Consider the following 72,089-nt stretch of genomic DNA (forward strand, 5'->3'; position numbering starts at 1 on the left):
AGCTTCGCTCCACCTGATGTGTTGCACGGCGCTTTCGTTTTCGTTTTTGGTGAAATGACATCGTTTCCTCGTGTTTATAAGAATGGACGAGGGCAGAGTCCATGTATATTCATAATTAGAAACAATAGTTTATCATTGTTGCAAATGAATTTTTTGAAAAGCAACTTAGTCAAAGCAGCCAACAATGTAAGTTACAAACACACATATACAAAATTGGGTAGTATTCATATGGGGGAAAATCGATAGTATCATCCGATAAATAATAATTTGTTGCCTTTGCCAGACATTTATTTCTTATTGATGTGAGGAGTATAAATTCACTCATATCTTTAGAAGAATAATCCTTACAAATAAAAATGTATTAATGAAACAAACACTTAAAAGGAGGATGATCTAACAAATCTTATTAATTAACAGTTTATTCTGAGTAGTTCATAGTGACCACACACAGTACAGAATACTCCACAAAAATGCCATTTGCAATATGCTTTATTTGATTCTTCACATTGATTAAAAAAAAATTAATTTAACCCAAGTACTTCAAGGAACAAATTGGCCATCACACATAAATGCAAACATTTACAGTTTTTTACAATCGCTAACATCCTTTTGTCCAATCTGTAATCACATTTTCAAAACTCTAAACACAATTAGCACATCCGCCTGTCGTGGACCATACCATTAACACAATTCATGTTGTTTTCATACAATATGCAGTCATTAACACGTTTCTAAAATGCTCAAATTTTCCCAATACCAAAATTACCCAATACCAAAATTATGGAACTTTCTTGTCTTATTTACAAATGCTTACACACAGCATGCCAGAAATGAAAACCTAATGTTCAGAACCTTAAATATAGCATAGAGTCTCTACTACTGCAACAACAGCAGCTTAAAAGCTATATTGAAACAGCTGATAAGCATTTTGAATGAACAGGTCACTGAAACATTGAGAAATAGCTGATTTATTGTAAGTTGTGTAAAATAGACCAACCACAGCTGATTCTAATCTCAGTCGGAGACATAGCCAGGTTTTGAAGTTCTTTCAATTACATGGACACACACAGTAAAAAGGGGATACAGAGCAACACAGACGAGCAGAGAGAGAAAAAGTAATGCTTGGACAAGGGAGAGGAAGAGGACCAGGGAGAGGAATAGCTGGACAAGGGAGTAGGAGAGGTAGGGGGAGAGGAGTAAGAATGCATGGTGGTGTTCAAAGGAGAGTCAGAGCTGTTATTACTGATGAAATAAGAGCCACCATCATAGACCATGTGATAGACCATGGTCTATCACTGAAAGAGGCTGGTGAAAGAGTCCAGCCTAATCTCAGATGGGCAACTGTGGCTTCCATTATCTGGAATTTTTAACAAATCAACAAGTCTTGCAGTTCACAAGGGCTTCTTCTGTCATTACTGTTGCTATTTCCCACAGTAACTGTAGGCCACCAGTCCCAATGCTATGCAATACATGTGTTTGTATTTTTGTTCTTCTAAAGGACGCAACGTCTTCCTCCCTCTGGGGGAAGAGGAAAGCTCCTCAGTGAAGACCAGGAGCATGCCAATGTAGGATGTGTCATTGCTAACAATGCAATAAAACTGGGTCATTCAGACCAGAACTGTGTAGGACACCCTGGTATTTCACAATGTGGAAAGCATCAGCCTGACTGCCATTTCTCGGACTCTGACCAAACACAGAATTTGAATGAAACAATTGTACACAGTTCCTTTTGAAAGGAACAGTGAGCAGGTCAAGGAACTCCAGCACCAATACGTCCAGGTATGGTGTCTGTCCAATATGTCTTGTTCTACAGTGAGTTTTACACTATGCAACTCTACATGTAAACATGGGTTACAGTGCATACAGTAGGACATACTAAAAATCATTTACACATACTGTGTTTGATTTCTTTCAGATAGTCATAGAGTTGGAGGCTAATCAGACCCCACATGAAATCTGTGTAGATGAGGCAGGGTTTAACCTGGCAAAAACACGTTGGCGGGGAAGAAGTGGTGTTGGGAAAAGGGTCAGCGTTGATGTGCCGGGTCAGAGAGGAGCAAATCACAATTTGTGCGGCAATCTTGAGTGCTGGTTTGGTCCTGCAGAAATGCCAGATTGGTCCCTACCAACACTGAGTGCCTTCTTTTGTTTTTTAGATGACCTCCACCAACAACTGGTGCCAGAAGCAGAAAGAGAACAGGTGGGAGGAGACATGAGGACATTTGTGATTGCATGGGACAATGTACCATTCCACCATTCACATGCAATCACAAACTGGTTTGTAACCCATCCCCACCCCCCCACCCCCCTCTCCATTCCTCAACCCCACTGAGGAACTTTTTTCTGCCTGGAGGTAGAAAGTGTATGATCATCGGCCACATGACCAAATGTCTCTCCTAGATGCAATGGATGCCGGCTGCAGAGACATCTCAGCTGAAGACTGACAGGGGTGGATAAGGCACGCCAAGCGTTTCTATCCAAGGTGTATAGCGAGAGATGACAAGATGTGATGTGGACGAGAACATGTGACCAAATGCAGAAGACGGTATAGATTAGAACAGGACTGTGCATTTTTGTATTCTTTTCCCCTTCTGTTGCTTTTTTACTGTATGTATTTTTAAACATTTGGAACCAAAGGCCATGTATATTGGATATTTTGTTGACCACTGGCAGCAATTTCATGTTGCTAATAAAGCTTTCACTGCAGTTCATCTGTCACTACTATCTTTTTCTTTCTGCTGTACATCCTATAAAGTGAAGATGACTCATTCACTTTTAGATAGTATGTTGCCAGAATGCACACATTTGACACTCAACCAAAAATGCAGAGTGGTTGACAGTAAAAGGAAGCTGAATTATAAAAAAAACAGTGTGTCATATTGTATGCATGTATCTGTAAAACTGAAACATAAAAAGTAGTGCAGTTTTTGTAATGCCATCAACTGTTAGTGTTTTAAAGGTCGTTGTGCTATGATTGACTATATGTAACTCTTGGACAGAAAACATGTGCTAGTGTTTTGAAAGATTTGATATTGAGTCAGATTTGCCGTATTTTGATAGTCAATGTATGTAGAGCAAGTCTTTTTGCATTTTAAAATGGAGATTTGGTGTTTAATGAACAAAATGTGGTTTTAAGCAGAAAATTAACTATTTGGCTAATTGTGTGTAGGTATGTTGCTGTGTTAAGAGTTTAGAAAAAGTATCTTAAGTATAGGTAAATGCTTGTTAGCAACTGTAAAAAAAACTCTAAATGGATTGCATTACTTTTTACTGAGATGACAAACACAGTGATTAGTAAAAAAATCTAAAAAAAAAAAAAAAAAAAAAAGCAATACAGTTTAACATGTTACAATCTTGTAAACAAAATGAAACTCCTGATTTTCATTAGTAGACTTAGGAAATGAATTCCAGGAACAGCATATCACAGGACTTCTGCTGAATGTTTCAGTATAACAGTTGGCACTGCTATGATAAATACTTAACATCTAGTGTAGACAGGGAAAAGCATGGCTCAGTAAACTCATGAACGTGAGCGATTTCAGAGAGGGTATACATACAAGAGACCTAATGAGTTACTGAACAGAGAACAGGTGTATGTGATGATTAGACAATGGACTGGTGGAGCAGGTGGCTGGAAAAGCAGAGCACTGATTGGTCAGATGAGAAAGCAGAGCACTGATTGGTCAAAACAAGAGGCATGTCACAAAGGTTAATGTAATTCTGTATTTTTTTTTTCAGTGAAAGGTGAACAATGCACTTACACAAATCCATAGGCTACAGAGTGATTGTTAAAGGCAGTCATGTGTGTGCTGATGTGTGTGATAGCTGTTTGTATCTGTGGATAAGGCACATGCCTGGGGAGAATGGCTATAAATGCCTGGTTATTGCCTTCATCTGGACTGAGCAATGTGATAAAGTGCTGGGAATGTTGTGCTCTATTACAAGTATATATAAGACCTGAGTCAGTCTGATATGTGGTACATGGAAATAAAGTTCTCAGGATTCATATTTTCAACACATTGTCCCCGTCCTCAAATTCAAATAGTTGAACACTAAATCAGTGTTATACGCTGTAAAACTTGATCACCATAAAAGTACACAGGCAGCAAAAATGTTGAAAATCGAGGAGATAACAGATTGCACCATAAACTAATATTATCAATCCTCAACAAATCATTAAAGTAGACTTCACTGTCTCGGCAGTTCTGGATTTATATGAAAGACACAATATCAGAGATGTTTTAAAAAGACAGTAAGCACTGGCTGCATGCAGTGAAACAACTGTATGCTGTAAATATCCATGAGAGGTTCATAAGTAATTCATGAACACCAAACCCCTATCCTCATTTGTTACAGTCACTCTAGGAAACTAATTTCTCATGAATCTTATCTGTTTAAAAGCAGAGACAAAATTCGAGTATTCCAACCAAAGATGCAAAATCATCTTCATACACGCTGAATCCTACGAGTTTTATTTGTGGACAGGTTGGTTTGCGTCATGTCTGGTGGGAAAAAAAAAGAAAAAGAAGCAACTTTTAACACATTCAAGTTTCAAGATTGATAACTTGAAACTTTTAACATGTTCTCTTTTCTAAATTAAATGCAATGTTCAATTACATGTGAAGAATAATATAATTAACAATCTCATTTCTTTAATGGTACATATTATATTGTCATCCGTAAAATCTTCATGGCATTGATCATTATGCCAGATTAATACACACAAATGTCTACTTTTGTACACAATTAAGCAGTTTAAAAGTAATTGGAAATCACTGGTCATACTTGAAAAATCTAGTTTGTAGGGCTGTCCACCCACTGTGAAGTTCATGCAGCCATTTGGATTTTGTTGATATGCAGCCTCTATGTCAGCACTAGAGACAGTGCAACCATGCTAGACAGAGAGAGGGGGAGAGAGAGAGAGAGAGACAGAGAGAGAGATAGAGAGCTTTGGTCACTGTTCTGGTGGGGGGACTCCAGTAAAATACTGGGACAAAGTTACATGGGATATTGAATGGGTAATCCCATTCCATATGACATAACATGGATATTAAAACGGGCCAGTGTTGGTGTTTCAGATGAGAAGGCTCTTACTGTGCGTTTGAAGGTGTGCCAGCGGCTATTTTTCCCACCAAACTGCCACTGTGGGACTTTCCTTGGTGAAGACACAGCAAGGCTCCTTATGGCACGTGTCACTCTGAGAATTTTGTTAATTTAATACATAAAATTATTACTGTCAGACTTGCTGAAACAGATTTGTAATGTAAATAACTCTTTAAATAACATAGAGACCAACTGGAATGATTACCCACACAAATAATAAAACTCATATCTGTGCAGCCATGTCATGTGTTAGCTGAGGCCCAGTATATCTAATCCATTTTGTCAACTACAAAACAATTACTGACTACTTGACTCTAATGTGTCATATATAGAACAGACTAAATACCTCTAGAACAGTTGCTGTTCCCTGAGACACAGAATTTTACAGACCTCGGCTGAAGAACTTGTCCTACTTGTTTTTATCAGGACTAATGTGTGCTGTTTTTAACTGAGCTCACATACCCTCCATCCTTAGCACAATCATATTTGGGTCGACGAACCACCCTCCGCCTGTGTCCTGTGCTCAGATTCCTCTGACTCATATCTAATTAAACAGACACATAAGACAGAAACTTCATGTGAAAATACATCAGATAAACACCTGAGGAATGTAGCTAGACAAGTTAACATCAGGCACAGCATACTTTTGTTTTCCCAGACTTGGTCTGAAACTGAAACATACCCTTGAATTTAATCTCATAGGTTGTGGAGTCAACATTAAATGTCTTTGAGCCTCTAGGGTTTGTCTGGAAAGCGCTCTCCAGGTCAGAGCTCTGAATTGGGCTGGCTTTACCCTTTGAGCCCTGTTGTACACACACACACACACACACACACACACAAAACAGCAAAACTGAGTTTCTCTCCTTACTATCCTGACATTAATGCCAGTGACAGTTTAATCAAAATCAATGATTATTTTATTCCAAAAGCATGTAATTCTCTTAGATTCGATAAAACAAATTCAAGAACTACCAGCGTACAGTGAAATCCAGTATTGAAATTCAGTTGTTTTAATTACAATACAATTCATTTATGAAAATAGAATGGCTTTCCTGAACAGGCTCATGATACTCACCTTCTGCCCATAATAATACCATCCATTATCACCACAGTAATACCAGATCCACTCAGTCTGGCTGGATCCTTTGCGCCTTACTCTCAGGTTGGTCTTCTTCTTGATTCGCATCTTGGTGAAATCAATGGTGATAGCCCTAAGTTAAAGAGAGAGCAAAAGACAGTATCACAAATCAAACAAAACAAGCAAAGAGTCTTCCTGCATGTGACTCTCATACACACATAGTGGACGTACCCACAAGGAGTGTTGTAAATGGTGATTCCTCTGGTGTTGGGCCGTGAGTATTGAGCCTCCAGAATATAATCATTGGCTACATCCTCCCAGCCATTTCCAAGATCTAACTGCCACCTGTAGGGCCTTCCACTATCCTCATCGCTCTCTGGAAAACAGTACCACAGCGAAGTGAACTTTAACGCTTACACGCCTAATGCTTCTCTTTCTATTTGCAAAATACACACATACACACACAGACACAGATGCACACACACACAGACACAGACTCACACACACACACACACACACACGTGCATGCATGTGCAGACACACACCAGATGAAGAGCTGCTGCTCCTCCTTCTGTGTCCTCTTCGTCTCCGACTGTTCCCACTGTGGTTTGCTCCTCCTTGGTTACTCCCACTCTGAGTATGTTTGAGACGACAGGCAGCACCATATCGACATGACCCTTTCAGGAAATACTTGCAGACGTGCAGGTCACGGCATTTTTTTCCAAAACGGCAGTTACCATTATTATAGTATTCACAGGGCTGTGTAACAAACAAGGTGTAAATACAAAGCATGAAGGATTATAAAGAGCTGCTGTATTGCTGGACAAATCAATAATCACAACAACGAATCACAGTGCAGTCTGAATAATGCCTAAACTATTATCCTCTCATAATCTCATTCATCTCAGCTCGTTTTTGAAGTTGCTGGAGTCTGTATATTGTCCTATATGAAAACAGAATGACCAGACAGGCAGGTTAATTCTGTACATGAGATTACACTTTGACGGGACTGACCTTGGGTGCTGGAGCCTCTGGTTCAGACTGGGCATCTGAATCTGTTGGGTCATCTGTGTCAGTGATACTAAAGTCTGAGCAGCTTCCATCAGGGGAGTTATAAATGTCACTATCTAGAGAGAGAAAGTTAATGTCATATTTGTCCTCTTTTTACATATCCAGTGCCAGGACTCTACCAGGTACCTACGCCTATGCAATGTTTGTGACACTCAAAAATGTTCCTTCGCATATGTTATGCTGAATTACAAAATACGAATCAAAGTCAAATAAGGCTATTAAGTCTCACACACTGAGACTGGTACGCACAAAAACGACCCTAATCACAGGCTCTCAGTTCTCATATTTCATGTTGCAGTGTATTTTGCAGTGTGGTTTGTGCCATCCACAGCTCTTTGTAAGCCTCATGATTTTCAATTACGTTTTCTACCTGTATCGCGTTACTGCATCTTGTGTCTACGTTATGTAATTAACTTTCTTGTGTCTACGTTATGTAATTAACTTGGACTAACAGTGCTCGCGTTGAGCAGAATGTGATGCAGAATTAGTCGGTGTGCCTGTTTACAGGCCATCATTGACCTTTCATTGGTAAATTAGATAGGCGGCTAGCTGGCTAGTTTACATTCTAGTTCTTGGTGAGAGAGGGTTCCCCATTTTTGTAGCCATATTACGTTTTCTGATCCGTGCTATATAACCGGATTAATTAAAGTTTATGTTTGGGTGGCTCAGTCGTAATTGACTGGTAACTGAAGACGTCTGTAACTGTCAGTGCCTTCTGGTTTGCGAAACTGCGATATGTTGACTGCAGCCTGCAGGCCTCTGTTGATAAGAGGGAATTGTTACATTTAACTAAGACTGCAATACTAATGCGTGTGTTCAGGAATGGTGTAACAGTGACATAATCTACATAACATAGAGATCACAAAAGTAATAGACACTGTCAACAGGCACACTTGTAAACAAACCATAATTTCATTGTTGTTTTTAGTAATACTATTTAATCGCGTCCTCTTTAGGTCGTTCTGTAACACGTAATTGTTGTAAAACGAGGTATTTGGCATCAGGTATTTGAACGAGTTGTTATCCTGATTTCTGATAGCACATTGATACGGTTTAGTTATAGAATTGTAATAAACTGAATAACATACTGTCAGATTCGTTTGTTTTCAAAATGATCACTTCTTCAGTTTTCTGTGAGGAACATAATCACAAGGGACATATTTAAACGTGTTGGACATACCTACAGTGGATAAGGGAGCTCTAACTTCCTGATATTTTGAAAAACAGCGAACGATATTTCAAAACATTGCAAAAACTGAGTATTTTTGCTTCTTTTTTGAATGGTGCAATGAAATACTACATTTTAATTCTGCAAAATTAGTACAAATATTACTATTGAAATTCTGGTTCTTCTGAGCGCTTGGATGAGATGTGATTTGTCACATTTTACACATCTTCCCAGTTCGTTGTATACCTGTGTTGGTCACCTGAAGTCACGAAAATTATGAAAGCAGGAAATTGTTTTTTATCTGACAAAATTTTCACGCAGTCCTATCCGATCACACTTGCCATGGAAACGCTCTGTTCAGACTATCGCTGAAAGTTAATAGCTGTCATATAGGCTATAAATTGTTTGCATAATACATACTCCAGCATTCATGTAACTGTGTATATGTATGCCTATTTATGTGCAGGCATGCGCGCCCGCAGTTATGTCTACATTACAGTTGCTACATTCAGCTGACCCCTTTTTTTTGTCGTGATTATGACTTTCCACCGCGATCATAATAGGAAAGCGAAACTGAAAGTTTCGACATTTAAATTTCTGAGAAAACACAATGTGTTTACTGCATTTTGGAGTTCATATGAAAAATAATATGATAACAAACACGTAGTCTATAAACTGTTACTCTTCGAGTAAGAGCCAACCACATCAGCTTTCTATACAGTAAGAACAATATCGTCCACTTGTCATTGCCTTTATGACGATGTATAAACTAATGATGTAGAATATTTTAATGTCTTACACTAAAAAATCTTATAAAAATACAAATTAATCTAACATGCTGTAATATGACGCTTGTCTTGTGAATGTGAAGTTTCTTTTTTTAAGATTTTGACGCGTCATGCTCACCTGTTGGATTTTCACAGTTCGATGCCATCTTCAATTGTGAGATGTCAGCTTGGTGTTTCAGTTTCAGTTTCTCGCTCCACGGAGGAGGGCGTTCAAATTACAGCGAGTCATTGTCAGAGGACTGGTTAATAGTAAATCGCAAAAAGTAGTGCAATACATGGCAAACGTACTCTCCTCACCGAAGTATTTTTCACTCATGGTTAAAACACTATCCGCATATTTCATACTGCTAGGCCAAAGTCGTTTCTTAATTTGTAGTGCAATGTTTGTAACTCCGTTCTCTCTCTCTCTCTCTCTCTCTCTCTCTCTCTCTCTCTCTCTCTCTCTCTCTCTCTCTCTCTCTCTCTAAAAAAAAGGAATTTGCGACATCTAGTGGCAAAAAAGTATACTACTGTATCTGAAGGGGGTATTTACATTTGGCGATGCTAAATGAGAAAAAACAGACGGTGCCTCTTTTTTACAAACGGCGCCCCATAGTTATGCTGCTGTCTGATATTATGAGCATATCAAAGCCGAGGTTGCCATCGTGTATCTTATCACGATCAAGATTCACAATATTTTGGCTGACAGGATTGTCTTTTTTATTGCCGGGATGCTTTACAATGTTGTTGTTTCCTGTTTCAAACGATTTGACAAAATACATTTTAGAGTGGGGAGAAAGAGAGAGAGAGAGAGAGAGAGAGAGAGAGAGAGAGAGAGAGAGAAAATGGTGAAAAGCTTGGTTGAGTGCAGAGATGGAGAAAGTGTTTAATACCTTTAATATCTCCCAGAGGATTGCCATATCCCTGTGCTCCCCATTCCTCAGATCAATAATGTATGAATGGCTTACCATCTCCCATCATTCACACATGCACATACAGACACTCACGCTCATGCTCATAGATTCTCATATTTCAATATTTGTTTTCTTCAATATTTTAATTTGATTTAGTCTCATTTTCATAACACATGTCGTAGTCAGATTAAATTTCTTCTTTCAGATTAATAGCATATTTCAAATAATACACTTAATGTTAAAATGAAAACAACTGAGGGTTTCTGTTTTATTGTATATTTCATCGCCATAGAGTCCTAGGAGTCGCTAAGTTCACTGAGAATAAAATGTTTTCTTTTTTAATTTAATTCAATATAAACCCATTTGAAAGCTAAAATTTGGTTTTGACCAGCAATAAAAAAGTCATCAAATTCTCTTTTTGTTTTTTTAAAAACATTTCTAAACATGCCTTCATCATAACTACCTGTATCCCTCAGCATATAAGCAGCCCTCATTCTGAAAACAGAGAGAAGATCTGAGGACAACCACTTCCCCCCTTTATCTACTAAATGTGGAATTACATGTAAAAACATGTGAACATGTGAAATTTACATGTAAAAACTTACTACACAAGAATAAAAAAGCTACTCTCCATCACTGGTTAAAGGTATGAAGCCATAAAATCAGCGTCCCTAAAGAACAATTTAAATGGTTTAAACTGTTAAATTCAAGATGCCTTGATGTATCCCTTTCATATTGGTTGATTTAGGCCTCCAATTAATTGTCATTTGTCATCAGTTGTAAAATTAACTACACACACACACACACACACATGCATGCATAGACACACACACACACACACACACACACACACACAGACACACACACACACAGACACACACAAACACACACACACACACACACACACACACACACACACACACACACACACACACACACACACACACAGATACAGAGCCTGCTATGGTTCTTATATTCCTTAAGCAAGAGGGTCACTCTCTCTCTCTCTCTCTTACACAAACGCACATGCACAGTGTCACACATCCTAAATTTCTCTCCTGTGTTTACCATTGTGCATTTGGGAGACCCACAGTAATTCACACTCATCAGCTCCAGCAGAATGTACTGACCTAAATCCGTGTGAAAAAAATACTCTAAAGCAATATGATAATCTTTAGCTTTACCTGTATAAAAACACCCATCAACTATCAACACACGCACACACACGCCACAAACACGCTAACACACACACACACACACACACACACACACACACACACACTCACACACACTCACACACACACACACACACACACAGAAACATACAGCTAAATTAAACCTCCTGTTTCTGACAGTCTCATGTTAAAGCAGCTTTTATTTGACAGAGGAGAAGTGTCTTATCAGAATAGAAGAGAGTGAGACAAACAGATAAATAGTGACCTGAAACACTGTTTATCTCTGTTCTCTCTGATGACTCAATCTGTCTCACTCTTATCTTATGTGGCTCTCCTCCTTCCCTCTATTTCTGTTTTTCCTTCTTTACGAATGCTCCCATGCTATACATATTTATGTCCATATGAGGAGGGTTGGTTTTTGCAGTGTTTGCATTTGAGATGATCAGACTAAAGCATTGTAAACTCTGTAAACTCTATTGATCTCATTAACAATCATTAATCCCACAGTAGTCAGTAGTTCAGAGAGCAGGATAGCACTTTGAGATGATTTTACTACTAACAATACTACTGATACAAAGTTCATCTGCTCAATGAAAATGGCACAAATTTTATATAACTACAGGCACTTCCATAGTCATAACTATGGTCACTTCAAGTCCAGAAGTCCAAGAGTGTAGTTCTCATACTTGTTTGTTCATGTGTTTATGTTTACTTTTTCAATGTTACACACACACACACACACACACGAGAGAGAGAGAGAGAGAGAGAGGGAGAGAGAGAGAGAAATCCAAGAGATGCAGAGATAGAGAGACAGAACAAAGGGATAAATGCATTGAGCAATGTCAGTGCAATGCACTGTCTAGATTTAACTTATTCTTTTAAAACTTATTCTTTTAAAACACACACACACACAGGGAGAGAGAGAGAAAGGCATCATCACAACCCAGAAGTAACTGTTAATGAAGTGTCTGTGTACCCTGATGACCAGCTAACACTGCGTAACTGCGTTTGTGCATTCACAGTGTCTGCTGGCTGAACTACAATGTCCCAGCTTTTAGAGAGAGCAGACTAACTCAGTCTTTAATTATGGGTATTTTTTGACAATGACTTTATAAATGACACCCCTGTTTTTTTTTGTAGTCACATTTCCTGATGCTGTCCCCTCAGCGAGCCTCAGACCTTGAGCTCACCATTTTCTGTTACTGCTTTTACTGAAACATAACGACAAACACTTCTCAGTACTTTCCTAGCTGCACCACTTAACACAACTGTCTGTAACATGAGCTTTGTGCTTAAAGAAGTGGAAAATTCCCCCGAATCACAGCACCAAAGGCCAGGCAATTTGCACGCTGCATACCATTTGCTTCAGGCTTTTGGAAGTGACCTACTTTACTGTGTTGCAAACAGACCAGGGTCAGAAACACAGTAGAGTGATGAGGTCTGTTCCTATCTCTTCACATGCTTTACTTTCTCTTTGCTTTGCTGTCTCCTTTCATCAGTTACCAAAACACTAATAAAAATGAGTGAAAAAGATAATAAACTAGAACTCCATCATAAGAGCTTACACTTATCCAGTTCATTCAGCAGGACCAGGGACAGGAGACCCAGATGCAGGCACAGCCTCTGTGGTGAGAGGAGCAGGAGCAGGACCAGGGACTGCAGACAGGCAGAACCTTTGCAGTGACTGGATCTGGCACCATTGTCCCCATGGTAACTGGATCCAGAGGGCTCCTGCTGCAAGAAAATTCCCCCACTAAATCTGGATCCTTGCAGCAACTGGAATCCCCAGAGCTGGATCTGGATCCAGAGCTCCTGGGATGATGGGAGCATTGACTCGAAGCACAGAGGTGGCAGGTCTTAGCAAGGAGTGTTTTTGTTGAATGTGTTTTTTTGTTGTTGTTGTTGTGGTGAGCCAATTTATAAACATATACTAATATTTCGATAAACATGTAAACAATTTTGTAAACACTTTTGCATCTTTAAAGCTGCATTCATTTTGTGTTTCCCCCAAGATGTTTGGTGCGGCATGTGCAGTAATGATGTGCTGGTGAAGAAAGGCCAGTACAGTAAAATTCTCATGGACGTTGAAGGCGCCATCACAGCAGGAATTCATTCTTCTAGCAAAACAAAGCCATACGGCTCTTCTATTGGGAGGTTTACTACTTACTCTGAGTTAACTAACTCAGAGTTTTCACTAAACCCACTTTCTGGAATAGCCCCCTGGTGGCAGAGTTCTCCTCTGACTTCCCCACTGAAGGTGGCACAGGACAGTTCCACACACCCAATCATGGGAAAACTAGGAGTACTTATACAGAAAAGGACTAGATAATCCAAACCAGGTGCAGCTGATGATATAATTAACAAGGTAAATCAGGAAGTGCATAAAGAAACAGAATGACAAGCAGAGGGGGAGAGAGAGAACTGGGGTGTGCCACTACTACATAAAACATAATACCCATGATGACTAGAATAAATAGGAAAGTAAGTAAGAAAGACAGAAAGAAAGGTGAAAGATTTATTTGGGTTTGATGGTAGTGGAAAGTGTGTGTGTGTGATTTTGTTTGTGACTGTGTGTGTGTGTGTGTGTGTGTGTGTGTGTGTGTGTGTGTGTGTGAATGAGACTGCAAGCTGAATGAGTGTATATCTGGATGGGTTACAAAGCGTGTGACATGCCTAGGCAAAAATGAATGCATCAGTGTGTTATGGTTTGTAAATATATTGGCCCAGGCAGAGCATGTGGTATGTTTGACATTTTTATTACGGGATGTGTCTGTTGAGCTCAATAAATATCTAACAGCAGATCTGCCTTCTCCCCAAAATCTCCTCTATACACACACACACACACACACACACACACACACACACACAAACACACACACATTCACTCTCACTGACACACAAAGGTGTTTAGGGTTTAGAGTGTGTAAAAAGAATGGGGAGAGAGCCTCCTGAATTCACATAGATTCCTCACTTCACCAGCACACACACTTCTCCCTCATGCACATACGTATAGCTTTTTTCAAGAGACGAGATGATAGATAGAGCTGCTATAGAATGAGGGGACATGGCCTGGTGTTAGCCTAATGACAGCTGTCCCCATATGAGCCAGAGAGAGAAAGAGAAAGAGGGAGACAAGGGGGTGGGGGAATTTCATTGTTTGGATTGGCCAAAGTCAGACAAGCGGAGAAGCTTCTGTAGGACCAAGTAGAATATGTAGACACACACACACACACACACACACAAACACTCTTGTGCACGCACACACACACACACACACACACATACACACACAGATACTAACTCACAAATGACACAAACTGGAGGGTTAAGGAAGGTTAAGTAAGGGACACTTGTTTTATGGGTGTGAATGTGAGGTACTTGTTATCTATTGCAGACAAGGACGTAGATGCTTCTGTAACGGATCTCTTCTCTTCCAGGAAACGGGAACAAACACGAGACTGATTCTACCTGTTTTTATTCTGGAAGGCAAATAAAAGAAAACTTAACTTAAATTTCATCCAAAAACAACAGTGTGTGATGACCGCAGACCCACAGCATGAAGAATTCTTTTACCGGGGGTTTTCCACACACACACACCGAAAGACAACGACAATCATACACTCCACTCAATCCACAACAACACAAATTCAATGCCAGAATCATTACTTGTTACCGATCGCATAGTTTTACATCGAATTATCAAAAATTAATTCCAGAATACAGAAGAACCCCTTTTTTTTTCCTAGTTTGAGTATAAAACACACAAACTCTTATTACCAGTCTGCACACCATTACAGCACTGGAATGATGGTGCATAGCCTATACTAGCTTGATACACTCGCTAGCATGTCACAAAAATGTAAAGAAACTATACACATGAAACGTACCTGGAAGGCAAATAAAAGAAAACTTAAATTTCATCCAAAAATAACGGTGTGTGATGACCGCAGACATTGAGTAGACAAAGGGCAAGAGAACACAAAACACATGCACCATAAGACAAAATCATTAATATGATGATAAATATTTACTTTATTTTCTAACTCCGTTACACTTGTGTATATCTCTGCCCCAAGACGTTGTTTATGCCCAGTAATCTCTGGTGCACCACACAGAGAGAGAGAGAGAGAGAGAGAGAGGGAGAGAGAGAGAGAGAGAGGGAGAGAGAGGGAGAGAGTGTCTCTTCTTCTCTCTTTCTTTGGCTGTATCCACTATTAAGCTTCAATAAAAGAATACCCACAACCAAAATATATCTCTGTGCCTCTTTATCATTTCAACATACAAAATCAAATGCCCAGCACTTCTAACATCTGGACTTTTTCAGTAAGGAAAGGGGCAAACATAAGTTAGAGTGGTAGGAAACTATTTCCATTTTCATTTAGAGTATCAACAATTCTGTAATAAAATACATTCCTTTACTGTTATTGTATCAATTTGACAGCTGATGGGCATTTTCTCCATCCTTGAAGAGGAGTGTATGTTCCCCAAGGCCTCAGACACAACCTTCAAAAGCAAGTTGTATGACCAGCATCTTGGCAAAGCCGCATGTTTCCAGAAGCGAAAGCTTGCTAAAGACAAGGTAGAGGCCCAGTCCTCCCTGTGCACTATGCTGGCACTGTTGACGACAACATTGGATGACTGGACAAGAACAAGGATCCCCTGAATGACTCATGCAGCAGTATCAGAAATCTGGAATGAAACTCCTGGCTTTCCTCTATGCTGCTCATGCCTCTGCTGATGGTATTTTGATCAATTTTTTAAAGCCTTAATGTCTCTGCTATTTTTCTTTCTATTATATTGTGGTACATTTAGGGTGTATATGTTATGTGTTGGAGTGATTATAGCAGGTGTCAGTAGAGGGTGCTGTGAGTATTTTCTGTGATGGATATGTATGGATGTAAGATGCCAGTTTAGAAAATTGTGCCAGAGTACCCTTTTCCCTCATGCTGTGTGTACGTGGTCCTTGACTAAGTTGATTGGAGTAAATAAAGCACTCAAAGTTCATTTCAGCCTGATGTTTCTACCTCAAGTTATCACATATATACAAACAACTGACCCTCAACCAAAATTCATCTCTGTGCCTCTTCATTATTTTCACATACAAAATCAAATGCTCAACATCTTTTGGTGCCGTGACCCAGATGGAATAGAGACTGAATGAAGTTATCCTTTGGAGAATGAGGCACTCTTCTATGCACTGCAGTCACGGAAAATCACCCTCCAGAGACGAAGCCAGACTTTTATACAAGTGGGTTGTTCTCAGTTCTCTCTCCATTCTGTCTGAGTCAGAAGTAAGACTGAGCTGGAAGTGAATTTACTATAAACACTGTGCACCTAGCTCAACTGGTAAGAATATGGCAGAAAAGAAAAGTACAGAGAAGGATGCAAGACTCTGCCTCCTGATATAGCATTGTCTAATATCAAAGATGAATTGGTTAAATGGTTAGGCTCTCATTTTAACAGTTACTGAGAGGACGATATGTCACAAATATAACATCAAACTTCCCAAGAATGGCCAGTGGCATCCTGGTGATATAAAGAGGACATGGGGTAAAACACAACGCATTAAGGAGAGCAAAGAGAAACGTGGATGGTCTTTGGTGATTCTTTCTGACGTTCGACTACATGAAACAAAGACAGAAAAAGATAAAATGCAGCACAAAATATGTCGACTGAAAGCAGCTAATGACTTTCTCCAATCTGAGTTTGCCAAAACCATGGCTGCTTGTCGTTTCTGTCAAAACGATCCTTCTCCTAGAACCCCAGTTTCTATGTTTCGACCTAATGCACCAATAGGACCCTTCAGACAGTTATAAGTTTATTACATGGGTTTGCCAAAGGAAAAGAGGAAACAAGATGTCCTAGTCATTCTGGACAAATTCTCTAGCTCGGAGATCCCCAAATCCTGTCTTGGAGGGCCAAAGTCCCACTGAGTTCTTTGCAACCAACTACACATGGTCTATCAATGGCTGAAGAGCATAGTCAACTGTTTTTCAGCTGAAAATCAGCCTCTAATTAAGAGGTGAGAAGAAAAAGCAGCAGGCTTTTGGCCCTCCAGGGATGGAATTGGGCACCTCTGTTCTAGATGAATAGAGGCATATCCCACAAAAAAAGGTAACGACTATTCACACTGCTAAAACGCTGGCACAGAATATCACTCCTCGATGTGGATTCTCTTACCCTAGAGACTCAGATCAAGGCACACGTTTCACAGGAAGGGTATGTTAGGAAGTCTGTCGACTACTAGGTGTTCATTTGTCCCTTCACTGTGCTCACCACCCATAATCATCTGGAATGGTGGAACGACTAGCTAAAATGGAGGATGACTAACTAAAATGCACTCAGAAGGACTTTCATAGATGGACACTCTCAACACGGTGCTCTGGGGAATTAGAGCAACTGCCAAACAAATTACAGGGCTCAGCCCTCATGATGTCACCATGGGGTGACCTATGAAGCTTTCAGACACACCAGATCTGCATGAAGCAGATGTCCATACTGCTGTGACCTCACCAAAAGTGTTGCTGCAGTGAACCAAGGAACTTAAACTTGGTAGGAAGCTTTCCCTGGCAGCAAGCCCGTCAACCCTAAAAAGATGGTTCATCGCACAGTGGCTCACAGAACCCTACATTCTTGAGGTAAGATTTACCTCTTCCTGTCAGGAGCAGAACACCATAAGCAACATTGACAGTAACGGCACAATGGAACTGGTTGTTGCCCGAATACTAGAACTAAACTTAACCAGTTCGCTTGCTGGCTAAGTGTTAATCTGAATACAGGTCACCTATATTGCAAACCACATAGCCAGTAGACTGAAACCCACCCCAGAACCAGGCGTGGTTCTGTAGTAGCACTGTTTCAATGCACTTCTGCTCCATACCCTTCTAGTTAGACAAAATGAGGTACATCGCTACCAGGTGAGGTGCTAGTAACCTCTCCCTGGAAAGCCTACACTGCTGGTCTATGACTCGCTTAGAACCGTACCAGCCAATAGACAAAGTGTGAAAATCCCAGAAGATGGATTCATCATGAAGCACATCACAGTGTTCCTAATTTGACCTATGGCAAAGCAGCGGCATATAAACCAAAACATAATTTCTTATGTGTTATAGGTCTTACTAGTGACTTTTTTGTGACTTCGTGACTTACTAGTAACTTCATTTCCCTTCCCCCCTTTGCATAGTAAGCAGATTAAAGCTGTTAGATCTCCTCATTTTGGGGATATAGATGATCAATGGCCTGATCAGCCATTATTATGTATGGAGGTTCAATGAGTGATTTGCATGCATACTAGTAGCAATCATTGGAATTCTCAACAATTGAGAGGGGGAAGATGTAGGACCAAGTAGAATATGTAGAGTTAGACACACACAAACACACACACACACGCACACACACACGCACACATGCAGACACTAACCCACATATAACACAGATTAGAGGGTTAAGTAAGGGACGCTTGTTTTATGGATGTGAATGTGAGGTACTTGTTATCTATTGCAGACAAGGACATAGGTGCTTGTGTATATCTCTGCCCCAAGATGTTGTTTATGCCCAGTAATCTCTGGTGCACCACACAGAGAGAGAGAGAGAGGGAGAGAGAGAGAGAGAGAGAGAGAGAGAGAGAGAGAGAGAGAGAGAGATGGAGAGAGTGTCTCTTCTTCTCTCTTTCTTTGGCTGTATCCACTATTAAGCTTCAATAAAAGAATACCCACAACCAAAATTTATCTCTGCGTCTCTTTATTATTTCAACATACAAGATCAAATGCCCAGCACTTCTAACATCTGGACTTTTTCAGTAAGGAAAGGGGCAAACATAAGTTAGCTAAATGAAAACAAAATTCATGAAAAATGAAAACAAGAAGATACAATGAAATCAACATATGGGCTTACAATTTACATTAATGTATTTGTTACTATCCTATCAAAAATTTTTGGGCAACAATTCAAGGCCATTGTGAGCGCTAACCGAAAAACATTGTAGTGAATGTGGTTTGAGGTTCAAATATAATTTTTAGATAGAAGGCAATTTTGTCGCTACATATTGATGAAGGCAGTGGCAGGCACTGATTTAGATGAAGGGTGGACAGATCGAATCAGGTGATTTACTTCTTCCTTGGGAAAGGTTCGTCATTTTCCCTTTCCCCTCCATGAAGCTTTTAAGTGGATTGATTTCAGCATAGCTCTCTGCTTAGAAGGTCAGGACTCAATCCACTTATGCAGCTACCCCCCTCCCCACCCCATGCCAGTGAGAGTCCACTTGGGCTTAGCTGTGGTTGGCTGAATACAGGTAGGCCAGTGTTTCTGATTGGTGGAGTGGGAGACCATTGTACTCACAAGGACATCTCTCTCTCTCTCTCTCTCTCTCTCTTTCATCCCCCATGAAAAGTGAAAGCACATTTAGTACTCACTGCTGATAAAACAGCTCAGATCCTCATAACTCAGACACAGCCAAACAGAGAAAAGAAGAGGAGGAGAGAGCCATGATACAGAAAGAGGAGTGGAAAGAGGGATTTATTTTGCCCTGACATTCGTCTCACTACAGCCTCTTATAATCTCCCAGTGCTGGACCTCTTCACATACCTATATATGCATGCACATGTGATCAGATACCTTTAAATACTTATATGTGCATGCACATGTGATCAGATACCTTTAAATACTTATATATGCATGCACATCTGATCAGATACCTTTAAATACTTATATGTGCATGCACATGTGATTGGACACATTTCTGTCCCACAACCAAGAGTTTTTCTATGTCCTTCAGATACAGTGAAAAAAACCTTTTGAGGGCAAATATGTGACAGAGAGCTAACGTAGATTTAAACAATGCTGTACTGCATTCCACAATATAACCTGAGTGAAAAGATTTGAATGCTTGAGGCCACAGTTCCAGTGTATTTGAAATGAAGATATAAGTCGAGTGGCTTGATCCATTGCATTATTCATACTGAGGTTTAAAACCAACAGAAAAGAGCTGCAATGGTGTTTGTACATTTGTGGAAACAAACTATTTGTTTAGTTACTTAAAAGTATGTCTTTTAAGAGCCTGGATCTTTCCTTTCTTTGATCCATTATAATCTGACTCTTTGCCCATTACTTTGTGGAGAAAATAGTGACCAAAGAGTCTTCGGGGAAAAGTTGATTACCTCAGTGCATAATGGGTTCCAACAGACAGAGCCTTTGCTTACATAAGCACTTCTGAAGGAAGCTGAAAACAAGCGTAGCCAGCCTATCGCTTTTTGGCACATTTCAATCTGTCCGAATGGCTATAATGGGCTCTTTCCAAATTACCTCTGTGGTGTGGAACATATCCTAAGGGATTTCTCTCTCTCCCTGTCCACATTCTGCATAAAGGATGAGGGAGAAAAAGCAGCAAACTAGAAAGACAAAAATGAGACTGTAAAAAGCTGTTTTACATCATAAGTTTTCTTCAGAACTAGTATAAATATGGTGGTAGGGTTTAATGTACAACCCTGGGAGATAAGGTTGATCTTTTTAGCTCTAGGATTTTTCTGAAGGTGTCAAGCTGTAGTCAGGGGATCATGAAAGATAAAGGTAGGACATGTGACACACTGTTATCCAAAGGATAAAAGCTAATGATATACACTCCTTCACAGATACACACATACAACTTACCCATGTGGACACATTGTCCTGCTTAAAGTGTCTTTAAGGATGACTTGTGGCTGGTTCAGCTCTCAGTTTTTCTATTCACTGGAATGTGTGATTCCTAGTAAATTGTATACATGCACAAACAAACATAGAAGTATTTCAAAGCTTTGCGCGCACGCTAACACACGCACTCATTTGTTTGCTCCCTACTCTGGTCCCGTCATTCAGTGTTGCTGGTCTGAATAGTCTTTCAGTAAATTGTCACGTACACCTGTTTCCTGTTCATCTTGCATGGTTGTGGTTTGTGCAAATACCCCAGCCATCCTGTTAGGCATTATGAAGACAGAGCACTGTTCATGAGTCTAAGAAATTTGTCCTGTATTTAGTCTGTCCCTGCTCCTCTTTTCCTTTGTATTCCTTTATATTGTCAACCAGTTTTCAGGGGTGGACAGTAACGAAGTACATTTACTTGAATACTGTACTTAAATACATTTTTTGAGTATCTGTACTTTACTTGAGTATCAATGTTTCTGGAATCTTCTGACTTTTACACCACTACATTTGAAAGACAAGTATTATACTTCTGACTCCACCACATTTCTATGAAGGTTCTCATTACTCATTACTTTGAAGCCTAGCTTTGAAGTCAGCAGATGAATTTTCTTTTCTAAAATGCACCAGGCCAACTTGTGTTTGTCACAGGAGAAAAAACAATCACAATAAACTGCTGCTACACTGTCAGTCAAGTTCAAATTGCATGCTGCATTTTTTGAACAGTTGAACTTGGCAGTTGAAAGATAAAGATAAAGGTTCCTCACCAGAGCACCCATGGCCATATCTGAAGTCCATGTTTGAGATTTTTGAAATGAAGAAAGAGTTGTGTCGTTTTAAATGTTTGCTCTGTTTACCGCACACAAACTTCATCACTGCCTTCAAAAATTCACCATAACATGCACACACACACGTACACGCTCACACACACGTACACGCACACCCACACACAGTGAGGATGGGGTGGGGGTGTTAAAAAAAATGAAAACGACAATGTCCTTTTGTCGATTCAGTTGTGTTTCTATAGGCTTTGTAGCATATTCCACAAGCTTTTTATCCTACAGGTTCTACAAACAAGTGAGTGCATTCAGTAGGTTGTTTCAGAGTCATTAAGTTCTGTAAATGCATTGTGGCAACAATACAACGATATGTCGACATTAAAAAGAAAATGTGCTTTTGAATACCTAAGTATTTTTAAAAGCAAGTACTCCAGTACTTTAACTCAAGTAAAAATGTGACTGAATAACTTTCACTTGTATTGGAGTAATATTTGACCAGGAGTGTCTATACTTTAAATCAAGTAATGGAGTTGTGTTCTTTTTCCACCTCTGCCAGTTTTCCTGCTGTTCTGTTCACCTGTTCTGAATCTTGAATAAAAACTCTTGGTTTTGCCCATACACCCAGTTTACCAACTCCTTCATGACAAGTAGGTCTATCAGTTAACTACAAAGACCATGCCATTGTAAAGCAGAGATGCTGACCTGGCCCAGACAGCAGCAAATTACTGCACCTCAACTACATGTTCACTGAGACCAAGCTTAGCTCACATCAGCATTTTCCCCCTCTGACTAGCATTTCTTCATCTGTTTGTGGGTTTAGATGGTAGATGGATCTAGCACAATAGTGCAGTGCCGTGTATTTATAAGTGTTTGTTTTCTAGATGAGTGTTTGCACGTATCCCCATTATCCCCATTAAAAAAGGCATTTATCTCTGTGCAAACAAACTGGGAATTTGTATGGAGCCATATGAGAATAGACATTTTGTGTGTGATGAGTTGGTAATTTCAGGTCATGGTGAATGAGGCAAACTCATTAGTGTCCATGCAGTGACAGGACACAAAGAGGAATTGTGATTATTTAGCAGACACACAGGTAGTTGTTGCTTACCCTCTTGTCAGGCACAGACACAGACAACACACTCTCATTCTCTCTCTCAATGTCTGAGCCCTCTCCCCCAACTCCCCCTTGTTTCTTTCCCTTCAACTCATCCACAGATGGACCATACACCAACCCACACACAATCTGTCCGCCTTACACTCACTCAACCCCCCTTCTCTTTTCCCTCTCTCTCTCTCTCTCTCTCTCTCTCTCTCCATACACACACACACACACACACACATGCACACGCACACACGCACGCACACACACAGATGGCCCTAATCTCATAAATTATGCAAGGGACCCTTCCTTATTTCTCCTGGTACAGTTTCCCTGATTACCCTTACTTTTTCTTTCTCACCAAGGGAAAAGAAGGCACACATTACTACTACTACTACTTTCTCTCTTTTAATCATAGTTTTTTTAATGTAGGGTAATAGTAGATACCTCCAATCTAGTTTACTCCCCGAAAACACAATTTCCATTTATTAGATATTTAGGATATCCACAGGGTAAGTTGTATAATATAATTACACTGGGAAGGAGACCCTGGTTGTGCATGCATATCTGGCCTTATTAAGATATCTATCTATCTATCTATCTATCTATCTATCTATCTATCTATCTATCTATCTATCTATCTATCTATCTATCTATCTATCTATCTATCTATCTATCTATCTATATAGTAGTATTCACTCATTAATGTGAGAATCTGTCATGAGTGCTTGCACTTATGGACATCACAAACCTATATCAAGGTAGACTATGGCTCCACATAGGCCTGTGTATGCTCTATTCCTAACAGTGCAAGCACAGAATTCTCCTGCCACATCACTAAATCATGTGCTACTTCCACTACTGAATTTCATCTTGCATTTCCCATTGTTTAAACACAAACTCACAAACTCACTCCAAAGAGTTCTCTCTTCTCCAAAAGTCTATACAGACGGTCAGGAGAAACGGGTCAGCTCTGTTTCAAACACCCAAAAACTCCACTGCAGAACAATTCTTTGGTATATCCTGAGGTCTCTCAGCTGCTGTTGATCAAAAGTGACAGTGGGAGGTTTCGTAGAAGCATACTGGCATTCAGCTCCCTAACGACTCTTCTCCAAAGGCCCGATTTGGCGTCCAAGCGAAGAATGAAAAATGAAGAATGAAGAATGAGCAGTGATGCCGAGATGAAGTTCCTCCCAAAAGGACAATTCAAAGAAAATGGCTGCCCATAACAGACTCAAGAAAATTAGGGGAACTATTCCAACACCAGTCACTTTGGTAAATTTTTGAAAGGGTCATGAAAAAGGCTATAAAACCATTCATTAGTCATTTGTGAGCAAAGACAGTGTTTCCAGTTGTGACTCCAGTTGAATTAATGGCTTTGTGACAAATATCTGTATGATAAAACAGAAGTTTCATTTTCTATACTGCGGGTGACTTCTTTGAACTTTTTTGTATTTTTAACAAGAACATAACCACAAATATGAAAAGCTTTTTACTATCTTGCTTGCTTGTGCTATTAAACCTCATAATAAAATTTCAGTGAAGAAATATAGCAAAGTAAATTAACAACTTTTGGCAATTCCACCACTGTGCAGAAGAAAGTCACAAACTGGACTCTTTGTGTGTGTGGTTCCTTTATGATAGAATGAGTCGCCCAATCCAATCAAATCTGCTGACCCACTCACAAATTTCAAGGAGCGCCTAAGGACTCATCTTTTCTGGACTGTTCATCAGCCCTCACATAACTAATTTCTGTAGATTAAATAATCAAACTATTTAACCTTGAAAATTCCAAAACCATGTAAAGAAAAACATTCGAAATTTTCAAGAAGTTAAGTCCATCAACAAGTCTTCAATTTCCAGTGCATTCCAGTGTTACAACAACCTGTCTTTCTGATACCTCACTCTCCTTGGATGAGCCTACGAAGACAACAGCACATAGTTTTCTGTAGGTCAGTTCATTAAGGATATATATGTATGTATATATATATATATATATATATGTGTGTGTGTGTGTGTGTGTGTGTATACACACACACACACACACACACACACACACACACACACACACACATATATATATATATATATATATATATATATATATACACATAAGGGATGTGCAGAGAGCCCAGTATTTGTATTTGTAACTGTATTTGTTAATGCAGCAAAATTATTTGTATTTGTGTTTGTATTCAAATCAAAGTGGAAATAGGCATAAAAACAATCCTGTTTTTGTTTTTACTACACTTTTAATTTTAGGATATTTAAATATTAATATAAGTGTTCTTCAATAAACCATTATAAGAATTATGAACACTGAAATGTAATGTTGGTTTATGGTTTTCATAAACCCAGCAATAAACATGTATAACCATAAACATCACTGAAAAGAAAATCATTTTAAAACTAATATTCAGTTCCTAATCCACACTCAAGCCAATAAACTAAACTCTAAACTAATAAATGCCTGTATGAACACTGTGAACCCCGCCACACAGGCTGACTGAGCAGTGAGCACAGCATGTAGGTGAACTAGCTAGTAACTATGCTACCAGAGCTAACTTAAATGATACTTTAGTACAGGTTTCACAAATAACGAAATACTTAATCTTTTGGCACATCAGCACCACATTATCGTAAGTATCAGGGCTTTGAGAGGCACAGGAAACTGTGTCTATTCCAAAGAAAGATCCACACAGACTTGGGGGAAACTGCCACGAGAATAAAGAAGCAATTTTACAAGAAGTCATGATATTACGAGAATAAAGTCACCCTTTTACGAGAATAAAATGGTAATATTACAAGAATAAAGTCGTAATTTGAGGCCACGCGTTATTGTAGAGGGGAAATATCAGAAGAACAGCCTGCCGCCTGCTGTAAAATGAGGAACGTGGAGCATCTTGTGAAGTTACACTTTAGCATAGGATTCACGAATAACAGAAATACTTCATCTTCTGGCACATCAGTGCAATTATATATATATACATAAGGCTTATCCCTTCCATCCAGAACAGCAGTGGAAAAGTCATGATTACACCACTAGCAGTTAGAGGCAGAATTGAAATGGGTTCCTCTGGGAGTGTTGCTGCTGAGGGGCACAGCATGAGTGGTTCAGCCCGAACTTGAGCAAAAGGGAAACTCAAAAGTACTCAAAAGTCACAATATACAAGAGGAACAAACATCTTAGGACAGAACATTAATTCCATTTACTAAATAGTGATATCTGACATTTTAAAATGTTTCTTTTCTTTCTGGTAGAAAACAAAACATATTCTATGTTTGCACTGGCCAAATAAATTAATCTTAACTTAAACCTTTCTACTGTTGTTGACCTTAAGATGATTAAAAACTAAAGAGAAATTTAGATCTTGGCTCTGTTTAGCACAATTTTAATTTCCTTGCAAGTAATGTTTAGCACAAGGAGGTTTTTATTACAGTAGATTGTAGAGATTGGCCCTTTGGGTTTGAAGCTTGTTAAATTCAATTTGGAGCACTGTGTGGAAATGGGCCATCTTAAAATACCACAGAATGAAACAGGAATGACTCTGCATTCTAAATGTGGATTGTTGAATTTCAGGTCAGAGGTGGGTTACACAGATGAGAAAAGCTGTTTTTAGCTGGAACTCTGATATCTTGTTTCTGATTCATCCCCAACCACTCTTATTAGGTGGGGTAAGATATACCACTGAAAACGAGTGGCATCCTAACCCTAACCTCAACCAGTGAAAACTGTAAATTCAGCCACAATGCAGAACAGATCACGCGTAGCTTTGTATTCCTCTTTAACGTATTTACTTCTTTCCCTCTTTCCTTTACTGACTGCCCTGATTTTGAGATTGCGCAGACCAATTTTGACTTATTCTCACCACATTCTTCAAATGGTGAGAAGCTCTTGATACACATCAGTCTTTTGAAAGGTTTCACTTTTCAGTAAAGTGAAACTCTTTTTTCTTCCTCCTTCATCATACATGTTAAAAGCGGAACGTATGATACTCGTCGGGGGCAGTTAGAGATTTCTGTAGAGGGTGGAGGATACAGAGATGGAAAGTCAGATAGTAATAAAAGAGGTCTGGCAAATATCAAACATAACAGGCATTTCAGTAAAGACACTCAGTCACTCTCCAGCCAAAATAAGAATCTCTGTTTCCTCAGAGAGATCAGAGCTTTTCTCTGTGGCTTTTTCTGCATACAAGCAGTCTTTGTCTTGCCAGTATTTCTGGGCTATATAGATTGACCTTTGCTCAGGAAGAGACAGGAAGACCATATGATACACAGCTATCCCAAAAATACCAAGATGACTCATGAAAACACATGAGACCTTGAGAGTTCACGCACAATAGAGAGAATGTACTGTATGGAGTTTCTGTGCACAGCTGTTTGGAGACGAGTCTTAGGAAAGTAACAGTGTCAAGCGTCAAAAGTGTGTTTAGGATCCAAGATTGTGCCCATAAACAAGCACAAACAATGACACAGAATAACAGTGTGGAACTGAAACAATGAAACACCATCTTAATCTTTGACCCCTCTCTGTGGAAACACCACAGGAAATGAATATTTCACGTCACATAAATACCAAAGCTAAATATACCACACTGCTCTCCTTTGCGGGCTAACTGTTTCATGATTCATTGCTTTGTGTCAGAGACCTTTTTCGACTCTTGTTACCGATGTTACAGTGGTGCAAACTGCAAAAATCCACAGATCACCAGATCGCATATGAAGAGAACCCCAAACACATTCAGCAATCTTTCTACAGCCAGACTGTTCCACAAGCAACCTTACACCTTATGTTACACTATTGATCTGTCCTCCCCTGGCCTTCCTCTGGCTGACTCACATGGAGATTTAATTTTCCTTAAGTAGGTTTGAAATCTGATTTCTCTGTCTTTTTTATGGAGCAGGATAGAATTTCAGAACCCCTTGGACGTGTGAGCCAGCGCTGATCTGGCTTGGACACAAGCATAAAAGAGACACGATACATAAAAGAGAAAAATGCTGTTACTAAAATGCTAACCCATTAGACCCATGCATTATCTGGTGCATAACTATGTAACTGTTCTTTTGCTGAGTTGAAATGAGAACACATTTGTAAGCCAAAAATTTATGCTTGAAGCCGAACAGTCTTAGGGAGGAGCTCTGGTTTCCAAGAGAGTTAACTGGCACTTAATGTCTGGATGTAACATGCAAACCTGCAAATAAAATATGAATTGTAGTACAAGCATTTCAGACAACAAAGGGGAATAATTATGAAATGTCCGCTACCCTTGGCCTTGCACGTAAACACAGCAGTAAAGTGATAATCGTCACCATCAATGCTTATTAGAAAGACTGTGTGTGAGAAGTTTCTTGTTTCCTGTCAGTAAAAAAAGCATACACTTGCACACAATGTAAAAACTAGACACAAACACTGACATTTTATATGTGATAAACAACTCTAACAGCTCTCAATAGTGCACTAAGCACAGGGCAATCTTAGTATTCAGTGGAAAATTCTAGTTGCATAAGTGAGGATGAAGGCTGATTGAAGGCATAAGGATCTACAGGCTATATTGTAAGTGGGTGCTGAGTGTAAAATAACGGATGACAAAAGCTTCCACTGATGCCTGGGGGTCAAACAGCTTTTAGAGCCCATAGCTACTGATATGTTGCTGCATGCAAGAACTTTTTTTTGTCACCTTTTTAAAAAATGTTGTTCATTTGCTGCTGTAAATATAACACCCTCAACACAAAAGGCAATCAGCCAGGGTGTCAGAAGATGCTAATGATGACTATGTAAAACTCAATCCACAATGGTGTAAATGTGCTTATATCACTACATATCCAGAAGTGTATTCTTGGTAGACCTTGGCAGGCAAAAAAGAGAAGAGAAAAAAAAGTCTGTGATGACGTATGGGAGATGTAAGGGTTACAGCTGACTCAGGTATTCTAGACGGGAGTGAGCTGATCTCAATCCTTAATCCTGATTATCACGGCAAGGCTGACGAACACATCCACCTGCACCAGTGGTCCGATTTCATTCACAGTGTTGCCTGTCTCTCTCTCTTCTTTTCTTGGTTGGTTCTCTGGTAATCCTGCTGGCCCTTTCTGCAGCCAGATATACAAATTATGCCTTTGATCACCGAAACAAGGTGCTAGGGTAAGGTGCTAGGGTAACTCCTGGGTGATGGCTGTAGCACTTCTCTAATGTGACGTTAAACAAGTACCGGTTCAGAAACAGGCAGTTTTGAATATGTTAATTCAAGTTTAAAAGTAGCCCCTCAAAAATACTTAATTACTTAAACCAGCAAAAGGAAAAAGAACTGTTAGGCTCCTTTTATTATCACCAGATAAATAAAATTTCTTGAAGCAAGTGTGAAAACTGCTTGAAAAGTCAAGGTTTGCATAAAAAGACAGCAATGATGTCCACTGAAATGTTTATGACTTGTATGGTCATTTATGGTTTACACAGAACGTGAGACAAAAGACAAATTCAGCTGACACTGTGTAATCAGACACCGCACAGCCGTGGCTAACAGTAACGCACAGCCGTGGCTAACAGTGAAGAAGGTCATGTGGGACTAGGGTAAAAGTGCAGATTAGCATTTGTGTCACAGTGTTTGTGTCACCAGACTCAATTACAAAACAAAACAAGGATATCCATATGCACACTCACATGCAGTTGAAACTGGTTTCCTTTATTATTTCAGCGCTTTCCTTCCATCAAATGCATGTTTTTTTCTGAGTTGATTTATTTTTATTTTTTCATCTGCATGCCCCAAGTGGCACATAAGCTATGCTGAGCTCTACAGTGATTGAGAGTTCCGTCTAATTTGCTAGCATGACATGCTCAAGCAAAAACACTTTTACCTAACAGCTTGAGCAAAGGAAAGCAATGTGATAAAAGAACACATTTATAGTTTCTTTTTCAAGCTTTGCATTTTTTCCTTACACATGTTCTTTTTGTCAAAAGCCCACATCACAATGAAAAATTAAAACACTTTTTCTCACAGTCAACTGAACCAAGCATGACATATACCAAACATATCCTTATTCACAGCAGTTAGGGGAAAAATATACCACCAGGATTATGACCCCTTACACGGATTTATTTTTGACATTGTCAGTTACAGAAGTAAAACTTGGGTTTGTCCTAAACTCAGGGAGCTGCTGGTAGCCACTGTGGTACCCCACTGGAGGAAAAATTGCTGAGGTAATCATGGCTTAGCTATGGTACATTACCCCAGTATGGCTCAGAAACAAGGGGCAAAACATAACAGATATGACTGATCATAAAATATGAGTTCAAAACTCAGATTCAGTTTAAAAAATGAAAACACTGACCACAATCACGCATGCAGCAATACACACTATGTTCTCACTCATTCACAATACTGTATAGGACAAAAAGGTGCAAAATCATAAATATATATTCACTTGCCTTCGTCTCTATGAGTATCTAAAACAAATTCCCAGCTGTTAAGTACCTGTAAGCTACATACAATGTGCTGTTCAACTGGCAATCAATTAAGCAATGTACATTAAGTTTGATTCAGTTGGTCCTTCAGTAACCAGCTCATTCTTTGACGTCTGTAAACCATCACAGAGGTCACGTAGCTTCCTAAGAGGCCAATAGTCACTCTAACCTGTATGTCTACTAATTACTGAAAGAATTTCAACAGAAATGGTTTTTCCAAGAGGAAATGAAGTTCCCAAACAGTAACAATACTATCTAAAACATCCAAACTCTCTCCTGTACCCTTTTGTTTAGAGGAACACCGGATGCTCTTGTGGATCAAAGGATATGACAATAGAGAGGTGTCCAAGGTACTCTCTGGACCAGAGGAATTAGAAAGGTACACAACAATGTCCAAGGCACTTTTTTAGGAAAAGGTTGGGAAAACAAAACATTAACATTTTTGTTTTGGCACATACACAAAAGAAGATAAAAATCAGAAAATACTTGTACTCGATCAAAGGTGCCCCCGAGATGTTGTTTTGTACAGTCCAGTTAAAAACAAGGATGAGGGCTTTGTATGACATGCGATATGCAATGTAAGAAATATTGGAAATGATAAAATCCATTTGTATGTACACTTTGTTAGTTTTGAAATTTCTGAACTTCATGCATTTGTAGAACAATGTCACAATAATTACAGTTCAGACATTTGTGAGTGTAAGAATAGCAGATTATTTTCATTGACCTCATCTGAAAAGGAACAATTCCTATAAGAGTGCCTTGGACACTTTCACTAAATTCTTTTGTTTTCTCTCCTCAGTCTTTTCACCTTGGACATGAAGGCACTCAACCTCTGCTGAAGACTGTTAAAGATGAGCAGGTGATGGTTTCCATAAACTTCAACTATGATGCCATTTACACTTCCACAAATACAAAGTACAGGTTTCTGTTGGTACAGTCATCAGTAGGGTTGCCCATGCATAAAGGATATAGTACTAACACGGAAATGGCCGTTCCTTGTCTTTTCATTTCTAAAATAATTCCTCTAACCTCACTTCTTCTTAATGTTCTCCCATCGCTAAAAATATTAATGGCTACGCCACTATAGCAACATGATGGTCTAAATGGCCAGTGTGTGTGCTTGCATTCACAGGCTGTTGCTGATTGTTAATATTAAGACTAGCACCTATTGTTATCTCATCCTATTCCCTTATGCGCAATGAGAGAAAAAAAAAAAGCAAAAATTAAGCCAACCAAACACCAATGAAGAAACAGGTTACATGGCACACTGCTTTAGTCACTGCCATTACATTCACATGAATCTGATTGGTCCTGATACGGACAGTCATGGTGATGATGAATGCAAAAAATGAGTGTCTAGACAAGTCAAAGGAACAGGTTCCCAGCACCTGTGCAGAGCACTTGGCTCAACACACCTGGCCAAAACACCACGACTCTATCTTCTTCACCAGGGCACGTTCTCACACTAGTAACATTTGAGATTGCAAAAGCTGTGATGTGCACTGGAAACAGCACAATGAAATTAAATGAGATTCTCATGACTGTCTAGACACTGCAACTGGAACCAGATGCCTCTTCTCTGCAGGCAGAAAGCAAGACATGCTTTAGGCCAGTTTCAACTAGGAGTGTGTCTTTCATCAAGGATTGTACTATCTAGTACTCCGTAAGTAATGGAATATATACTTCTGTAGTGCCTGTCTTGGCAGTCCTGATGTGATACGAAGATGATGAGTATGATGCTTTCATTTGGTTGCTCATGGCTGTTTGAGGGTGAAATGGCTTTTTCAAATCGCAGCATTTTTCACTGTAGCTCATCCACCTAAACAACATTACAAGAGCTGACTTGTAAAAAAAAATCACATTGATAGAATCAGAGGTACTGTATAGTCTGTCTTTTGTTCAAATCTCAAGGATTAAATGCAAAATCAGCCAAAAATCAGTTGGTTTTGAAGACAAGCCTGGCAGATGAAGTTCAAGCTGCAATTTTCAGATCAAGCTGTGGCTGTCGAAAGGAACATCCTCTTCATTTCCCTTTTTGTAATTGTATCAGAATGTTTCGCATTTGAGGTGACTGAACAATAAGTAGTCATATTCAAATTTTCACAATCCTCTTAAGTCGTTGATATTTCACCTGAACCCCAGATCATTCATGCTCAGCACATGCTAATGGGGGTCAAGAAAACGCAGCGACTGGTTTTAGAAATTCAGCTGCCACTTCATCTTCACACTTTGCACAGTTTCTTCTATCCATTTCTTAGAATGCTTTAAATCAATCCTCATGTGTCTTTCCACTCTCTCTTTCAGCCAGGACCCAGAAGGGCTACGCATCCAACTGCTCTGTTTGTTACTATCCACTGTAGCACACATACTAAGACTATGCCTGTTACAGGCAGCTGCCTCCCACAGTGGGAATAAAGGAGAAGAACAGATTGCTCTGGGTGGAAAGGGATGTGCATGGAGAGGGTGGGTTACAAATTCAGGCCAATAAAATTTGTAATGTTTCAAATATTTTTGGGGTGGTGGACAAGCAGTGTAGGAGGGGGGGAGGCAGAAGGGAGCTTTAGTTAAAGGGAAGGTCTGGTTCTGTGACGGAGCGTGTGGGAATAAATTAGGTGTTGCTAGGCAACACTACTCTTTCGCTCCCTCAGCCTCACTCATGCAGCGCCCAATGCGCATGCGTAGTGTACCACTTTTGTGAAGGTGCCAAAGCTGCATGAACTCCTCGGGCATGGCGTGGAACCCTGAAGAAGGCAAGATGTTGTCATAGTAATGATGGCTGACTGGTTGCTCATCCAGGCCCACCGAAAAGGGCCAGAAGCCATAGACCGTCACCTCCTCACACAGCCCCAGTGCAAGGCTCACCAGAAAGAGTCCTGTGGACAGGCGCTTCCCATGCACTCCACGGCCCTTCCAGAAACGGCCCACGTTCTTTAGAAAGTCCGGGTTGGCAAAGAGTACCGTCTGATTGGAGGAGGAGTCAGCAAGGGCATGGTAGGCCCGTAATGACGGATCTGTACCAGGCTTCATGGAAAAGGCAGGCATGTAGATGAAGCTGGAGCCATAGGCTTTCATGCTCTCTACGAAGGCCCTCCGAGACCACAGCAGGTTCTGAAAGCTGAAAAGGTCAAACACACAGAATTGGTAAGCTATAGAAATCCATTACAAGTAGGTCTTTGCAGCTTGGTTCTGTTTGGCTTGATTTTTATATATGTACACATTTCAGAGGATAGATATTTAAGATAACCTAACTATCAGGTGGTGCATAACTACACAACACCTCCCGCCATACCATTTTCCTGATCTGAAAATGGAGGGAAACACATAACATGCCTGATATGGAACATAAAGGGAGAGAGGGAGAGACTTAGGCTTATGGCTTGTGATTCTGCTGTTTTGAAATTCCGTGCAAAACAAAAAAAAAAAACTTTCCTTATAGCATTTCAATCTGACTCATGTATTCTTCAACCTTTCTGAACATGAAAAACTTTTAAAATCAGATTTTAGGTGCAGATCTTCCACAGGGCTTAACGGGCAGGGTGGTATGGCTATGGCCAATTTTTCAAATATTCATATTTGAAAAAGTATTCATGAGACTGACTGACATCTGTCTTTGGTAGTATTCCCAAGTGTGCCATTCATCAGCTCATGACACTACAGGTAGTGATAAAGCTCTGCTTTCAGGAGCAGCAGCCCATTCTTTCTACTCATATGCCACAACCAAACGACATTCACAGTAAACTACTGAAGACACACCTACAATGGCACTTACAACGACAATACACAACTAGTTAATTATTCTACTAAATCATTTATGTTTATTCATTACAAAATTAACAAACTGAAATAAATTCAAATTGTTATGCACATAAGGTTGGAATGTACATAATTTCATCCAAGAAAATCTCATGAGAGGAGATAAGGTATTGTTTTTTTTTTTAATTAGCCTTTGGCTTTAGGTGCAATTACCACAATGGGTCAATTTTTGTGTGCTATGACATGACAAGTTATGCACATTCAAAACTTTGTTTTACACTGCATTGCTACTGTACGTCTGTCACACAATCTGAATGAGTTAGGGGTTAATTATGCCTCTGTGTGTATGTGTGTGCGTGTATGTGTTAGTTGACAAGGGGAACGGACTATAAAAAATCCAAAAGAAACCTAGATTAAAAAGGGGCAAAGTGGAATCACAGGCAAAAAGGGATTAAGCTTAATTTTGCATTTAATTGTATTTGAGGAAAATAGACAAAATCTGTAAAATCTACTCCACTTCAAAACATCTTTAGTGTACAAATGCTGCACAATACAACATATTGTAAATTATGCATTCCAGCAGGTTCACCCCAAGATTAATGTGACAATATTGTTGCTACCTTAGATTGGGCTCTGTCTTAAGTAAAAAAAATCTGTCTACTTGTGTATACATCTATCCATTTCGTGTGGAGTGCTACAGCCAACAGAAGATGAGCATACCTCTTTTCAATGATACTCGGATTGGCAGTCACCAAATGGGTTCTGGTCCCCACATCATCGGTGTACTTTTTGGACAGAGGTGGCAGGTTACACCTGCAGTGAAAAAGAGTGTGTGTATGGGAGAGGTTGAGATCAATATTATCTAGTAAAGAAGTATATTTGTGTAATTTTCAGCATATACATATCAGCATTGTTCAGCTGTCGTCAAAACTCTTGCTTGCATTAATTACATTACAAAAATCATACTAGGATGTACTGAACAAGCAAACAAACACTTCTTTGATCTTGTCTTATCTAAAGTTAAAAATATTTCCTGCAATCATAAATTCACTAGCTTTATCTCCAGAAGTTCTAAACATTAATCTAATTTGTTTCCTCTATATGATGAAAGAAACTGTTTTGATAATTAAAGTTTGTTAGGTCATTGTTTTGCCTCTCCACCTAAAAAAGTCTACCTCTAAAAGTTCTCCGTGATTATAGGAACACCCTGTCAAACAAATGCACCCTAAAAAATGAGGATTAAAAGGTATGCTCAAAATTTTTTGACATCTTCAGTTATTTCCACGTTTCATGTTGAGGTAGACTTCATTTTTGATTGCTAAGATCAGCCAGACACAGACACATAATCTCTCAACTTGATCCTTTAAACAGAAATCATTTTTGACAAGAGGACAGCTGATTCAGGCATTCTGGATAGGCAGACAGATGACTGTCCTTACTTACCGCATGACAAAGTCAGCCTCATCGATGTCTCTGCCACAGCTGCTGCTCTTCAGGACTCCTGCATTACCTACCACAGCACACTTCTTCAGTGGCTGCTGCAATGGCGTCTCCTGTCAACCACAACAGCCAACACATATGTTGGTTAATCAATACAGAGAGCTACCAACACACACCCTCAATATGCTATGCTCCTGAACTGAATGAAGGGACTATCTGCATAGAGGGATGGTTAAACAAAACAATCCTCAATATTGGAACAAACACTGAAAAATTAGATTCATGAATGACTGGCCTTGTCCAAACATTCCTCCTTTCCTTTTTCCTTTACTGGATGACTTGACTTCAGATGAAAATTAGGGAAACAGCTAAATTAATTTATTCTGCCCAGCCACACTTAACAGGAGAATACATATGAAGGCCATTTTCGTGTAAGCCGTCACCCTGTAAAGAACTAGTATTGACACGCAGCGGACTTTAACACCAAATGGGAAAACGTGCATGCTCATCAAAGTTCTCTACTCGGACTCGAGCGAACAAACAGCGTCACTGTGCACGGTTACAAACATTCCTTTGCTGCCATTTACTGCCAGCAGCTACGCACGAACCATATAATTCCCTCTAGCCTAAGATATCAGACACTAATATCAGTACCAACATACATATACACCCACACAGTGGTGCTGGTGAGGATTCGGGCGGTGCTTCAGCTGTACACTCAGTGAGTCCCGACAGAAACAATAGATCTTATTATTCCAGAGGGAGCCCATCCCCCAGTCTGCACTGGGCAATGGAAAGGCCAAAATCTGAGGAACAAAGCCTCATTATCATTTATGAAGCAAAGCCATAAAAAGGAAAGATGCTACAATCTGTTCTACAGACCACCATTTCTGGGACAGCTTGTGGAATGGAATTTTTTTTTTTTTTTTTGCAGTAAATTGAATTTCAGATATTGAGTTAAACAGTGAAGAGGAAGTGAATAAAACAGATCCTGAACTTAGATCATGCTAAAGGCAGAATGATACAAATAAAAATAGACAGACCACTTTGGCCAAGAGTGGGTGGGGGGACAGGAAGTGCAGCTCAAATTTGTTGAAATCCAAGGCTCACGCACAAAAAACATAAAAAGACAACAAGAGCTTTCAATATTTAATCTCCAATAACTACTATTAAATAACTTAAGTGAGCTACTGTGATTTTCACATTTATCAGCATGTTTGATTGTATTGTGTGTGATATATGGTATCCAGGGTGGGAGCAGGGCTAACCCTTTTTGTAAAGAAATGAAAATACAATAAGACTTTGGGGGGTACACTGTGGAGGTTACTACCACTGCCCAGGGCACTTGTGTAGGAAAGAGAGATAGACCAAAAAAATCTATGTTTAAAAAGTCTTTGCTGTCTTGACATATTAGCTCTAAGCACACTGTTGCAATATACAAGCTGGTTGTCCTCTTAGCTTTATATTCCGTTGTGGAGACCATCATTTATGCGGTAGCCTCAATGGAATTTTCCAGAATATTGATTTTACAGACAAAAAGAAGATAGTGAGTGTAAATTCAAACAAAAAATAAAATGAGAGAACTCTACGGACAGAAGGAGACAGATAAACATAGACTGACTGCTTTAGGCAACCAAACAATCTATAACAAATTAAAATTATTCAACCAGTTCACTGAATTGCCCCCTCTGCTCCACAAAGTTGGATGTACAGCAGTCCAACAAGTCTACTTCCAGCAAATATATAGCTGGATAACAACAATTTCACAAATTGTATGTTTTTAAAATTAACACTGAGCAGACATTGTGCTTCACACATATCGTAAAACAAGCAAGTTAACACTGAGTGTTCTTCAAACTACCTCTTGTAAGCATACACGACTGCACTCAGTGATGAGTGTATGGGAGGGAGCATTAGTCAAGAACTCTTCCAACCTGAGAGAGAGTAGCGGCAGAATACTACAAGTGGGAGATACAGGCAATTTGCCCAGTGCAGGACGAATGGACCCATACAGTCCATTTCCCGCTGGGTTTATTTTTGGCAGACAGAACGGTCATCTATCCTCCAGCACCAACTGCACAGTGAGAAAAGGATGTAGAGCTCAAACCTAGTTCTGCCCCCCCCCCCCACACACACACACACACACACACACACACACACACATTTGGTTCCTCTCTACCAAGGACATTACATAGTGACTGGGGCGCACACACACACACACACACACACACACACACAAGCACACACACACATGCACACAAAAAAAGAGCAAGATCTTTTCATATTTAATCTGATTAGGCAACGACGGTGAGCTACTGTAATTTTCGCGTTTATTAACGTGTTTATTACTTTGGATGATATCTGGTGTCCAGGAAGGGAGCATGGTTACTTCTCTCTTTAAGGAAGTAAAAACAAACCAAAAAAGCCAAAAGACTTTGGTGGGTACATGACATAGTTTACTACCACTGCCCAGGGCACTCTTGTAGGAGAAAGAGGAAGAATAAAAACATGCATGTTTAAAAAGTCTTTGCTGTCATGCCATACTAGCCAAAGCCCTAATCACACTGTGTAGCAATACACTAGCCAGTTGTCCACTATGAAGAGATCTTTCCATCAGTTGACACAGAAGTTATGAGGAGGAAAGAGGTAATCCTTGTGCTGTGTGTCGGCTGGCAGTATCCAGCACTTCACTTCTATTCACAAGATTGTTAGTAGACTGTTTGAGACTTACTTTATTTGATAACCAATTAAATAAGTCTATTCTAAATAAGAACATTTCAAACAATGAAGAGAGATTCAGTGAGACTCTGCATATTAACTATGGGCTAAATTAAGGTAAATCAGCAGCAAATTTATGGTTGCGATAATATGGCTGCAGTATACGATAATACTTGCATCAGAATAGCAGTGGATTTTAAGATGAGATCGGACCGCTACATTTGCATGAATACAGGAAAAGAGAGGAAAAAATGACACTGACATCGGATTATCAGGAACAACATTTGCATGTACTACGAATAGTTTTGTTTGTGAGGCAAGAGATTTCAATGCGAATTTGGTTAACTGAAGAAAATCCATTTTCTCCTTATTCTAGAGATTCCCGTGTCTCACAAAAACAAGAACAGTCATTTCATGCCTGTACGCTTGAGTTGCTGAGAAAGCACTTTTACCCTCCTCCACTCTGTTACAGGCCACGATAACAACCATCAATCAAGCGTGTTATAATGACACTATTCCAGAACTCCTCTTATGTTATTAAAATGAAGCAATAACCAGAGTTAGATAATGATGTGAGCAACTGTATTGAACTGTAAAAAAAAAAAAAAACACAGCACAAACAAGGTTTTCGTCTCACAACAGAATGTAAGACAACAGCTAAATGATCGTTTATGAAGATGTGTCAGGGTAGTGTGCAACAAGGCATACAATCATGACCAAACCAAATGATGCGCAAACCTTGATATGTAACTGCTGTGTTACTTATAAAGACATTATGTGAAGTCTGGAGTGTCACTCAATAACTTCTCCAGTTCTGATAGGCAGGTACTTAATACTGAGCACAGTCCAGCAGTCTTAAAAATACCTCTTCTTGTGACAATTATCCTGTGTGATCCACTTGACTAATGGATTTGAGTTGTATTCTTAAGATGCTTATTACCTAGTAACCTATCAAAACCTATCATGTGCAACCACCCTCAAAATATTATGATACAGGAGATAATTAGAATTTGTGATTTTGTGGCTTGATATAGATCTGGTTAATTGGAGTGTACTAAACTGTACCTGTATGAAGAAGGGATAGGTTTCATTGCTGACAATGTGGTAATGGTAGAACTCCCCATCATACCACAGAACCTTGCCAATTGGAGAGTTCTCCTTGGTCACTGCAAACATCCTCTTTGGATCACAGCATTCTGTAAGCAGTTTCCTGACAAGAGAGAGACAAAACAGATGAAGAGAAATAAAGACATAGAGAGAGAGAGAGTAATTCATACTTTAATGGTATAGAAAAAAGCACAAACAGGAAGAACAAATTTGTAGCAACACAGTGTGAGATGGTAGAGGGATTCTAATTATATTCCAAATCTCAAGACCAAATGAGCAAGAGGTGTTGCTAAAAGTTGAGTGTCTGAGTTCTCAGGTATATTACTGTATTTCAATTTATGCCCCTCTGCACTAAGTGAGAGATCTCATATCAGCCGCCAAAAACTGCATCCTCCTCAGATACCGGATACTTGCACACCACAGCAACACACAGTTGTTTAGCTCCACAGTCTTCATTTCCATGCACAAATGCAGTGCCTTAAGAACTTTGCACAAAAAAAAAAAATCCCCTTTTATGAACAGTTACCTAAAATTTGAATACATTAATGCAAATTATGCTTTTAAATTTGATCTATGTGTAATATCCTGTGTGTGTGTGTGTTATGATTTGTTAAAAAAAACAAACAAACAAAAAAACCCAAAAGCAAGTAATCTGTTTAGATAACAAATGCTGAAAGTTCAACAGCTAGTATCTATTAGAAAAAGGAAAATGTGGGAACATGCGTACTGGCATTCTCCACTCTCTCAATGCTTGATGGGTCTGGGACGGATATTTAATAATAATTCCTGAAAAATCTGACGAACTGACACAAAATAAGAAATGCTAAAGAGGGTGTATATTTTAGCACTGTGCATGGCAACCTTGAATTCGCATCCATTCATCCTACAAAGAATTCGATGATGAAAGGATGCAGGTGTCACGCTATGTTCGGTAGTAGGCCTATCTCTACCTCTGTCTAAAATATCATGTGGTTTATATTGCCACAAGCGACTTAATTAAGTCGCGATAAGCGTTCATATACTGCTGCTAAAATGAACACGGTGAATCAACAATTTTAATTACCTGCCATTTTAAAGTCCCCCACCACAACTAAGATAACGGTCCTTTTTTCCGGAATCAGTAAATAAGAACAATATTTCTTAAATATACAGATATTGTTGTTGAACATTTTGCAACCAAATACCTGTACAAATCTATTCCAGTTTGGTTTTTACTCCATACTTGGCCCTGTCGTAGCACTTCGTCGACTATCTCCTTATCGCTGGGCAATCTGTAAACGGGAAAAATGTACAGCCAACAGAGCACCAACACACAGAGAACGGCCCACAACGGCTTGCTCCTGTGGCATCTCAAAGACATCATAACGGCTTCTGTAAAGGAGATCAGCGACGGCCATTCAAGCAAATCTGTACAAATGATGTGACTGCCCGGTTACTTCAGCGCCACCGTCAGCGCCATTATGACAAAATCCCGTTTAATTGCTAGACAGGCCAGCATCCTCACTTTTCGTTCCTCGGTGTGGTGAGAACGACACATGAGCGCACATTTAGATCCTTGCTCCTCATGGAGCCGTGAAACCCCCGAATTGCCTTAGTAGCTGCTTACTGACAGTATACATAGTTTTCTTTCGTCATGTTACAAATCCAGTGTCCAAAACGATAACGGCTACTGTGCACGGGGCTTGTTTTTGCCCGGCTGGCGGAATCTTCGACTAGTGGTTTCAAATACACCAGACACCTCTGCTTGCATCACCGAGATGTCTCTTGGCACCTTCACAACCGTCCTCGAGAGTTCCGCAAAATCTTTTCCCAGATGACACATCGCCTCTAAGGGCACATTTCATATTTCAGTGATTCATCGCCCAGCAGCAACTGACATCCGGTAGCTCTCTCTTCTTATCTTTTCGCCGAGTCCAGTACGATTTTGAAGCCGTATGGCGAATGCAATTCCCCGAATCTCCCTGAAGCTGAACAATGCGCCTCTTTTTTCTTAGTGCTCCAGTCCACTGCAGATTGAAAATGTCAGTGTCGTGTTCGTGTGCTGCCCCCTATGGACGACTCGTTATTTTTTCATACATTCCTTTGTCTCACCGATTACTTGCTCAATAAGACAGCGAAATTATGCCACCACACCCTTCTTTACGTTACATTTTAGAATGACATTCACTAGAGTGCTCTAGTACCACAACTGACAAGGCTTGTTATTTCACTCTAATTTCTTGGATTGCGGCCATTAATCATGTAAAAGATCACATATAATTTTCTGTAAATATAACAAATGTTATTTACAACAACAAAAAAAGAGCACATTACAATATGATCCCATTATCTTATTTATCTATTATCTGTAATAATAGACATGTCTATTATTAGATATGATTATGCTTTACTGTGCTTAGTTTGTTGAAGAAAAAACCCCCCAATGTAGACTGCTTAACACAAGCAAACCAACAAACAGCTGCTGCTACCCCCCCCCCCCCCCCCCAAAAAAAAGAGAGAAAAAAACTAAAAAAAAAAAAACATAAAGCCATGTTGTGAGGGAGAGATGTAAGTTAAAGCTAAAAGCAGGACTTAGAAACTGAAATTACTTCTGAACATCCTTAGTCTCCTCACATCAACATAAGCCAATACCAAAGTATTGTTTTTTATGCAAAATTCTGTGTGTAGATGTTACATAGAGTCCCAGCATTTTGAACGTACAGTAGTTAAACTGTTTAATTTCATGTGGAAAATATACTGCTGAAATGTTCCAACAGTACGAGGAAAAAAATCGTACAAACAGAATTGTTTATAGCCTGGAATACAAAGGCCCATCCTGCAAACAGAAAGCAATATTTCTGCTGGGAAGTGTTCTGGAATCTCCCTACTGTGATTAGATAGCATGGTGTCTTTTCCTTTTTCTATTCTTCCTTTCTTTTTTTCTTTTTCTAATGACTAACTATACTTAACTGCAGTGTCTGAGTTCAGCTACAGGAAGAGCATACCTCAGACCCTGAGATGCTGATCGGTTTTAAGCTCCAATGATTCATGACAAATGTTTACACAGAACATTATTTTCATTCCTTTGGACACTGAACAACTGAGGTAATTATTAATGCACTAGGTCTGTATAACATTTTTTGGCCAATATGACCCACTCTACTTTTTAAAAATATCAATGTGACACATTAATCTCATTTTAGAGCTGCTGAAAGTGGGCATGCAAAATTATTTTAAATTCCCAAAGTGAGGGAACTTTAGATTTTACATGAATTTGTTTGTACATTTGGTTATTTAATTCTTCCCACCAGAGTGTGAGTTATACAATGACAATCGGAGGGGTGGGGGTGCGGGAAGGGGCGGGGGGGGGGGGGGTATATAGCATAGGATTTATAAATGTTTCGACCCTCCTGAACTGTTGTTTTTACCTCTTTTTTTTTGGGGGGGGGGGGGGGGGTAAGTTGTAATTAGGGGGGTCAGACCCGACCCCAACCCCCCTGTAATTCGAACCCTGATTCCCACTGTTTTACTGTCTGTGTCATGTGACTCCTATCCGATTGCTAAAGTTGGCCCACCTACCTCACATTTAATGACACCCCCCTTAACATGTGTTTTGCACAGGCAGCTTAAGCAGCACACATGTGTTCTGATGATCACAAGACTTTCGATATTATCTGTGCCTGAGGCAACCACAATGACCCTGAGGATATGAGTCAGCAGATTCCACTGATTTTTTCATGATATGTCACATCCAAAGATTCTCAACTGACAACCAGGGTTTTTTCCCCCTTTGACCCAGGGATGTGGGAACACCTTAACGAATTTTAGGTGTGTTCATCAGGTTTGCTGAGACAAAGAGAAAAGAGGAAGTGTAAGAATGGCATACTGAGTCATTCAGTAAAGTCACAGAAACTGGGAGTGTTTGGGGACCACACTGGAGCATGCTTACAGAAAACCTTAAACCACAGACATGGCGAAAAGCCAGATTGTTTTTAGATGTGAACTGTCTAGGTGTTGTACTCGTGCTACACTATTCTGGGCACTCTACTTGTAATAGAGAATGCACATCTAGAACTGGTGTCTGAAATTTCACATCATACAGCCTCAAGAACATTTGCTCACAGTAGATTTGCACAGCAAGCCTTTGGCTTCTTGAGGATCGAGATGACAATTGCCAGGCCTGCTGCAAAAAGAATATTGTAGATGGATGTTGTTTCTAAAAAGGTTCATTTAATTTTAATGCTCTTACACTGTGATTGTAGGAATTTTACTGTTTTAATCCTAACTGTAGATAAGGCATGAATCAGAAATCAGAGGGTGTCCTCCATATCAAAGTTCTACGTGGTCTCCCTAGGCAGAGATTTTGAAATCTCAGGTGGCTGGTCCAGTTATACAAACCATTAAAAACACAGTAATTTGAATTGGGAAAGTAATGCAGGCAATGAAGACATTTACTTAAATCTATAGTATCTATAGTATAGTACTGTACTGAGCACTTGAGCAAATGAAAATGAGCCTGGAAATGTGCTTAGTAATACTGCCTGAATTAAATCACCGAAACATTTTGTGAAAAAGAACACATATTTGCTTGTCACACTACCCAGTAATATCTGATACAATTGCCAAATAATCATATTTTTGACTAACTTCACATTTAAAACGCCAGCAGGCTCAGTGTTGGTAAATTAGAACTGAAAAGTACTTTTTCACAACCACCTTCAGTCTAGAGTCGATCCCAATAACGTGGGCCTCATTCACCAATATCTTCCTAAGTTTTTTCTTTTTCTTTGTTCTTGAGAAAGGTCCTAAAAAAAAGTCTATGTCATAATGTGTTCTTAAACCGCAAAATTGTTCGCAATCTTGCTCCTAGAATGATGAATCCCATTGTCATTGTAAATTGAAAGTGCGTTCCTAATTAGCATAGGTAAACCAATCCCCATAAAAGGGGCATGAGACGACAGGCCATGTGCACGTACAGAAATCTACGGAAGCCCGTTTCGGTCATATTAAAAAAAAATACTACTTTATTTCTCGAAATTCTGACTTCGTTTAGCGGAATTCTAACTTTTCCCCATCTCAGTTTTGACTGTTCCCCCTTTTGCAATTCCGACTTTTTCTCGTAATTCTGAGTTCTTTTCTAATAACCAGCAAGAAGCTTGAGCCATCACTTCTGTTCCTGCTTTCATTGTTCAATGCAACATGCATACAGTAGCAGACAGAAGTGAAGGCTACAATGGCTGTGTTTGCTCTGTCCAGGTATTTTAATATTTATCCATATGTATAAAAGTAAAACTGACTGATTCTCGCACACGTCTGTGGGAGAGAATTCTCAGCCTGGGCCAGATATGGCTACGATTCTAACCACACTGTTCACTTACATTCAAAATGAATAATCAGTCTTCAGAGTCTGATGCAGTATACGTTTATTGCATGAACTTAAAGAAGCATACAACAAACGGAGCCGGTCCTGGGAGCGGTTGAATCAGCCCTCACAGATCACTTGCTTTTATACTAATTCTTATCACTTTTCTAAAAATACACAGCAAATAGCCAAGCCTTTCACATAGTAGTCACGCCTTTCACATTCTTCACCTATTTGGTAAGACACATCTGTTTATACACCATTATTTCTCAGGTCTCATCCCTCTGAATCGAAAATGACTTGAACTTTACCTCCCCCTAATGGCATATTCAAGAATCACAGTTTGACCTTAATCAAGAGCAAATAAAGACATTTATACCACATTGATTTATACCATTGTAAGTCTCAGCCACCCTGATTTATTTTATTAATCAGCACCTTTGATTAGCACCTTGGTTTGTCATTATTCAGAAAATCATTTTATTTTTCCAACACCTGCTTTACAACCTGTATGGTTTCAGATGGGATAACGCTTAAGTAGTGTATGTAAAACTACCGCTCACTTATCACAGTCTCCATCAGCTATTACATTCTCATATTGCTCTTTTTGTTCAGTGTACAAAAGTATGAATAAATATGCACTACATTCTGGAGTTCTACATGAAGTGTTAGTGTGGTGTTTATTTATTTTAAAAGACCAGGATGCTTTGTAAAATAATGAAAATAATTGTTTTAAAATATTATAAATGATAAAAATATTACTGTAATTTACGTCCTGTAATATTATCCAACTGTAGAATTGAGAAAAACACAGTAAACAATTATTTTGTACAAACATGTCAGCACTCAAATGTGTGTAAGTGTGCTCTTGAGTGTGCGTAGATTCTCTTCTTACCTAAGACCAAATCCCAAATAAGAAAACATTGATGAATGTCAGAAAACTGCGTAAGTGGGTTTTAAGAACAAATTTCTTCTTAAGAACGGTTGGTGAATGAGACCCAATATTTTTACCACATTATTACAGTTGCATGGTGCAGCTGGACTTGAATAGGGACTCGGAATTGAAGAGCAGTTTTTAAGCACTGGGTTTGATAGGATCACAAAGAACTGTTGCAGATTAATAGGCTAAGCATTCTGTTTATTGACATTAAAATGAATGTTACCATTAATGGTGTAGTTTGAAAGAATCAGTGGCACATCTCGGGGAAAAGTGAAGTTGATGTCCCATTGATGTCGCCAAATCGCTACTGTAACAAATTAGCATGAATTTCCGTTACGATAAGTGACCGGACTACTTGCGGAATGATATGAAAGATGTTAATCAGAAGCACAGAACCCGTTTCCAATAGCAGCGGTCATTATCATGAAATATCTGACCTCCGAACGTTGGGATGGCCTATTTAATCCAATGGAACTTTCTGCAGCATTCTGAGGAACCGTTAATAAGTAAGGGATAATGTACAGCTGGCCGGTCATCATAGCGAAATAAACTCCTTCAGGGTGATCCCGCATAATCCTGTCTTGGTTTATTTCGCGATGATGATCGGCTCGCTGTACAATATCCCGCTTATTACAGGGCTGCTTACTAAAAAAAAAAACAATAGTTTGACACAAAATATTGATTTTAAATTATTTTATTGCTTCCAATGAGAAATAGTTCCACAGCAACAGTCTGTTATACATAGGAGCAGTCTGCTGCTCCGAAATAACAGACCGTAGACTGTCGTAATTGACCAATCAGAATCGAGTATTCAACAAAACCATGTAATAATTTATGTTAACAAAGATATGCAGGTTAGGTGAATTGGAGACACTAATTTGCCCCTTGGTATGAATGTGAGTGTGTTCGTCTGTGTGTCTGCCCTGCGATGGACTGGCGGCCTGTCCAGCATACCCCGCCTTTCGCCCAATGAACGCTTGGATAGGCTTTGGATAAAATTAGGATAAACGACTTTGAAAATGAGTGAGATTGAGTGGTTTACATACACAGACAAAACAGCCCTTTTTATTCATTGTTTACAGATAGCCCTCTAAGATCAATGTCTAAAAATATATAAAAAACGGACAGTCACTGGTTCAACTAAAGACAGACATAAACAGCTGGTCACCAGTGTAGAAAAACATTTTCATTTACAAATTCCCCTCCACCACATCACCATTTCTACTCCAGTGACCAAAATCTAATCTCCTGCATGACTACATTCAGCTAATATCTCTTTACAGTTCCTTTAGGACTAATTATTTATACTTGTAATGCTCTGTAATTGCAGAAGCGCTAATCTCCAAATATCTTTTTGAGGTAATGAAGGCTTTAATCCCTGTTACTTTACTACATTATCCTGGTTAATGCTGAAGCCTTGGCCAAATGTCCTACAGGCACTAATAGCAATAGAGATTCTATATAAAATAAGAGTGCCCGGGAACTCTTAAATGCTGCAGGTTTACATGAGCAAAATGAATCCACTGTACAAGATTCCATTGATGCTTGGTTTGTGCATGATTCAGGCTTTGTGTAGGCTCTTCCGTGTTGGACAAAAAGCCCTCTGATTTTTATAAGGCAGGGTAGCTTTGCTTAAATGAAATAGTCTCAAGCCCAGGGCTTCCCAGCCATATTATTCCAGTGAGGGGTGTGTATGTGCTAATGTACAGGTCTTAATTTAGCATGAGGAGGAGCATCCCATAGACAATGACTAATGTTGAATGGAAACTCTTTGAAGAAAATCTACTGTTCTGAAAGGGTGACAGGCAACACAAGTGGATATCACGTAAATACTAGCTGGCTAGTCCACGGGTGTGTGTGATTTATGATTGCTAAAGCCCCAGGTGATGAAAACAGGAGATGTATTGAGCCATCAGAGCCCTCTGAGAAATGTAACGACAGCAAGAGGTGCAAGGAGCGCAGGGATCCAGTAATGACAAGGGGCTTGGGTTACTGAATAAATAGAAAGTCCACCTGCTCCGGATCAGCAGTAACATGACAACAGAACATTTGTTTGATCTTCTTGTCCCATAAATGAATCTGTAGAAGGCTAGAATAGAGGGAGATTTGAAAATTGTAACTTTTACAACTTAACCAGCATATTAACAGAAGGTGGGGTAAAATAAAAAATTGTATATTATTAACACAAGTACCTATTTTTAATATTTCTTATAAAATTGATTCAGCCTGAGGGATCACCCCTTAGCTAAGTTTATGTCATGTGCACCTAATAACTAGTGTCAGCAGCTGAATGCTTTTAACAAGCTAAAATTAACCAGCAATGTACAGAAATCAAAACAAGAAGAATAAAATGGTGCCGGTCCTGGAACCCAAACAGGCCTGTTTGATATATCATATATACTTATACGTCCTGCTTCTCTGTAATGGGCTCATTAAGACTCCACATGGGGTTACACACTGTCAGAGGAAAACATGTGGTATGACTGTTATGCAGATTTTTTGCATGGCTTCAGTGTAAACTGGCGATAATAACATACCTGTCCTCATTGTCAGTTGGGTTTGATTTATTGCAACATCAGAAAGTGAGGTTACAATTCATAATTCTGTTCATTTATTATTATATATTTATACACATCAAATTATTCATGTCACTTTCCTTTTCACCTTTTTTACATTAAATTGAACTGAAGGACAGAGATCAGCATTTCTATCTACACAGGCTTCTCTCACTTCATTTCTGTCTATAGACCTACTTCATGCTGGAAATGTTGCTGTGAATCAAAGCCATGCCTTTACTGAAATATAGTGTATTTAAATTGACATGTTCCACTATTTTCAAATCCATTTCATGACAGCACACTCATCCATCTCACAGTGAAACACACAACACTCATGTCTGTACATAAATGCATGTGTATATATGTTTGGCTCTGATTAAACAGAACAGAGGGCAGCTCTTGTCAATTCCTGTGTAGTGCTGGTCATAGTGTATTCTTATATGTTGTCTCCATTGTCACAGCTCCACAGAGGGTGATATTTCATCCCCAGAGCAATGCCAGGTCATTCCTGAGGACAGACAGTAAATCTCCTATCCAGTAGCCTCGCAGCAATAAAAGCTCCCATTGTTTCAGTCCTTGGTTGTTCTGTCCTCAGTCTCTGGTCATCTTCTAGAGGAACCCCAGGTAACATTTCAGTAGGAACTAAGAGGTGAAAAAAAAATCATTGAGTTAATTTATTTTTGTAGCTACTGAATGTTTCTTTGAAATCAAATTGAGGAGAGTTGTACTAGTGCATATCTTCTGAAAACAAACTCTTTTTTCCCCCCTTTTTTCTCCAATCATAAGGTGTGACAATGGCTGATAAGTAAGTATATCTTTCCAAGGCTGCTGATTAATTTATCTAACATATTTCAACTATTCTTGCATTCAGTTATCACTGACTTATCAAGTCTCTAAGTAAACCAGTGAATTTTACACGATATAAAATGCCTTCAGGATTAGAACTTTGAGAATCGTAACTTGTAATAGATAGTCTAAACAGAGCCTTAACAAAAATGCTGAATTACAAATATAGAAAAGTTTGTTTTCCATGGCTGTAATAGGAGCAGGTCAAGAAAACACTACAGTCATTCTGCCAGCACCACTGTACAGCAGCATGATCATGTTTTGTAATCTGTTCTAGCAGGATCATGCATCTTTCATCTGACAATGCTTTGGCACTTTTCACACAGAGTCAAGGACTATTATTAAAGCTGTTGAAATGAATGTCCTCAAGTAAAAAAGAGCAAGTTATAGGAAAGTAGCATGCACACATGTGCATACGCAAACATCAGCTATAATTGGAATTGGAATATAATTGGTTTTTGAGTTGAGGTTTTTGAACTAGAATCAAACACAAAGTAGTCTGTATTGAGAGCTACAATGCAAGAAGCTAAAAATAAAAAATAATAATAACAGATTCAGCAGTCATGTCTATGAGCACTATGCTCAGTAAAAGAAAAAAGAAAAAGAAAAGAAGCTCTGTGAATCAGCACACATGAACTTGAATCCGGGTTCAGTTCTGCATGAATTGTGATGCTGACCATATTTACTCTGACTGACGTATTCTCATTTATCTCCCCTTCGTTACACAACTGCTACCATGAAGTAAGTATGGTTATTATATTATTATTATTATTATTATTATTATTATTGTTGTTGTTGTTGTTGTTGTTGTTGTTATTACTACAGGAGTCCAAATTACCAGTTCTCATCGTTCTGTTCTCTGTCTCTTTCACTCTTACATCTCTCTCAGAGACGCAGTCTGGGAAGGCCAAACCCAAAAGTGGACAACAAGGTATTTATAGAGATTAATCTAATAATTTGTGCTCATTAATAAGTAATCTGTTTTGTATGTTTCATACACTTTTGCTGTTTTACTAGTCATGCATTTTAACACTTTATCACTGGTCTAATCCTGGTAGCTCATACATGCAAAATTCCATACACGGTGCCATCCCGTATTTCACTTTGACAGAAAATGAAAAATAAAAACAAAAGGTTTGGGTCAAGGCAATGATTTTACATTATCACTGGAACTGCAAATTTGTTTTCACTTGAATGCATGCATGCTTTGGTGTCATTTGTTCACTTGCCAATCCCAGTGTACCTTTCTTCACAGCCAAAGTCCAAGATATCGGCATCTCGGAAGCTCTCCCTTAAGGTAGTACATTACTGTTAATGACACAAGAACGAGGTGTAAGTAGGTGATACTATGTCTTAAATCTCAGACGGTGCCATATTTAATTAACACATTAGCACCTCTTCTCACAAGACCAATTTCCTCCTTGAGTGAATTTCTTCATTCTTTTATTTTTTGAAAAACATACTGTAATGAGTCTGAAAATTGTTCTGTGCACTTAAATATACGGAAAATATCCTCAGTATTGTGACACATTTTGGGAGTGCACTGTGCTGTAGCTTTGGCTTCTAATTTATCCCAAACTATTTGCGTCCAGTCTCACGATGCTGTCTGAAGACACCTTTACAAATTGGTGCTCACTCTCTCTGGCATGCCTTACTATGTGGTTGTCCAACCAGATCTTGCTCCTAACCAGAGCAATGGAAGAGTTGGAAAAGGAGAAAGCAGATAGGGATGAGGAGAAAACAAGATACCTAGGAGAAAAACTACCCCCACTACAGTTCTCAGGACTGTCACTGGAGGAGTTACAGGTGAAATAACCTCTCACTGACAAACAGGCTTGAAAATGTGCTTATATCTATCAGTTAAAAAGGCAAATATGAGTGAAACCACTTACAGTTTAGTGTCACCCAAACACTCAGTGATAGGTCAATATATATACACACACACACACATATACACACATACACACACACACACACACACACATATATACATTTATATATATACATCTATGAGGTTTCACCAGTTCATTATTTCACACCACATACTCTGTTAATACAAATGTAGCCATATTTTATGGTAAAAGGTCTATTTTAAAAAAAAAAAGTGTCATCCATGCTCATTGTTAAGCCTTTTTAATCAAGAGACACTGTGATAATTTATTGATCTCCTTTGTATTTCAGAACCTTTGCAAGCAGCTTCACGCAAAGATAGATATTGTGGATGAAGAACGTTATGACTGTGAAGCTAAAGTTATGAAGCACAACAAAGATGTTAGTGTCTACTTTCATCTATATAGATCTATTAGAGTTACGTCTCTCTAAAGCTTTTATTGCAAGAGCGTTTCATTAATCAAACACACAAAACCCATAACTGCACATGAACATAATTCCTGACTTTGAGCTGTACCTTCTCCACCCAAAGATTCATGAGCTAAAGCTCAAGGTTCAGGATCTGGGTGGGAAGTTTAAGAAGCCGGCGCTGAGAAAGGTGCGAGTGTCAGCTGATGAGATGATGCGAGCTCTGTTGGGTTCTAAACACAAGGGATCGATGGACCTCCGTGCCAACCTCAAGTCAGTTAAGAAGGAGGACATTAAACAGGAGAAGGTAAAGAACAAATTCAGAACACAATCAAAACATATTCAAACTGAGGTTTCAAATTTTTACATTCAAAGTGAAGAACTGAGGTACAAGCAGCTTTACTGTTGAGTCATTTTGCATAACACAGTGTGCCTATTTTGGAGACAATGTTTTCAGTTTCATGTAAGATCTATCAGTGCAACAAAAGGAAACCCCTGGAGGTGTTTTTAGATCTTTGAGGCTAACCTGACCCCTCCCCTTCCTGGCAGGTACTGACCACTGAAGTGGGTGACTGGCGTAAGAATGTGGAGGCCATGTCTGGTATGGAGGGTCGGAAAAAGATGTTTGATGCGGCTGGTGGGGGCCAGTGAGTCCTCTTGTGACTGTGCAGCAAAACTGATGTTTTTTCTATGGATCCCTTGCAGAAGACAAGATTTGGTGGAGCTGTGATGGAGTTAGTGGAAAATATTAGTGCCTCCAAAGATCTGGTGGAAGTTAGCCATAACTGCTGTTCTAGGGCCAGTCCTGCCTTTTCTCTTAAAGTTCATAGCAGTATGACTAAAAGGGAAACTGGTCCAAGACCACCATTTATGGAAACTTTATCCAGGACAGAACTACACGTACACACATCAGAACCACACATTTTAGAAGACATTTACATCAGAGGCACACGTGCCTTCCATCCATTCCTCAGAGCTAGACTCATTCTTGATAAAGATGAGTTTAGCTCTGAGGAATGGATGGAGGTAATGGTGATGTTAGTCTTAACGGGGAAAGAGTTTTTAAATGACGTATAAAGTATAAGGGTATAAAGTATTAGGGTTTCATGACACATTTTAACTGACCATCACATAAAATGTTTTTTTTTCTTTTAATTTTAAAAATATCACTATATTGACCTTAAAAGCATGATGAACTTAAAGGCATGGACTTCCCTGCATGGCCCCCCTCAGCAGGTAATTGCATTCCTTATCCCTTAGTCAGTGTAGAAATGCTTTAGCCTCTATTATTTTGCATGAAATACTTTGAAACTGAAAGGAAAGGATACAACTAGTTCCACCTTAAATACTGGCAATACTTTAACAATTTACAAGTTGTGTTTCGCATAGTTTGTTCCAGAAATAGGGAAATACTTGAGCTTTATTAAATATGTGTAATGCTGAAAAATTGCTTGATTCTGTTATCATTGCATGCAGAGAGGACATATGTTCACAACAGTTTCTTCAGTTTTTCTGATATCACAAAGCAAATCCTTTTTCATGACGTTCTAAGAATTGCAGTTCTTTATAGACTGAATATCGCACAGAGTGCTGAATAGGTTAGTTACTTTAATGTCCCCATAACTGTATGCATGCAGAACAGAATATCAATACTAGCACGGAATACATAGCGATGTTTTCTAAAGCATATTTAATGCATCACCACATATGTTTACCCTACGGTAATTTTGGATACAGCAGTTATGCCAGACCATTTTACTGAAAGTGAAATGGCTTTATATGAATGGCCAAAATCAAAATAGTCATAGCTATATATATTTTGCATTTTGTCAGGTTCAAAAAGAAAGACACCGTTTTTTGTTTTCAGACCTCTTGTATACGAGCAGAGCTGAACAGGTTGTTGTGAGATGAATGGCTGATTACAAATGACCTTACTGAGTAACTCACACTTCAACACATGGTAAATGGGATGATATATTTTTAGCTATGTGGACTATTCAGCATTTGAATCAACCTTGGAGAGTAACACTTGAGCCTGGGTTGGACCCCGAAGATACCGGATGAGGTGTAAGCAGCTGTTGTCACCTACACTTGTCATAAGAGGCTCAGTGGCCAAATATAGAAGGGAAATGACAAAGGGTGGAAAAATGTGAGAAAGAATAGGTGGGTGATTAGAGCCATTGTTAGGTGGGAGGATCCATCTAGAGTACTGATCAGGATGGGAAACAGTGAGCTCTAAAAATACACACATGTAATGCCTCTCCAAAAATTATGTTGATGGGGAAATACCGTGTCTGTCAAGGGGGGTTCCTTGGAGCTCCTGCACATCAGCAGTGCAGTATACATCATGATATTAACTTACCAAGCAAGCAAACAAAAAACAAACAAACAAACAAACAAACAAGCAGACAGACAGACAGACACACACACACACACACATGCAGACACATTTGTATTCATATCCTATTATGACTCCCATTATCCTGTACCTAAAGAATACTAACCTATCCCTAACCCTAACCCTAATCTTAACCAAAGAAAAGTTTTTGGTTTTTTTTATCAGTAACAGCAATATAGTTTATAAAAACGTTCTCCGAGTGGGGACCAGCATTTTGGTGCTCATAAGGCACTTTATGCTATCAGATTATGCTATGTTACTGGAGACTTTTGGTCCCCAGACAGATACCAATACTTGGTACATACACACACACACACACACACACACAAACAAACACACAAACATACAAACTCCAATAATATGCATACACACACACACACACACACACACACACACACACACACACACACACATACACACATATGCACACATGCAAACACACATGCGCACACGCAGGTGCACACACACACACACACACACACACACACACACACACACACACACACACACACACACAAACAAACAAACGCACAAACATACAAATTGCAATGATAAAAAAAAGTCATTGTTTGAGTAAAAATAAGTGTTGAGTCGAGATAAAACATCGATAAAACATCGAGATAAAATTGTATATACATCGTAATGTGTTATGTCCGTACATTCACACACACATACACACACACACACACACACACACACACATTCCCTTGCAAAAATGTCTGGGGACCCTCTATTGACTTCCATTACAACAAAAATAAAGAATAAAAGAATAACAACCTATCCCTAACAATAACCCTGATTCTAATCCTACATAAAAAAACGTTCATGCTGTTAGTTTTACTACTTACTTTTAATCATCTAAGCAATGGTTTTCAGAATCTAGAATCTGACTCCAGTTTATCAAGGCTTCCCGGTGGAACAGGGTCATGCGGTCAGACGTCTCCTAAATTAGCAAAAACAAGTATACACAGACACAGACACACAGACACACACTCACATGCACACACACGCACACATTTGTGGTCTCTAAGCTACACGAATAAACCATTAACTATTCTTCAGCTCCAGAGACAGTAAATCTTGAGCACAAATGTTCAGATAACACACACAAAGGTTAAAACACTCTGGCAAAAAGGTGAAAATTCTAGAGTTTTAAGGAAACATTTGGACAAATGCAAAGTTCCCTTTCTGACCACCTGGAGGCGATAAAGATAAGCAAAAGAAGTATTGTATCTGCGCTGTTTTTTGATAGATATTGGTGTAAACCTGAGGATAGAAGACAGCTGCATGCATACCAAGCTGTACTTAAAATCAATGTGGTTAAAATAAATATATAGAATGCCATCTAATAAAAGACACTCAAAGAAGCTTTGAATCAAAGATGTTCAACATGAAGTTAAAATAGTTTTTAAAATTCAAAGAAGCACATAGTCAGCTTCAATCCTTGTGGCATCAAACATATACTGATACAGGGGACTTTCTTGTCTTTACTTGAAATGAGGTGCGCTTAAAACTTGAAAGAATACTAAATGTTTTAAATACGACTCACTGTGGTCGGAAATTAAATCCAAAGATGGGTTAAGCAAACTCATAATACATTACCAGGCTTCATTTGCATTTCATGCAAAACATGAAAAATATCTTTACTTGAAATATTTCTGCACAAACATTAATAATTTAAAACATACGGAACTAATTAGATTGAATTCATTGTAAAAATGAGGGCTTAAGATTGTGAAAGAGAAATGCGGTACCGGTATAACAACACCCTCAGGTAACAACGTTAAACTTATATCACCAGATTAGTCAAATTTAGCAAATGGTTTTGGGGATACAACTTATAATGACTTTATCCAAATCAACACTAGAAGATTGGACTGTTAGAATTCCTAGAACAAAAACTGACACGAAGAAGGCATGATCTCCAATTTTATGAAATTCTGACTGGTCGGTGCCTGTATTGATGTGATGCTGATGCTAAGATAGTTTACAAAAACATTGCCACGGTGACATAGTAGGTCATTGCTGTTATTGTAGTTCTCTGTCTTTTTGAATTGTGGTTCTTAAACTGATAATCTCTCCTTGTATAAAAATAGAAACATTACCAGAATAACTCCCTTTAACTGTCTGTGTTCACCCATATTGCTATACCTCTTTAATTATACGTTCACTATCTAAAATACCTGCAAAAGTGTGGAAAGCACAAATATAATATCACATATGAGCAGGGCAGAGCATGTTATGTCATATTATGCAAGAATTAAGAACCTAAATGGACCAAGAATCAGTGTAAAGGCCCCCTTTTTGGTGCATCAGCAACTGACTGCAGACACTAAACATAAGCCTTAATTGGACTCCAAGGAAGACTAAATCCTCCCCACTTTGAATGAACAATTTAATGGTCTCCGAAGATAACATCCAAGAAATGGACAAAAATGTGGCCTTTGTGCTGCTCTTAATTAGTTTAAGAGTTGAGCACTGCTGACTCCCTTACCTTACACTCAGCAGTAAATTCCTTACGAAGCACACCTCACAGAAAGCTTTAATTCACCTGAACATTGTGAAAACTCTTATGAAAAAGAGAAACAAAAGAAGACACTTTAAGACAAGCAAATAAGTATGAGTGGGACATAAAAACATAAGCTTTTAGCTAGGGTGACCATATTTTGGTTTTCAAAAAAGAGGACAGGGGGTGGGGGGAGATAATGCATGCCCCTCCTAACTTGCGGGAAGATTTAATTGTATGTCACTTTTGGTTCCTGTCGTTGTGCATGCAAGGCTGATGCTTGAAAATGCAATGTGAAACTGCATCTGTACTTAACTGCCGCAATGCATAGCCAGCTAGTCTTTAATAAGACAAATAACTGCTAGCATAATAACAGTGGCAAGATGACCTTATTTCTTTCCATTGAAGTCTTGGTTGCGATACGGCTTTCTTAAGGTCTCTTGGTTGTTGCTGCAGCGTTAACGGTAATGAATGAGATGCAGTTTAACCAATGTTTATGGCATGATAGTGTACATGACCGTCCACTGGTGGCATGTGAGAGGGTGGGACCTAAAGAAAAAGGTTAAATGCACACGCAATGAATGGAGACTGTGGAAAGAAAAAGCCAAATCCCGGACATTTTCAGCGATTTAGAAATCCCAGCCACACGAATTTTTTAGGTTCGAAAAAGAGGACATGTCCAAAAAAAAAGGACATATGGTCACCCTATTTTAACAACATGCGGCGTTCAAAGATGAAGGCCATGGCTGTCCATTCTCTGTGCTCCCAGCTGACCTAGAAACAGGGCATATGATGTGTTCTGAAGTCTGCTGGTAGGAGACAGAGAACAGAGCACCTTCACATGTCCCATGAATTTTGATTTATGATTAAATGCATGTCTTATGGTTCAAAACAGAACTAATAATAAACAAAATAAAAGGAAATACTTAGGGGCAATAAAATATCTTCAGGTGAATAAAGGCCAGTTAAACACAGCTGATGTGCCACATTAAAAAGACCCTTTCACTCAAACACTGCAAACATTCATCCTTTCTATAGCTTTAACCATGTGCAACTAAAGAAATCTTGACCACTTAAAAGGAAAGGAAAGCATCAAAGGGAAAGCATAACAGAGGCTCTTATGTAATACAGTGGCTATCAGGCTATTCCCAGACTCCCTTAAAGAGAAAGGCTGCTGGCATTCTCCCTGAGGCCACAATAACAAAGATTATGTCCCTGCCTTTGGAGACAGGTGGCAGAAAGTGAGGCATGAGAAATAATGGACCTTCATTTAGACACAGAAACAGACACAGACCTATTTTCCAATCTCTTCACGTTTATCTGCCCCCTGAATTCTCGTCATGAAAAGCAGAGGTTGTTTCCCTATCACCCTCTTTCTTATTCTATTACTGCAATTTTGCAGAGAGACCTGGAATTCTTGCTGCATACCCTGGAGGGATCACAAGAAAACCCCAAACCATGAAAGCATAAACATGAAACAACACTTGCAAAGTTTTGAGCTTTTATGTATGTATGTATGCATGGGAAGTGAGTATATATGTATGCATGGGAATCTGTTTTGCCTTGTCCTGTCAGCGGGTGTTGCATATTTCATGGTTTTTAAATTCCTTTGTAAGACAACTTTTTGTAATAAATTTTACTTGAAAGACAAGGAGAAGAAAGAGAGAGAGAGGGGGAGAGAGAGAGAGAGAGAGACAGAGAGAGAGAGAGAGAGAGAGAGAGAGAGAGAGACAGAGAAAAAGGTTGGGGGGATCTGACATGAGCATTACTGTACTAATCCAGAGTGTCAGATTGTTTCACTGAACAAAATAGATTCAGAGACATTACAACATGTTTGTCCTTTGCATAATGGAGATGGATTTGACGTTTTAAGGTTTTCATCTTTAATGCTGCCATCTTCAAAAATGATGATGGGGAACTACAATGAAACCTTGAAATTAATCTTTTTGGAGGGGTACAATAAGTGCCATCTCAGCAAAATGCTGGTAGTGACTGTTCTTGACTTTCTATCAAAAGCCTATCTAGTGATGCAGTAACTGATCAGCCATCAATGATTGGTAAATTTTTGTCATTCTGATTCTACCCAATGGATCATAAAAATGTTACTGATTGCGAGCATTGGTATTTTGACTTACACAATATTTTGAACCACTTAATATGAAGTCAGTGAAATAAAGATTTCAGACATGTGGGAGTGTTTCATAGGGTTTGAAGAAGGCACTATGAGTATATAGTATATAGAGAGGTATATTTTGAAATCTCATGCTTGTGTGGTTTTAAAATGTTCAACATGGACATTATAAATATTAGCAGAAAGAAATTAAGAAAATATGGTTACCTACCCCCAAATAATATTTGCTCCTTTCAAAAGTTTCATGAATAAATGACAATGCTAAGTGCTAAACTTTCATGACCTCAGGAGTCAACTTTATTTGAAGATATAAATGAAAAAAAGTGAATTAATCACGCTTTCTGCAGACACCAAAGATCAGTAACATCAACCTCAGCCCAGCAGACAGCAGTCAGACTTAGGCCAAAATTAGGCACGGTGATCAGTTAAATGTAAGAAAAATGCACTGCCTGCTTCAAATACATTGTTCACGCCCATTTGGGGGTCATTTTTCTTTCTCTATTAGTGAAGATAGCATCTATATTTTGCAGAGGAGTCAGATTTGCTGAGAGATATAGTAGAGGTTTGGTGGTCATGTCAGTAACAGGAATCTGTTCCTGTAAATTATGCTATTGAAGTCTTTATAGTGCCTTCGTCTGGCAGAGAACAGAGTATTGACAATTCAGCTGTATGTTTGACTTGTCTGTAGAATAAGAGGGACGGACACAATGAGAAAAATCTTACATACTCATTTTGAATGACGCAAACAAATTGGAGGTGAAATGAGATCTGCAGTTTTGATTTGTTTCAGAATTGCATTGCAATGGCAGAGACAAATATCTTTTCAGGCTGCAGTAGTAATTAAATGGACTGTTTTCCCAAGGTCAAAATAGCTCAGGAAACCACCATGGGAGCTACACAAAGCAGCACAAAAGTAAACAAAGCACAACCAAAAGTGTAAGGAAAACTTCCAAAGACTACTTCTTGCACAAAAATCTAGAAACTAGTCCACAAAGAACAATGGTCACCAAAATGAAAAACTGGTACAGAAAACAAAGTCTGTGGGCTAAAATAGGAAAGCAAAACAAAGTGAAATGTTATAAGTCAAACTGCTACCGACATTACTTTGCTTACTACCTTACACCCACCAGCCAAAGAAAAAATGGTAGTTGCAAAATAAAGTCTTCCACCATCTTCCACAGTTCGGTTTGGCTCTCTTAACCAGCCAAAAATGTAATTTTCAGGAAATAACAGCACAGTGTGTAGACAATAAAGAAAAATAAAGAAAATGAACATTTACAATTAAAACTGAACATTAAACAATGAAAGTATGTGTGCCGGTCTCTCTTTGTATGCAAACAAAAAGAGGTGATTCAGAAAGTGAGTCTAGATAAATGAAGCACACACGTTCACGTATCAAAATAATTAGGGCACATCACCCAGTCAGAAAAGGCACATACATCTGTTTTTCCCCCTAAAATGATCTTTTGATTAATGTTTTTATGAAAAATAATTTTACTTCTATCTGCCTTTATTTGTTAACAAATCCATATTTACATTGATTTCATTAAAAAAACAACAAAAAAAAAACCTCCAAGAGGTAATTATTAAGTTTGCAAACTACTCCTTACAATTTTATACCATTTTTCTGATAATCATCAAAAACATTCCAAAGCATCATCTGTTTTTTTTTTTTTTATCTCCCATATGTGTACACATGGGCAAGGATCCTGCTGCCCCATGTCCTGTGTCTGCTTGGGAACACTGGGTTCTAGGAAATAATCACAAAAGCAAAGTCCAGCCTCATACATTGTCAAGGTGTGTGGCCATCCTGATGTCATGACTCAGTGACGGATTAGGTGATGTTAAAATCTATCTGTCCTAGCTGAGGATTACTCATCACTATGTGTGAAGTTTTTTACTGCATTTTTTCAAACAGTGGTAGCATCAGTGGAGTTGCTCTACAGAGCAAAATCAGTCATTTATCAGTCCACTTAAAATATAAAATATATATATATATTCATATATAAAGGATATATATTCATATATAAAGGATCTATCTTCATATACTGACATTGTCTTCTGTGACATTAGTCAAACATTTCAAAGCTGACAGAAAATCTTGTAAAAAGCAGTTTTAAAAACAGCTCTGTGTAGTAGAAAGAATGAGAGCTAATATAAGAGAAGTCATGTAACTCAATTAAACCAGGATCTGTCACAGTTGCGTTCATTTGTGAGTTGAGACCAACTGCTTGACAAATACTTTGAAAAGAATTTGTGGCTCTTTGTATGGAACAAATTACATTACTCTGGAATGGTGATGGGCCAAAATTTTGTTTGTAAGCTGCAACTCTGACCATATGAAGATATGGATTTGGCTCTTCTTTTTGGCTCTTATGCAGTAGTCCCTTGTCTCAAGGTCACACAGCACGTAAGACCGCCTTAGGGCTACAGTCAGAACTTCATTGGCTCCTTTTTATCATATGATTACAAGCAACTGGTTAAAACATAAATTTGGCTTATCTGATAGTCTAAAAAATATCAAATATTCTATTGGTGAATGTTTACATACAAGTATTGTTTCATAATTTTGAAACAATACTTCAAGTTTGAAACTGGGTTCTTTAAATAAACACTGCTCTGATAAAATGAAAACGTTTTTGCTAGAAATGCATGAAAATCATGAAGTAAAAGTGGATGATAACCATCTATCTATTAGATTTTTATTAGAAAGGTTTTCAACAATCTATATTTGCACAGTTAAATGAAAGGGTTTGGAACCCATATCGATTTGAGGTACCCTTGCAGGTACCTGATAAGAACTGCAGTCATTTTCATTGAGCTATTGATTCACTTGATCAAGTCTGTTATGATTGGAATAGAGTAAGAATTGTAGTGTCAAGGTTAGTTTAGTTTTATAGGCCTGTTGAATGTTCACTCCTTGAATGACCAGAAATGACGGAAGTTGTATTTTTTGCAGTTTTAAGAAGGCTGTTTTCTTTCTTCTTTTTCAGGATACTGCTATCACCTCATATATTTTGAGCACAGGGAAAAGCAATTGTACCAGAGTGACTAATCTCACATAAGAACATTATCATGGTGAGGTCTCTAGAATATGAAAAAAATGATGTTATGTGACATCTGCATATCACACAATGCTAAACCAGGTCACAGGGATAACTGTGTCTACGACAACAGAATACTGTATATACTTACCTGGCAGGAAAGACACCATGATCACGAAGGTGGTTCACCCTGGGTGAGGCTTAGCCATTGCACTTGGGTTATGCTGACCTCTGCGAACTCTGCGAACTCTCGACTGCATAATTTGTGGTGGTGGGGGACTGCGTTCGCGCTTTCCCCTGATTTGAGCAGCTCATTGCCTAACACAAAAGTAGCAAGTAACGCATTATATTTACTCCGTTACATGTACAGAAGTAACTTTTTCCAATAAATTGTTCTTATAAATTGTTATTATATCATTTTAAATCACAATACTTTTCACTCTTAATAGAGTACATTTATGATTTAAAAAATGTACCTGTACTCCGTTACATTAGACTATACATTTATCGCTACTTTTACTTAATTTATTAAATTATTTTTATTCACACGTGCATAGCTTCTGTGATGTCGGCTGCTTTGATACACGTTTATATGACAATGGCTGTGTATGAAGTGGCATACCACATACTACTCATCAGAGATGGGCACAAATACATCAAAAAATATCTTTTTAAAAATTACAAATACTTGCTCATCAAATGTATCAAAATAAAATACAAAATACTGGTGTTAGATTCCCAGGACCAGCAGGAAAAACATCCACAGCTGAAGTGCCCTTGGGCAAGGCACTTAACGTCCAACTGCCCCCTGGGTGCAGGTGTGCTGCCCACTGCTCCTGTGCCTAGTGGTTGTGTGTGCTCACTACTGGTGTGTAAGGATGGGTTAAATGCAGAGGTCAAATTCACTGCTTAATGTGTGTGTGTGCGATCACGGAGATTTAATCTTTTCTATTAATCTTAATCTTTAATCTTTAACAGAAAGATATTAAATGAAAATTCAAGGAGGTTGCAGACAGTCCTTATGCTGATCTCACTTCCTCTTTCAAAACAAGCATCTGAATCCTCCTAATAATTTTGTTTTATGCCACATCTGTCTCCACAGGCCAGCCAAACTCCAAACCTGTGACATTTCCTCACAGTTGTCTGGATTCTTAAAACATTTACTATTTTGTGCCATGTATGTTGATTGTGGCCTGGAGTGCAGGGAAAAACAACCACCATGTCCCTTTGGGTAAATGTATTGGCCACTGTAAGTCTTCTCGCTGATAGCCAGGCACCTGTGTACCTCCAGCTTCAGCTAGTGAATGGAGCTGTCTTCCAAACATATTAGCTTTACAATACTACATAACTCATGAAATGAAAGAATACAGCAACTGGTCTTCCAATCTGCCTCACCTTGGCTAAAGTGTCTACTATGTGAGAAGGAGAATTACAAGAGTATGGGTAATTTGACATTCCAAATTAGGGAGGCAAGGAAAATACTCTATATGTAAGTTAATGTAAGTGTGATACTCTCAGTAAATTGTATTAACTGTATTAGTGCAGGGCTAGAACAAAGAGAGACAGTGTTAAAATAATACCTCAGTGCTAAACACGGTCATATCCTCACTTTATGGTAATGGATATTAGTCTAAAAGCTAAAGTGGTGCATGGAGAACACACAACTAGTCTGACCCCATTAGAATTCAGTCATGATATCTTTCAGAGGTGTCATTTCAATTTCCAAATTTCCATTTCAGCAAATTGAACACTTCAGGTTAAAACAAATATCTGTCTCTTATTTTGTTAAGTCTTGAACAATCCATGCTTTTCGCACAGGAAAATGTAATGTTTTTCACACAGCTGACTCGTAGACTCTGGGCAAGTTTGATGTAAGTGCGTGAGGAGTTTAATCGTGATTAACACATGTGGAATATAACATTAGACGTCCGATAACAAATGAGTACACAAATGATGCACTGTAGAAAGACAGGGAGCAAAGAATGACTTGCAAGACACGTGAGGCTCAGTGAGTCAGTGAATCTGCTAGACTTCACAAAAGTGACGTTTAAAGTTCCAGTCTATTTACAGATCATCCCAGAGAGGCAGAGCTAAATTGCAGCACTGCAAGGCGTGACAATGTTAATGATCAAGTGCAGCTGAACACTAAATAAAACAAACTTTTCCTCTGTACTTCAGGCACAGTGTTCTTTTAATTTTTTCTGTTCAATCTGTTCTATAAATTTCCCTCCACAACATCTCCTATCAGAGTAATAATCCAAAATGCATCATAGTGCATTTAATACATAAGCTCACTTTAAAATCTATTCAGTGAATGATAACCTTATGCTTATATTCTCATACTTTGTTGTGCAGAAGGCTTTTACATTTATTTGCATGTTGTGCTTGTTTGTCAGTGTGTGTACATGAGCACTGTACATATTCTTTCATGTTATTTTGTGTTTGTGACAGAGGGAGTCACTTTTAGATGTGCATAAGATTGAACGAGATCTCTGTTGAATGATACTTTGCAAGCCCTGGTGGTGTAGTTTACTATCACCGTGAACATAACTTGTTTGGTTTACTCTTCTTATATTCTTATATTATATTCTTCTTCCTTCAAACAGGCCTGAACTTTAAATCAATAATTTACATTTTGCTTTTTAAATTTGACTTTTGTTGTGGTTAACAAAACTTCTGAAGACTCTGGCACACACACACACACACACACACACACACACACACACACACACACACACACAGCGAGAGAGCAAGAGAGAGAAGCCTGTGTTTAAGGTAACGCTTAGCAGTGATTGGATTGCGCTACATGTTATTATATTATTTATTTATTTCAACTATAAACTTACAAGAAAAATTCTCGAAATGGTTAACAGTTCCAGGCAAACACGTTTCTCTGTTGTTGGCTATGTTGTTGACATCATCTTCCTACTACTGCTCCTCCTCCAATCTCCTATGATGTTGATCCACTGCATCAGCACCGTCACTTGCATCCTCATAGCGTAAGCGGGGAGTCAGAGAGACACGGGCCATTCGGAAGCCTCTGCGCATACATACGTAGACGCATCATAGCAACACACGCTTCGACCAAGATACCGACCAAATATACTCGGTCCACTTGAAGATATCAGTCTGTGGCAGACTCGATAAAAGAGGGTGAGTAAAAGCACAGGAATGGAGAGCCTGCTGGATAATCCCATGAAAGCTGTCCTTTATCTGAAAGAATTAACCACGATAGTGCAAAACCAGCAGAGTCTAATACAGACACAGCGGCAGAGGATTGACGAACTCGAACGAAAGGTCGAGGAGCTGATCGGGGAGAACCGACAGCTGAGAGACCCTCACCAGTACCATCATCATCATCACCCGTCTCCTCGAAGCCCCAGTCCTCAGGCCCCCGTTCACCTGCATCAGCACCCGGCCCCCAGCAAAGCCGGAACCCTAGGCCAGTCTCCGCAACAGCATCCCGGTCTGTCTTCACGGCCACCGCAGCATCCTCCTCCTCCTCCACCGCCGCTTCATCACCCGCAGCAGCTGCAGCTCGTGCCCACATCCCCGCCGTCACCAAAGGCGAGTCAGTCCAGTCCCGAATCAGCGGAAGAGGACAAGAGGAGCCCCTGCTGCAAGTCTCTGGTTCCGCAGACGCCCACGACTCTTTGCCGCTCCGTCGGACTCGCCAGAAAGGCTGAGTGAGTTAAACTGATAAGCAGGATATTACAACAAACATATGAGAATATGTTAACAACTCACCAGTTCATAATGCGTGACTATAGTCTGGGCTACTCCAGATACGATTTTCTGCCTGTTTAAATTTAGGCTAACCTAATTTTAATGCACACACACACGCACGCACGCGCGCACACACACACACACACACACACACACACACACACATATATATATATATAGAGAGAGAGAGATAGTGAGAGAGAGAGAGAGAGAGAGAGAGAGAGCGAGAGAAACCTATCAAAATGTCTTAATTCGCAAGCGTCAAGTGTTCTAGGGTTAAAGCAGACCACTGTTATTTTGCACAGTCGACTAAGTACCTTGGAGCGTGATGTGTACCAGCACGCGTGAATCAACTGGGGTTGATCACTGTTGACGTTTTTCTCCCCTTTAATATTTGAGGTTTATTTTAATACTCGCCCGGAATCCTCTACACAACTATATGTGTTATCCGGTGTTATCCTGTTCTGACAATATAACGTGGGCAAAAATTTGAACAGAAATGCTGAAACATTTTAAACAATTTAACTTCGTACTAAACTTTAAATATTGATAGATATGCGATAATGACACATCGTAATAAGATTAAGAAAATAAAGACTCGTCTAATATAGGCCTATTATTAATCCAGTGGACTCCATCCGTCAGTTATGCTGATGTTTAATCATACGTGTCTGTCGAAGAATAAATTAAATAGAAAAAGATGGGTAGCCTATAAATGTCACGAAATGTTCGACATTTCTACCAAGCTTTCTGTGTTTTCATTATAGGCTACTTTACGTATGTTAACACTGCAGTGGGGTGCGCTTAGTTTGATAAAATTTGAGTGAGCTTTTGCTCAGATTAGCGTTTACAGCGAGCCTACGCCATTTCTCAAAAACATATTCACATGGGAGTGCAAGTTTTTTTTTCGCAATAGAAAAATGAGACATCAAAGCTGTATGACTCTGTCTCTTGTAACTGATGACCTCTCCTTCTGAATGCATTCCAATAGGACCCTGGACGCATATCCTTAAAGATCTCCACTTAACAGGGGAGACTGATTAATAGTTTATGACAGAACTCGTCGACTGGGCTAAGAAATGGAAGGGCACAGGACACATCGACCCCTGTGTGGAGGAATTAATGGGCAGACAAAGATTAATGACCATCATAAATCATACTCCTAGGTTAAAGGGAGAAAATAAGCAAACAAACATGCTGGAGCAGTTAGCAGGATATTTTTTTGTTTCTTGGAAATATTTCAATTTTGACTTTTGACTTTTTTTTACTGTGAATTTGATTCAGCTGTTTTTCACTTTGGTTTTGTCGGTAGACAGTCATGTTTTTATAGCTCACAGCATCAGATTGTAGGAAATTAGATTTTACTTTTAGGCTCTTATGACTTTTTTATGCTTAATGAAACTTTTCTTATTAGCCTTTGATAGTCAATCAGATCCATTATTGCAGTCCTGCTGATACCTTATTTTTCCATTTATTTCCACTCTCTCTTCTTGTCAATACTAAATCCAAGAGTTACTTACAGAAAAAAAAGATGGTTCATGAAGGTTTTATTAAGAAACCATTTCCATATGGCATTTGTTTTATTTCTAACAAGTGCAAAATAAAGGTTTGGGAAAGATAAATATGATGGGGAAGCAGGCTTTCCGAAAACCAACTTTGCTGTACCAGCAGAATCAACATAATATACTCACTCTGTATCAGGTCCTGGCTCCTTGTGCATCCATGACCAGATGGCCAGGTGGCCAGGTGTTACAATCAGCTCTGTAGACAAGCAGACGGCACCAAAGAAACCAAGCATCAGACACATACTCCTCATGCACTTAAGGCAGGACAACATTTAAACATACTGACCAAAAAAAACCCCAAACAAACCCCAAAAGGCTACTGAACACCACAGCACTGGCTAGATTTGCTCCAGAGTCTCTGAGGAAACATGCAGAACTTTATTTGCCAGCCTAACACCACTCTGAGTAAGATGATTTAGTCATTCTCATTTGACTCTGTTGGAAGCTGACAACCTTCATTTCGCTTTTGGACTTCAGTGAGCGGGCTTTTGGAACATCTGATCAGAGAAATTATTGATTTCAATCAGATCTGAATTGTCAAACTACCTTCTTCTTCCTTATGTTACTCCTTCTTCATTCTACATCCATCTTTCTTAAGGTTTAGCTCTTTAGGCTCTGCATTTGTAATTCCTCTGAAGGACACTTTCCTTGATACTCTTGTACAAGTTGTTTTGACCTGCAAGGTCAAATATGTGGTGTTGTCATACTGTCAAATTCAGCATCCAAATGGGTTTCAGTAATAGAACGTTTTGGAACTCTGCATCTTCCTGTCAGTGTGTAAAGAAATGATTAGTTACTCATAGGGCAAATGCATCGTATATATTTTGTCTACATCTTTGTGCAATGATGCAATAAGTAATCATATCAGAATAAGATGGAAATCTCAGTTTCCATGCGCCCTTCCTTTGCTGTGTCATTCTTAGCCATACGTATCCTGAACTTGAACACAGATTGTCCATGAAAATGCCACTTTCAAACCAAGATATTCTTATAGCTCCCTTTGTTATTTTTCTTCTAAGTTCTGTTTGCTGGCAGTGAAATATCAATCATACTCAGTCACTGAGGGTCCAGCTGAAAAGAGGCCTTTTAACTGAATGTTGAGACAATCTAAAATTGTCAAAGGAGTAAGCAGTGCACTAGAAGTCACAACCTCCATAAGAATGAATGGCATTCAGTCCCATACAAATCGGGGCTTTATATTAGGGATCTGTTGAGATCTTAATAACATCACAGGGCTCTCCTTCATTGTATGTGAGACATCACAGGCCTCTCCTTCATTCATCTGATCTAACATTAGCAATAAGCGTATGACAAATGCATAGAATATAATCACACATATCCAACAGATTTTGGAAACAAAACTTCACAGCAGCTGTGGTACTAATCACAATCTATTATTACAAAGTGAGAGATCATTTCTCATGGGAGTAGCAACAATGCTGTGTATGAAAAAAGTGAAGTACTGAACAAATTGAATGGTTAGAGACCAAATAAATAATTATACACTTGCATGGGTAGTTTGCATAAAGTGTACATTTAAGAATATGTGTGTGTCATAATTGTAGATCTAACTGTAAGCGTGAACAAGACATGAAGTATACCGGAGAGTGTCTAGTTTAAAGTGTGTTTCCCAATCCCCGTCAATGTACCCCCTGAGCTATTACTAAATTTACTGCAGAGACATGCAACCTTTCAGCATCTAAAATTCCTCTAGATAGGAGGATCTTCTGAATGAGTTAATGCAAATGCACTGCAGTGGTTAGAATATCCTAGGTTGATAATACATTGTTAGCAAGTTGATCAATCCTAAATTGCACTAAGATGGCATTTGTCAAAACAACTTAGAACTGGTGCTCTTCTCTCTTGCTGGATGTAGGGACACTATTACAAAGAACTTATTCCCTCAGCTGATTTTTATGAGAGTGGCTTGACTAAGAAAATTATGTTCAGCTTAACAGATAGTAGTTATTTGTAGGTGGGGCCCAGCGGAAGCTTAGTTTAATGTTAAGCTAGTCATTACTAGAAAATCAGACTGCAATTTTCTCCTCTTTTTTGTGATATTGTCTCTGGCAACAGTTGGTTTAGCTCGCAGAGTTCATCACATGATCTGTCATGGACACAGCCATCTGCTGCTTTTTTTTTTTTTTTTTTGGCAGGCGGCATCATTATCTGTCCAGGGACATCCCCCTTTGGAACTCTCCAAGGGGATCATGAAGTCGTTAATGCATTATAAATTTAGAGCTTACAATTAGGAGACATAACTACATCGTCAATATAAATACAGATGTCATGCAGTATAAATCACAATGCATATCACATGTTTATTTCATGCATAATACATTTCACCTAGAATTTAATGAGGATCCCTCCATCATAAAGTAATCAGTGTTAAAGAAAAAAACTTAAATATTCATTAACCACCTTGTCCTATCAGTCACAGAAGGTCATGGTCACAACTTAAGAGTTTTACCGTTCATGGTCATAGAGGACGGTCAAGTTTTTCAGTTCTTTCTGTCAGTTTTTGTTCTGACAGAGACTATATTTCACACCACAGAAAACTGTGAGCATATGGTTAGTGCTAATGACAAAACAATAACACTCATCTAACATCAGCTAGTATCACAGCTGAGACATCAATCTTAAGAATTACAGTTGACCACTTAATCTTTTGATATGCATATATCTTATCCAAGGAAATTGAGATGTGTAGAACCAGACTATCAGGCTATATGTAGAGAGAGCTTTTACATATGAGAATATTAGGGTATCTGTCATGACCTTAAAAATTCTATTTAATATTTGACATTATTAATCATGTCAAATTCCTTCTCATTTGTGCAACTTGAATTTGAATGAAGCGTGGACAACAGTTTGTCTTTATTTCTGATGATAAAAAACACACAAACATTCTTTGGAGTCTGTCTCAAAGTCTCATTGTCTCGGTGGCTCGGTGGCTCTGAACAGCAGCCTGGCACTACTGGAATGATGTTTTTTCTGGCTTAAGCAGGTATGGAGTGATGGACAAGTGGAGAGTGACCTAGCTCAACATGATGTGCACAGTTCTAGAGGGCTTCTGACAGATTCACAGATAATGACCTCCTTCTTTCTCATACTCACAAGCCACCTCGCTGGTATTAGCTTGTGACTTCAGTCCTCCTTAGTGTCTCCATTTCAGTCTCCATTTACCATTTCCCTTGCTGGACTTGGACGAGCTCCATGGCCCTGATCTTATATCTCTTTGTCTTGGTGACAGATTGTGTGTGTGTGTGTATGTGTGTGCGTGTGTAAGCGTGCACGCATGTGTGTGTGTTCACGTGACGTGCAGGTAGCTGTGAGGTGTGTTATTGGAACATTCGTGCTCAAGATTTGCTGTCTCTGCAGCTAGAGAATAGTTAAAGGTTTATTCACGCGGTGTGTGTGTGTGTGTGTGTGTGTGTGTGACTACCAGAGAGCAGCCTAGGGAAATTTGTTATACTACTGTAGGTGAAGCCCTCTATCTTTCCACTCAAGCATTTGCTGTCAAGCATCTGATTTTATTCAAGTCAAATAGGTGGTTGTAGAGGCAGACATACACATAATTTCTCCCTCGTGACAAGCACAAACACTTCTCCCACCAGTCAAAGTCCTCAAACTCTTTTGCATTGACCAGCTGCAGGGCCCTATTCAGTGTCTGTGCCCCAAGTGGTGTGACAAAAGGAAGCAAGGTAAATGTCTCAGTGACACCAGCAGACATCAGGAGTGGGACAACTGAGGACTTGCTCTGAACCACTCATTTTGCTGGCATAACACAATGTTTATATAATCAGTGAATGAATCTCTCTTCAGTGAAGCTACGCATCTCTTCCTCTCTATCTGATCTACCTCTTGGCAATGCGGTGCTTAGATGTCTGTAGATTAATGATGCGATACACTCCTGCCAGTTAGATGCTAAACTCTTATTAAGGTCTCTCACAAACACACATTCTGTATTCACTAGAAAAGGGCCATCATATGGTTGAGACATACATGCATATATATATATATGTTTTTTTGTTTATGTATATATATCTATATCTGTCTATCGATCTATCTATATATATCTATATCTATCTATCTATCTATCTATCTATATATATATATATATATATATATATATATATATATATATATATATATATATATATAAGTATGATACCTCACTCTCCTTCTCTCATCCATCCTTCTCTCTCTCTCTGTCCCTGTTTTGTCAGCTCCTCTCAGTAGCAGGGATTCTCTGTCAGGCTTTCCTCTATGTAGATGCCAGGCACGTCTGTCTGACTATGACAGGGTGACCGACTCTGGCTCCTGCTCTGCAGAAAACCTAAATCATGAATATCACATTTTGTGCTGAGTGCTTTTAGATTGCTTTTTTTCCATGTGACTATGCAGCTGGAATTTGTTCACCAATCCCTGGTGCAACATTAGCGATTTCTACATGTGCCAGGGCAAAGCGTATTTCAGCTCTCGACAGCATGTATAGTCTTGTTTTGGCAGGGAGAAAGGGAGTGACTTGGTATTCAGTGTGAAAAGGTTCATCTGTAAAGGTGCCTTACAGGAGCGGCCGTGTCCTGTACACACACAAGTGACAGAGAAGAGGAAGGGGAAGATGAGAGAAGGTAGTTGTTGAACCCAACGTTATGTTACACTCCATGATATTTTACTGACAAAGAGACATTGGAGGGATGGGAAAGGGAAAAAAAGAGGAAAGAGGATGATAGACTACATTTATATGTATTTATTTAAAAGATGCTCTTAGGCAGAATGACTTACAAAACATGTGCAAAGGTAATTATTGAAACAACATAAGTGCAGGTGTCTTGCAAGCTAACTGATGCCTAATTGTACCTTTTCTCAGCAAAAACAAGATAGCCAGCTGAGTGATCTGAGTTAAAAAAAAAAGCAATCTGGGAGAATTTTTACAGTTTATACAGCAGGTACATTCTGGTTGTGTTGCAGAGGAGGTGTCATATATTGTCCTTGCCCAGTGAGAAGGGAGTGTTATTCAGTATGGAGACAACAGGCACCTGCGACCAGGATAAAGTGAGAATGTGTGATTTACATATGTGAGAAAGAAGAACAGAGAGAGCTAGAGATAGATCGATAGATAGAGAGAGAGAGAGAGAGAGAGAGGTCTGTAGAGGTGTGTGAAGATGTGGAGAAGACACAATCAGAATATCAAGTGGTCAGATTTTTGGCATGATGTGGTATGACTCAGCTTGAATTGCAGTTTGCAGTTTGCTGTGATTTTTCATCAATCAGAGTGACATTTGCTGGTTCACCCTCATCTGTATTACGTAGGGTGATTGCCGTTGTATATCTTGTCCTCAGTAATGCCATTCAGTTGCACAAAGAGTGACCAGAATCCTGACTTTGGATAGCTGTGCTGTTCCTGACAATTAAATCATAGAAGTAAAG

General features: G+C 39.1%; 4 protein-coding genes and 1 non-coding gene across 5 annotated transcripts in view; 3 read left to right on the forward strand and 2 right to left on the reverse strand.

Annotated features, from left to right (window-relative positions):
- Window positions 1–4,446: 4,446 nt before the first annotated feature.
- On the reverse strand, window positions 4,447–13,106 carry LOC115811483 (protein mono-ADP-ribosyltransferase PARP12). The gene is made up of 10 exons (XM_030773743.1): window positions 12,842–13,106; window positions 7,196–7,308; window positions 6,727–6,940; window positions 6,413–6,557; window positions 6,179–6,314; window positions 5,786–5,897; window positions 5,566–5,647; window positions 5,095–5,155; window positions 4,786–4,894; window positions 4,447–4,502 (listed from the first exon to the last, which is right to left on the reverse strand). The coding sequence occupies exons 1-10, from the start codon at window positions 13,104–13,106 to the stop codon at window positions 4,447–4,449; spliced, it is 1,293 nt and encodes a 430-aa protein (XP_030629603.1).
- A 19,807-nt stretch (window positions 13,107–32,913) lies between these two features.
- On the reverse strand, window positions 32,914–40,666 carry st8sia1 (ST8 alpha-N-acetyl-neuraminide alpha-2,8-sialyltransferase 1). The gene is made up of 5 exons (XM_030773868.1): window positions 40,488–40,666; window positions 39,262–39,406; window positions 35,482–35,591; window positions 34,759–34,851; window positions 32,914–33,400 (listed from the first exon to the last, which is right to left on the reverse strand). Exons 1-5 carry the CDS (start codon window positions 40,664–40,666, stop codon window positions 32,914–32,916), a joined length of 1,014 nt encoding a protein of 337 aa, XP_030629728.1.
- Window positions 40,667–49,724: 9,058 nt separating this feature from the next.
- On the forward strand, window positions 49,725–51,937 carry tnni1d (troponin I, skeletal, slow d). Its single transcript, XM_030773988.1, has 7 exons — window positions 49,725–49,729; window positions 49,880–49,919; window positions 50,244–50,285; window positions 50,663–50,794; window positions 51,170–51,259; window positions 51,411–51,593; window positions 51,836–51,937. Exons 1-7 carry the CDS (start codon window positions 49,725–49,727, stop codon window positions 51,935–51,937), a joined length of 594 nt encoding a protein of 197 aa, XP_030629848.1.
- A 9,571-nt stretch (window positions 51,938–61,508) lies between these two features.
- Window positions 61,509–61,665, forward strand: LOC115827024 (U1 spliceosomal RNA). The gene has a single exon (XR_004025804.1). It is a non-coding gene; the product is annotated as a U1 spliceosomal RNA (small nuclear RNA).
- A 2,871-nt stretch (window positions 61,666–64,536) lies between these two features.
- Window positions 64,537–72,089, forward strand: part of iqsec3a (IQ motif and Sec7 domain ArfGEF 3a) — a 74,230-nt gene continuing 66,677 nt past the window's right edge. The window contains exon 1 of the mRNA XM_030778115.1: window positions 64,537–65,051. Within this exon, the coding sequence (XP_030633975.1) occupies window positions 64,537–65,051 (515 nt within the window). The remainder of the gene's footprint in view (window positions 65,052–72,089) is intronic.

The sequence above is a fragment of the Chanos chanos genome, chromosome 1 (assembly GCF_902362185.1).
Source record: "Chanos chanos chromosome 1, fChaCha1.1, whole genome shotgun sequence".
Classification (NCBI taxonomy): domain Eukaryota; kingdom Metazoa; phylum Chordata; class Actinopteri; order Gonorynchiformes; family Chanidae; genus Chanos; species Chanos chanos.

Coding starts and splice junctions, on each gene's coding strand:
- st8sia1 (XM_030773868.1), bottom strand. CDS start 40,666: ATGATGTCTTTGAGATGCCACAGGAGCAAGCCGTTGTGGGCCGTTCTC. Junction 34,852..35,481: donor GAGGCTGACTTTGTCATGCG/GTAAGTAAGGAC, acceptor TTTTCACTGCAG/GTGTAACCTGCCACCTCTGT. Junction 33,401..34,758: donor CCGAGTATCATTGAAAAGAG/GTATGCTCATCT, acceptor TGACCTTTTCAG/CTTTCAGAACCTGCTGTGGT.
- tnni1d (XM_030773988.1), top strand. Junction 50,286..50,662: donor CTCGGAAGCTCTCCCTTAAG/GTAGTACATTAC, acceptor TTGTCCAACCAG/ATCTTGCTCCTAACCAGAGC. Junction 51,260..51,410: donor TTATGAAGCACAACAAAGAT/GTTAGTGTCTAC, acceptor CTCCACCCAAAG/ATTCATGAGCTAAAGCTCAA.
- LOC115811483 (XM_030773743.1), bottom strand. CDS start 13,106: ATGCTCCCATCATCCCAGGAGCTCTGGATCCAGATCCAGCTCTGGGGA. Junction 6,941..7,195: donor CAGAGGCTCCAGCACCCAAG/GTCAGTCCCGTC, acceptor TTTGTTACACAG/CCCTGTGAATACTATAATAA. Junction 4,895..5,094: donor GGCACACCTTCAAACGCACA/GTAAGAGCCTTC, acceptor CTCTCTGTCTAG/CATGGTTGCACTGTCTCTAG.